General features: G+C 40.2%; 4 protein-coding genes across 8 annotated transcripts in view; 3 read left to right on the plus strand and 1 right to left on the minus strand.

The window, feature by feature from the left end:
• Positions 1 to 4,830: 4,830 nt before the first annotated feature.
• ndnf (neuron-derived neurotrophic factor) lies at positions 4,831 to 16,058 on the minus strand. Its single transcript, XM_063467434.1, has 4 exons — positions 15,456 to 16,058; positions 9,118 to 9,315; positions 8,642 to 8,766; positions 4,831 to 7,534 (listed from the first exon to the last, which is right to left on the minus strand). The coding sequence occupies exons 2-4, from the start codon at positions 9,312 to 9,314 to the stop codon at positions 6,147 to 6,149; spliced, it is 1,710 nt and encodes a 569-aa protein (XP_063323504.1). The 5' UTR covers position 9,315; positions 15,456 to 16,058; the 3' UTR covers positions 4,831 to 6,146.
• Positions 16,059 to 34,193: 18,135 nt separating this feature from the next.
• Positions 34,194 to 52,724, plus strand: cpeb2 (cytoplasmic polyadenylation element binding protein 2). Of its 2 annotated transcripts, XM_063465721.1 has the most exons (11): positions 34,195 to 35,559; positions 37,330 to 37,599; positions 41,807 to 41,897; positions 43,464 to 43,514; positions 44,508 to 44,531; positions 46,375 to 46,548; positions 46,662 to 46,751; positions 46,946 to 47,064; positions 47,382 to 47,496; positions 47,750 to 47,931; positions 49,001 to 52,724. In XM_063465721.1, the coding sequence occupies exons 1-11, from the start codon at positions 34,615 to 34,617 to the stop codon at positions 49,226 to 49,228; spliced, it is 2,289 nt and encodes a 762-aa protein (XP_063321791.1). In that variant the 5' UTR covers positions 34,195 to 34,614; the 3' UTR covers positions 49,229 to 52,724. The 2 variants fall into 2 exon arrangements, with proteins under 2 accessions (XP_063321792.1, XP_063321791.1); XM_063465722.1 differs by lacking the exon at positions 44,508 to 44,531 and having other exon boundaries at positions 34,194 to 35,559.
• A 2,483-nt stretch (positions 52,725 to 55,207) lies between these two features.
• LOC134620071 (complement C1q tumor necrosis factor-related protein 7) lies at positions 55,208 to 60,747 on the plus strand. Its single transcript, XM_063465993.1, has 3 exons — positions 55,208 to 55,404; positions 57,083 to 57,316; positions 60,007 to 60,747. The coding sequence occupies exons 1-3, from the start codon at positions 55,383 to 55,385 to the stop codon at positions 60,633 to 60,635; spliced, it is 885 nt and encodes a 294-aa protein (XP_063322063.1). The 5' UTR covers positions 55,208 to 55,382; the 3' UTR covers positions 60,636 to 60,747.
• Positions 60,748 to 62,491: 1,744 nt separating this feature from the next.
• Positions 62,492 to 68,956, plus strand: part of cc2d2a (coiled-coil and C2 domain containing 2A) — a 22,171-nt gene continuing 15,706 nt past the window's right edge. For all 4 annotated transcript variants that reach the window (XM_065469688.1, XM_063465990.1, XM_065469689.1 and 1 more), the window contains exons 1-14: positions 62,492 to 62,543; positions 62,785 to 62,838; positions 63,008 to 63,088; positions 63,181 to 63,331; positions 64,564 to 64,646; positions 64,728 to 64,829; positions 64,906 to 64,986; positions 65,077 to 65,259; positions 65,377 to 65,533; positions 65,620 to 65,756; positions 66,223 to 66,354; positions 68,046 to 68,255; positions 68,333 to 68,439; positions 68,540 to 68,680. In XM_065469688.1, the coding sequence (XP_065325760.1) occupies positions 62,833 to 62,838; positions 63,008 to 63,088; positions 63,181 to 63,331; positions 64,564 to 64,646; positions 64,728 to 64,829; positions 64,906 to 64,986; positions 65,077 to 65,259; positions 65,377 to 65,533; positions 65,620 to 65,756; positions 66,223 to 66,354; positions 68,046 to 68,255; positions 68,333 to 68,439; positions 68,540 to 68,680 (1,571 nt within the window). In that variant the 5' untranslated portion in view covers positions 62,492 to 62,543; positions 62,785 to 62,832. The remainder of the gene's footprint in view (positions 62,544 to 62,784; positions 62,839 to 63,007; positions 63,089 to 63,180; positions 63,332 to 64,563; positions 64,647 to 64,727; positions 64,830 to 64,905; positions 64,987 to 65,076; positions 65,260 to 65,376; positions 65,534 to 65,619; positions 65,757 to 66,222; positions 66,355 to 68,045; positions 68,256 to 68,332; positions 68,440 to 68,539; positions 68,681 to 68,956) is intronic.

Below are 68,956 nucleotides of genomic sequence, written 5' to 3' on the forward strand. Positions count from 1 at the left end.
CCAATAGATGGCAGAAGCCCTTCATTCACTTTGCTATTGAGTTTACACAAAACAGTGTTTCCCTACTTTTCTCTACAACAGAAGCTGGAGTCAAAGCCCCCCCAGCGTGCCCGTCTGGTTGCTGTCTGTCTCTGTTTGGATTCTGTTCGAGCCTCGACTCTCTTTTCACAATCTCTGTCCAAAAGTGTCACTCAGCTCTAAGTTGAGCAGCAAGTGCATTCATGCACACTTACACAAAACGGCCCGCACGAATGCCAACTCCTGAAACCTCCCTGAAGAGAGGGTGATGGAAATTCTGCAACAAATTAACAGCTATAGGACTACAAAGCACATCGGTGACATTACATTGGCTTGCTCAGTTTAACAATACAAACTTTTATTTTCTCAGGCCTCTGCTGAAATGTTACACTACTTTAACATCAGTTGAAATTCTTTTAAAATAATCTTTTTGCGTTTCTTGTTGAGAATGAGGTTAAATTATTCATTAGAGTGGCAATAAATAATCGCTGACTCAGTTGTTAAATTAATCTTCAAAAAATGCACTACAATGAAAGCAGCAGCGTCTAGCTGTGTGTCTGAGGAAAAATAGCATTATTATACTAACTGTGCATTCCCTACTGATCAGGTTTTGACCTCCGAGTGCACTTTGTTGTCAAATGCAGTGGTCTGATTGGTCAGATCTGTTTATTTTCATGCAAAAAATCTGAAAAATAAATGCTGCAAATTCATCCAACAAAATTACACAGTCGGTGTGAATGGCTGTGTTAAGATTAGGTGAGTTCAAAAGATAACATGCAAAATTTTCACATGAATTTTATGCGTCTTGTGTGTAAAGTCCTTAACAATGGTCACTGGTGAGCGTTAAAACTCTAGGAGGCAGTTTTATTTATCATGCTGCTAGCAACTGCTAGCTAGTTAGACTGGCAGTTAAATAATCATTTTGGGTAAAAGTATTTTTACAATTTTTAGTTTTGATTAAGAAACAATTTTACCTTAAAATCATTTTGATGGTACACTGCCCTGTAAAAGTGAGAAGGGCTTCTTAGATCTAAGTTGGGTGAACACATAAAGCCCTTTTCCACTAGTACCTGGTTGATTTGACGTGACTCGACTCGGTTTATGTTGTTTTCCATTACAATCAAGTTCCACCTAATGTGCATGGAAATTGGCCGATATTTCTGTGACATCATTTGTATGCAACATGAACACCACAACAATGGAGGAAGTCAAGTCGATGGTGTACCTGCTGCTCTGCAAATGGCTTTTGACAGACTCAAAGACCACAGTGTTGCCATTTCTCTCAATGTCAGGTTTCAAAAATGGCGTTTTTGATTTCTGCGAAAGAGACGTTCATTAGACTCACTGAGTGATACCACTGCCACAAACTATGGGTCTTTAGCTAGCTATAAGAAAAACCTAGCTCTGTATTCTCTGTAACTACGATAAAACAGACGAAAGAAGACCTAGACTCCAGTCACAGAGGCAAAAAGACTGGCAATGTACAAAACCCTCCGTGTGATTGCTTTGGTTGCTAGCATATTGCCAAGCTCGCTCACAGTATTTAGAGAAGATATTGGCATGCCTGCACACACTCGCTAACCACCAACCATGAGTTAAACTTGAAAAAAACATGAATGTTTGCTTTCAAAGTAAAAGTTGGACCTCAAGCTGAAAACAAGTAATTTTAAAAAGCCCAACTTTCAAACTGTGCAACCTCAGATCAAGTTGGGATATTTTAGGTGTGGTACCATACACCTCTTTGCAACAAGCAGGAGGACTGCAGGAGGCTGCAGTTACCCACTTATCATCTGAGGAACACTAATTTTTGCATTTTCCCCGTGAAAAGTAGTTCCCTTTGTGACTGGTGCTTTAATAGCAGATGAGCAGAAGAGGAAGCTGAAAGATAGAAAAGAGTGACCTAGCAAAAGGGCCAATCAAAAGTAGATTTCAGTCATTTAGCTGTTAACAAAAGCTCTGCTGATTTCCAGAGGCTCGGCCACTAACTAGATGTCTTAATGAAAAGTAAGGGACAACGGTTGGCGTGAAGGAACCAATAATTGCAGTTTCTTTAACTGTCACTTTAGGCTGGCTCCAAAAACAAGTTCTTCTCCATAGACTCCATAGACTCTTCTATATGGATAGCTTCCCCCTTCAAAGCAGCAGTATGGTGGATGACTTTTGTTATTTCTCATCTATCTGGATACTGAATTTATCCAAATGGATTAGGCACAGGCCACTGTAGCTGATTTTTGTCTTCTAGGCCTCACCTCCACTAATTAGTTATTCAGCTGGACCTCTCCACTGAATTCACGCTGTTGGTGCTACAGCTTATGAATGCAGATTGTTGGCTGATGCCTTTGAATACCACCCTCTCGTCCAAATATGGTGGCTAAAACAATATGGTGATGGATGGATGATGGATGATGGCTCTGGCGACGTCCATCTTTTTTATGTCATCACTGTTTTCAAAGGATAATATTTATGAAATATTTCAAATTAAAATAGGTCAGCTTTAACTTGAACACAGTAGGAGGGTTCATTTTTCCTCCATACAGGATTTCTTTTTTGTGCCACATAAAGCGCCTAAGCCACCAGAAAATTACCAGCAATATAATATTCCAGTGCTATGATGGACTGGTGACCTGTCCAGGGTGTACCCCGCCTTTTATCCCATGACAGCTGGGATAGGCTTCAGCCCCCCGTGATCCTGAATTGGGTAAGTGGAAGAAAATGGATGGAAAATGGACGGCTGGATTATTTTTTAAATTAAGCTCTTTGTTTAAAATCTTTGATAAGAGACATCAAAAGCCTTTGAGCTCGAACATCTGGCTCTATGGGCGCAACTAACATTTTATGACATTTCCAGCCACAGTTTAATTGAGGTGTTATGTACAGATTATTTGTTTTATTCCATACACTGATCACTTCACATAAGCCCCAGAATCAGAGCCAGCTCTTCCGTGCACTGCTGTCATTACTACACCACTTATCCAGGCCCTACATGTCTGTCTCCACTCCTCGTCCTACTCATGTACACACATATATACAAAACTCATACATCAAAGCGCTGCACTCGATTCCACGCAAAAGATAAACACGGGAAGCCCTGCAGATGGTTAGCTCTAGGATAGAGGTTTCTCTGTATGTTCATGTTTGCATGAGTGTTTGTGAGGAGATCTCCTGAAAGATGTTAGAAAAATAGAAGTGTCTGTATATTTCTTTCCATCTTAAACCTCTTGGGTGGACCAAAGAGGAGGACTTTTTTTTTTTTTTTAGCTCACAGCAGATATTATTCACACATGTAGGATAACATTTGAGCAGAGCTGGCCAGCTTTATTAGTGGCAGTTTACAGGGATATCTATGACAGTCCCATAGCTCTCTGGAAGCTCCTTTACATTATTTCAGGGTAATGGCAGGTTAATGGAAGCCAGGTGGAGCCTCACTCCACCAGGAGCACTTGATTGACAGTGAACTGTGTCGATGAATTGGAGTGCAGCTACCCACAATCAGGGTCGGGATGGAAACATGGCAATTCTCAAACAACAGCTGCTTTTCTTGGCCACAACAGAGGCGCCATTTCCACTCACCTAAGACTACTCAGTACATGTAGATATGGTCATGCATGTGCGTCTGGCTTTTCTCTTTGCTTGTTTGTGGTTAAATGTGTCTATTGGCTAAATACTATTGCAAGTGCACCAAGTCCCTCGAATTTGAAGCCTGGATTTTGAGTGTAAGCACTTAAAAAAATAAGTGGAAATGAACAGCGACATTGCTTCATAGAGGGTGGCCTGTTCAGTCTCACTGTGTTTATAGTGTAGTTAAAACCATTTGAAAAGTGCAAAGTCCAGAGTAGGATTCTGATTATTGTATTTATGTTTATTTTGCTTTAGAGCAAGACATTTTTCCCCCACTTGAATATAATCAAGATTACGTTCACAGAGTTACTTGGTTTGACTATTAGCAATTAGTGGCTAATGATTGCTAATTTTTGATAGCTATTAACGATTGTAATTAGTTTGTTAGTTTGTCACCACTTTTGGGTTTATATTCTTTGATATTCTTAATCTTGACAAAATCAGTGCCGCAGTAGCAGAGCTACAGTCAATCTGAATCATTCATTTCAGTTCCATAAACTTGTTGTAGCAAGAAACTGTCCGATTAAACTGACACAAAAAGGCTATCTTGTTTGTTTCTTTCTGGCATATTTGGTTTAAATCATGTTTATTTTCAGATTGATTTGACTATAAATGCAAAACAGAGCGACAGAAAGTCAGGTGGCAAAACCCAACTCAAAATTAGCAGAGGCCGTTTTTTATTTATGATTCGCTGAAAAATTCTTGTGTTCATGTTGATGTCTTAGAAAAAATGTTTAGTAGCAGACCAAGAGTTAGACTGCAGGCTATTTGTGTTTGAAATGCAAAAACGGGTGTCACTGGACATTAGAAGGTTAAATTTGTCATGATTTACATAAACCTTGCATTGACATTATTTGAAGTAGATCTTTGGGAGATTACTTGATGCTAAATGGAAAACCTTTTGCTGTGAGGCCAAGTATTTCTATGGAAGGGTGGGATTTGGCCATTAGGACAGCTTTCGGTTACACCATAGATATTCTGTTCAAATTTAAAAAAGAACATAAGATAAAACACCAGATATGTCATATCTATTATATGTCATATGTATGGTAATGTGAGCAGAACTGCTGCAGTACAAATTTGGATTTTTAAATCACCCATCCGATGCTCAATCGATTATCACTTTTTTTTTGTTTTTTACATCATTTTATACATAAATTTATCACTTCCCTTTCATGGTTGGTTCATCTTCCATGACCGATGGCAAAGCAAGCTGCATGCTCTCTCCATTTTTTTAATTTACAGTGGCACTAGTGTACAGAACGACAACACTGTGTGACGATTTTTAATTTATACTCTTTTTATAAAATTACAGATTACACGGGGACCACGTGATACAGATGGTTCATACTCTCACCGGTAAAAAAAAATTCAGATCAGGCTTCTTGCAGATCATCAAGACAATAAATTGTTCTCCAGAAAAAATCAAGAAATACACTTGAAACTAAATCTATTAGGATATACGCTCATTTCCTCATTTAGCCACTTGTGATGATATCAAGAGGTGTTTTTTTATTCTTTTTAAGCTTATTTACAGCATATATCTTATCTGTTGTTGTTCTTTTGCTGTCGCAAATCTTTTAGAGGGTCGTGTTTTGATGTTAAAATCCCTCTTAGTATTAGGTTGTGCTTATGCAGCCCTGATTTAGATGTCTGAGTCTATAATCACAATATGCTGTTCAGCTCTTTCTCTGAGAGCCATGATTGGGATGTTAACTGCTTGGCAAAAGAACATGACACCCAGGGTGACACGGGGATTACATGTTCTATATTTAGTCTTTATGTACATGAATATTGGCAGGACAGCTCTGTACATGTGACACACACACACACACACATACACACGCACACACATACACAGCGATACAGTGATAATAACACAGATCTCCAGCACAGAACACATTTACAAGATGGGCTCTAGAGCAAACACTGGCTGAGATACACACGGGAATGTCTGAGCTACGACAACTTCCTCATAAAACTGGAATTTTCTTGTAACAGTTACTATTGTCATCAATAAAACAGACAATTAAAAAGAGAGATGAAAAGTATAAAATAATTTAAATTCCTCCTAAAATGCGTCATGAATATGCGGTGACAGATCTATACAAAGCGGGCAGCTACTGTATCTCCTTGACACACTGAAACCGAAGGATGCAACAAATATGACAGACAAAAGCGAAAGTCATGCAGCAACAAAGGAACAGAGAAGATGAAAAAAGGGGCTCTTCTTTGAAGTTCTGCCCTCCCAGTGGCAGCATGATGTCAAGATGACAAGCCTGGTAACAAAGCACCTCACGCTATGGGCCACCCAGACGTGCCACAATGAAATGTAAACATAAATATACAGGTTGAAATCTCTCTCTACAAACAGTTCAGTCCCTGCCACGGGCCCATCAGCTGTGTGAGTAGTCAGTCTGTATACACTCCTTAGTAGAATATCACTTAGAGTTAAATAAACTTATTTAATATATATATATTTATAATAGATTTATTCTTTGCAGAGTCTTTTAGCAGTATTTCCTTGTTTTCACCAGTTTGTTCTGGTATTTTACTGAGTGGCCACTGTGTCCCACCACGTAAACGTCCAGCAGGTAGGTCTTTCCTGGCTCCAGACCTGTGATGGTTTCTGTGGTCACAGCTTTCTGCAGGTTCGGGCTGTGGAAGTACTTGCATAGGACCTTTTCTGACTTCCTGCGGGTCTCTGGTCCAGCACATTGATTTTGTTCCCGGCGCCGCTGCTCCTCGCCGTAATTGTCAGCCACTTCCTTGCGGTAAATGCAGTATTTGTTGCGGTCCTGCGTGCCCAGCCAGGCCACAGTGACGGAGGAGCAGGTGCGCAGCTTGTCAAAGGCCTTGATGCGTGTATCCTCCGGAAGTGAAGGGAAAGGCTGTTTGCTGCTGGGTCGGGTGCTGGCAAGCACCTTCAAAGTGGAGGCTCCTTTTCTGCTGCCACGGAAACGGATCAGGTATTTGGCTTTTGGCTTTCCCCGTAGCTGGAACTGCCGTATCCCCTCCACGTTCTGGGAGAGCAGCAGCTTGCCATCTCGCCTCACCTGCACCTGCACAGCATCCAGACATGTGTGTACAAAAAGAGTGACCCTCTGGTGGGAAGACACGGGAGCGAAGCGCAGGAACTTGCTGCCCTTCCTTTTGATGAAAACCTCTGATACTTTGCCGTCCTTCAGCTCAACTGTCTTCTGACGAGCCTCCTCTTTAGTGCGGGCAAAGGTTCCCACATATGCTGTGCTGGTGTTGGTAGCAGCATTTACTGCAAACACATCAAAGTAGTACTGTGTGTCTGGTTTCAGGTCTGACACAGTGAATATGTTTTTATTGCCAATGCACACCTTCTGGATGTCTGATACCCTGGGCTTGGCTGCGTATGCCCGTGAGATCTTGTTACTTGTGAGGCCCCGGTCTTTGCCGAAACCATTGTCAAAGCCAAAGTGCACAAAGTCAAACGGGCTAAAGTCTCTGCCGGGCTTCGGAGCCAGCATGAATGCATCATCAGTGCTGATTTTAGCCTCGGCAGCACACATGCTTTTGAAATTGTGCTCCTTGTTGATCACTACGCAGTACTGCACAGGCTGGCCCATCAGCAAGCCGGTAGGTGTCGGTTTCCAGGCCAGTGTGACGGTGGTACGGCCAAGTGCAGTGACATCCACGCGGGGGTCGTAGGGCAGCTCTGGGTAGGGCTGGTCAGACTCTGGAGTCGTGGTTGCGTACACCTTGAAGTTGCTGTCTTTCTCAGTGGACAGCAGTTCAAGTTGGTAGAGACCAGAAGGCGTGCTTGTGGCCACATAGGACTCCACATCATTGCCCTTGTAGGTGAAGAGCTCCGTCCCTTCATCTACTGTCACCTGCTGTTTCTGTTGGTCCAGAGGTTCAGGCTCTCCTGGAAGATAAAAACCAAACACACACAACATGAGCTGTTTGCTTTAGTCACCAAATTAGACAACCCTTGCAATATTTTCTTTTCTTCTTTGGCTTTGATGAAAGAAAATTTCCACCCAAACTAAAAACTGTTTAACGCTGCAAGATCATGACTAAGCCTCATGGATCATTATCCCACACCCATGGAAGCCATGTTTTCACTCCAAACATCCCCAAAGATCTCAGGCCAGCATTCACTCAACCTTTCTAGGGAAGCTTTGCTACAAAGAGGCGCCTTGTAGCTTCTATGTGAGAGGAACAGTCTAAGCTCTTACTCCAGCTTGAGCAAGAAACCATAATATTATGTTTGTCAACCAGAGAGTGTGCTCAGCGGTGTACTAAAAATTAAGCTCAAAGATCAACTCCCAATAGAAATTTCTAGCAGGAAAAGGCTGCAAAGACAGGAAAGATTTCACTAGCTGCTCTGTTTCTGCACCAGTTTTTGTGAAGTCACTGCCACTGCATGTGTCGAGTCCAAATTTGTCATTATTCTTCCAGCTCAGGATGAATTCTCTTCTCTGGCATGGTCAGTGTCCACAACAGTGTAACTACCCAATAAATCACTTTGTAATATTTGATCTGACAGGAACAGAGACACACATGCAGGTGCTCATGTCTGGATATTCAAATATATGCTCACATCACACATCAGTGCTCTAAACCACTGCTTTAGTCATCTGGCAAGATCTCCTCTGCTGAAAGGACACCTTCCAGATGGGAAAAGGTTTTAATGTGAAGCAGAAAAACAGAAAAAATGAAGGGAAGAAGAAAGACAAACAGACTGAGTGTAGCAGGATTTATCTTAAGAAGACCGAGGCGACCTAAGTAAAGGGATGTAATGTCTTTGATTCTTTAGGGTGACTAGAAAATCACTGAAATTATAGACATCAAACTGGGCCGAGTGAGACCTCATAAGTGGTCAGACTAGACACTACATCTGTGACTTAATTAAAACCCACGAAAACACAAAGCCTAACATCACTGCGTAGGTTAATTGTGTGTGGGGATAGTCATATTTCCAGATAACGTGTAATTAACCTCTTCCACTGCTGCCTTATGTCAGTTATACCTGATCCTCCTCCGCTGGCGTCTTCTGGCAGCTCCTGCAGAGTGAGTTTCCACTCCAGAGGAGCATCACAAGGTGTCACGGTCACAGACAGGGGTGTGTTGTCTTCTTCCACCACAAAGTAGTACCTGTGAAAATAATAGGCCAGATATAAGCACCAGTGTTCATCATAGTTTGACATTAGCCTAAATAATATGTGGAGTAAATGCATGAGCAGACTATAATAGGTGAAGCACGTGGTGGCATATAGTGTTTTGCCTTGAGTGGAGAAAGACTTTCTCATCTATTATTTAGTTTTTGCATCAACATAATAGATCCTATTACAGGGTAACATCTGATGTTTCCTATCTATTTACAGTAAGTAGACATCACCAGGTTTAATGTTTCCTTCAATGATTGAAGCAGTCACCAGCACAAGGTTTAACTGGCTCATTTTTTTAACCACCACCCTGATAATGTTTGTCTTACAGAGCTCTTACCTTTTGGGTGTGTCTCTGAAAAGATAGCCACTGATCTCAGCTCCGTCCGGTATGACAGAGGAGTCGTGGAATAGCGACTTGTCTCTGATCTGCATCTGAAAAAGACCTTCATCTCTCGTAGGCAGTTTCTGGGCCACAGATCCCAGCCCCAGCAGTACTAGCAGCACCACCACACTCCAACCTTTACACTGCCTCATCCTGAAAGACACAGAAAATTGACTTCAGTTTCATTAAGTGTTTTGTGATTTTTCGCAGATGCTCCTGATCGTCTGAGCAAAGAACTCACTCTTCTTCTTCTTCTATGTTTTTTAAATGAGGATGTGAAAACCACATGACACAAAGATGTCTTTAAGTAGCACTTTATTAGGCTTTTCTTGAGCATAATAAGTTAATCCTTGCTTTGCCTGACTCCTTACAAAAAGGAAACCTTTTCAACTCAAGGTGAGTCTGCGGATGGCAATGACCTTATACCACAAGACAAATTCAATGTTAGCAAAAAGCTGATATGCTACAGGTGAATTTGCCCATTAGTTTAAATTTCCTTCTTCTTCACATAACATTTACTTTCATCATCCATGTTTCTGTCTATATACCTATATATAGACACACCTACACATATATAACCTCAACACGGACAAGCTTGGCAGTTGCACTGACTCACAGGTGTCCCGAAACAGACAGCTGGAGCCAATCATTGTCTGTTAGCCCTGTCTCTGCCATTTGATATCAATAGACTGGATCTCTTCACTGTATATGTGCTGGTGGCGCCTTTTGGAGCATTTTTAATGTCTATTATTATGGCTTGCTATGTGATTCAGATGATTAAAAGTTCATGCTTCAGCTTTGGTGAGTAAAAAAGGCAAGTAAAATTGCTTGCTCCGTAACCAAGCTTGCTAATGTTAGCATTCCGCCCTTTTCTCCATATAAGGAAACTTCTGGCACAAAAAAACATCAATATAGTGGCAAGATCAAAATGCTACAGCTGACACTTCAAAATGCAGAGTCCATAAACAATGTGTGATGTCATAGTGGCTATGTCCATCAATTAGTAAGTTAATATTAGCATACAGACTTGGATTGGCACAAGAAATTCAATATGTGTCACAGTAAAGACAAAAAAACCTGCACAAACTATTTTTCAAGGGTTCTTTTTATTCTTTTCTTTCTTTTTCTTTAGTCTTACTTAAGCTAAACTAATCGACTGTTCTTCCTAAGATTTCTAATTATTAGTTTACAGGAAAAAAAACAAATTATTTCATATGTATTTGATCTGAAAGTACCCTGGGCCATCACTAACACTGGCAGCATTAAAGTACCATGTTTTTTTGATGAAACCATGCAAAAAACCCTGCACAAGCTACAGAGGAGAACATACAAACTCGAAACCACCTGCTGTGAGGCAACAGTGCTAACTACTGAGCCACTGTGTTCCTTATTGAGCTGAGCTGGCTGCTTTCATTGTTTCCAGTCTCATTATGCTAAGCTATGCTACTTGACTACAGAAAAGGCTGAAACTTGATGTTTAGCTTACGCGCATAAAATTAATATCAATCTCTCTTCTTCTCAGCAAGAAACTGTATACCACACTGAGTACCTTGTGCGTTAATGCACACTGTCAGTAAATATTAAAGGCTCACATTAGCTAAAGTATGTCTAAGATTTCTGATTATCTAATGGAATTTCTGAATAACCTTCTATCTCTCCTTTTATTTTGACATTGGTTCAAAACTGCTGATGTTAATGAGTGTGAGCTGTGACATGCATAGAGTGTTTTAGTGAGCTTCTGCTTTTGTCCACAATGTAATATATTTTATGCTAAAATGTGCTTCTTGTCCATGTTTTCCTTCTAGTTTCAGCCTTAATTAACATTTAACTTAAAATCCTGATCACCATCTGGGAATGAATCAGAGACGAAGAGCCCCTAAATGAGTACCCAAGGCCACAGAGAGGAAGGGGGATTAGATTTAAACAGGAATGTGTGAAGGAAAAGATATTGCTTGGCACTCCAGGGACCCAAGCCGTTTCATAAAACGCTAAATATAAAAATCCCCAAATCCATGTAGTTTAAGTTTTATTGACGCTAATATAAAAATGTTTGGAGATGCAATCCACAGTTGGAGCTGTAGCCGATGAGGCTGAGAGGCTCTCACGTATCCCCTGTCTATTGATTTTTGCCCATTGATTGCAGCTGATGGGAATGCCAAATCCCCGGTGATTTAATCAGTGTAATGATGGCAGATTAGCCAGATATTTTACTGCCATTTACTGCAAGTGAGATGGTGTCCTTTTAATGACCCCTCTCCCTTTCTCTGCTCACCCTCCTTTGTCTGTCTCCTTCCCTTGATCACAGTTTTTTTTTCATCAAATAATCTCTTTCACACTTGTACACACACATCCCCTCCTCTCGGTTTGTCTTTATGCTTTCTCCTCCCTCAGCAGAGGCAGATAAGTAAAACCAGAGGACTCGGGCTTGGACAAATATCCACACTACACACAGGGCTTCATTTCTACATTATAGTCCTTTAAAAACACAAGCAGGGAAAAAAGCCCATGACAGCTCCTGTCAGTGTCTCTGCTGTTGTCTGAGCTCAGCCTCCCGTCACACCGCCAGACTTCAGAGAGCAAAAGGAAAGCCGCCTAAGTGGTACTTTGAGGTTTGACTCACACAGAGACTTGAGATCCTTATCGCCTCGGCTTGTCTCATTCCACTTCAGAAACATGTCAGTAGGAACAAAGACATGTCTAATAATACTTAAGACAGCGCTGAGGTAGTACGCACAGAGTCTCTCAGTAACATGCACAGCATTTCTCAGAGCTGCCTTTCTTTCAAACATCCCAAAACACTCCACAGACACAACGAGGGCCTCGTCCCCTCACCCGGCTCTGTCCGCCGCAGTCACACACTGAGGTTTTTAATCACCACTGCCTTAAACATTTGATGTGTGCCTTCCCCATGCTCTTCACATGTGACACCACATACTGTATATTGCAGGGAGATGACATCTAAATATCAGAGCAGTTGTGTTGGGTCACTGTGGTTGCACGGACCAGCGCAGAGTCAACATGGTCACACAGCCGACGCTGGATGTGCTTTTACATGCAGGCCTGCACCATTCTCATGCCACAGAGTTCCCTTACGAAAATAACACATTAAAAAAAAGCTGCATCTGGAACAAATAAAGTCTAATGTTTAATTAGAATGGGGAAGAATGTATGATCCCAATTTAGGGAATGGATAATTTTAAGGCAAAGTAACCCACAGTCGTGTCAACTTTGTTTTGCTTTTGCCTTTCATCTCTTTATTTATATATTTATAGGTTTTTGTTTCACTTTCATTGGTATTTGCCAAGTATTTTCTGTGGAAAACATTGTGTATTTTCTAATTGGCAAGCTGTGGAATTTAGAGAGCTGTGTAACTGGATTAAAGGACAAATGCAGGAGTTTACAATGGGTGAAAATAGTCCCAATTTTCTTTCCCATGGCTGTCTTTGACACATCTAGAGTATCAGTCTTAAACAAACAAAACAAGAAAAGGACCCCCACCTCCTTTCCCTTCCTGTGTAATCTGTAGAATTGCATCCTATCAATTGAGTTTCTACTTTAACAACTTTGACCCAGCTCTAATTTGGGGTCATTACAAGCAAATCATGTGCACAGCCAAAACAAAAATGTTCACACTTTTTATTTAAATCTCCCAGATGGATGCAATCTTTTCAGCGACATCAATCCATAGCAGAATTAAAATCATTTACGATCCACTGAAGATTAAAGCGAGAAAAATATCAATTACATGCAACCATTTGGCCACAACTTTCATCCACCTGATCGACACTGTGTGCACGTGTGAGAGGAGCGTATTTTCAGCAAGAGCATGGTGGTTATAAGCACGTGATTTTCACGTATGGGGCTTTTTCTGATCACAAGGCAGGCTATATCCATGCAACCCACAGCCTTGTCCTGCGTGCGTGCACGTATATGCTCACGTGTGCGCAAAACACCCCCCACCACCACCTACACTCTCTCACTTCACTTTGTTTCTCTCCTTCCCTCCAGCTCCTTGTCAAGATGGATAAGCCTCCTGCCTGCTGCCACATGGAGCTCATTAACAGAACGGGAGGGAATAAAAGACAGTTTAATTTCAACACAAATAAAGAGACATTTCGGATTCCACCCAACAAGACGCCTGGCATGAGCTCGCAGGACCTGAAGCCTCTGTGTGTTTTCTTAAAGGAAGTCTAGATTTATGGCGGGTCCTCGGTAGCGAGCCCCATCATGGCTGTCACTTCAGGGCCAATGTGGGGATTAGAGTAAGTAAAGTATATGCAGGAGCCAAAGAGGGAACCACACAGGACCTGGACCTGTTCTATAGGCAGGCCAAACCAAATCAGGTCTGGTGCTCTTGGACAGCTAAACAGCTTATTAATGAATTGGTAGAGACTGTGGTAAACGCTCTGATCCAACAGTGGAGATTTTAATCTGGTGTGCGTGTGTGTGTGTGCGTGTGTGTGTGTGTGTGTGTGTGTGTGTGTGTGTGTGTGTGTGTGTGTGTGTGTGTATGCTGATCCAAACCATTGCATTCCTCTGCTCCACTCTGTGTGTAAGTCTAAATCATCACTCAGGACCTGACTCCTCGCCATCCACAACATCGCTAGCAGTTTGAGTTTCTGAGCTATCCACATCATCAGAACCACTAAGGCTGGCACAATAGCATCATGGAAACCAGAGCCCAGTTTCCTTTCCTTCTTACCCTCCCCTTTCCTCTTCGCTCCTTTATATTTCATCTGTGATCCCTGCCTTTAGCTCTGCATCCTGGAAATTCTCTATGAGGGGGTCGTGGGGGCGCTTTCTGTGTAAAAACAACTCAAATAGAATTGAGGGTGGGGGAGTGGCGGTGCCTCTGACTGATGTGCTGGCATTGTGGCTGCAAGGGTGATTAAAGATTACAAGAGAAAATGCCCCCCCATGGGAAAGTCATCCACCCACTGCCCATCATCCGGTGCACGCATGCACGGGACTGGCCGCGTCGTGGGAAATGAGTCAATCATGATCCGTTATGTTGTGCTTGGTTGAGGAGGCAGAGAAGGGGAGCACAGAAAGCCTGTTCAGCAGCTAGTGCGAGCTGTGTCCATCTGAGGGAGCATAATGAGGAGCTTTGCAATGAGCGTGCCCGGGCGGGGGGAGACGAGGAGAAGCGCATGGTGTGTGGATATGATGAATAATTTAACAAGGAAATAAAAACTTTGCGCCCTTAATCTTCCACCACTGACTCTGGATATGTGACAAAAGGCAGCGGAGAGGCGACTGTATATACACCACTGAAGCCTGTCACTTCTCTGGACGCAAAACGGCTATAGCAACACTGGCGGAATTCTTTCAGCCAGAGAGTTTTCATATGCAAATCATGGTTTAGTTACGGTATGCGACGCAGACCTTCCCATTTTAAGACTTTTTTGTTCATGATTCATTCTCCTGAGAAAGTAGAAGGGAGGCAGTGTGGCTTCACCCTGCTGCTAAATACAGTTATTCAAATCCCCACTCCGGGTATGTCTCTCATTAAACACCGACTGAGAGCCTCTCACATGGACCGGATGAGGAAAACAACTCCCAACACGAGCTAAATTATCATTAATCTGCCTGGAATAATTCTAATTGAAACAATGCAGGCGGTGCCAAGTCAAATAAATCCAATTTTTCACTTATATTAAAAAGCATCTCTTCATTACGCGCTTCACTAAAGCCTGTCTGGGCTCTTACAGGTGCGTAAAGGGAACCCAGTAGTGACACGGTGAAACTAACATTTATCAAAACTGTAGTGCTTGTATAAAACTTTTGCATTTTAAAACTAAAAGCGAACAGAATGAAAACACCACAAATGGTGCACAGGTAGCTAGAAATACAGCATATGTAGAAAAATCGCCTCTGCTGGGTGCTGTGTCACCCCTGGGAGCATGGGAACTGTCGCGAGGCACAAAACGAGGATTTTCGTAAAGTTCATCAGCTCATCTGCCCCGTGTGATATAAAGTCCAAACCCAAATAAGCTAGAATTAAAAAGCATGCGAGTTGTGGCTTGAATGAAATGCGTTTGAAACTTTTAACTTCCTGGAGTTGTAAACCGCAAACCGTTTCAAAGGCACCAGCTACTTTACTCAGAGAGTCCGACTCTGGATTCATACGGAGCTTGCATGCATATTACAAAATAAATAAATAAATAAAGCTACAGAAAAGTTTAAGAAAATAAAGAAGTTTTTTCTGATATAATTGCTCGAAGAATCGGACAAACCGCTACCTAGCAGAGAAATCAAGCGAAAAATAAACACTTTACAAGAGACAGTCTTACCTCTCGCAATATGAATCGACGAAGTTATCTGCAGAATTGTGTCTGTTTTTCTTTCAAAGAAAAAACTCTTACAAAAGTGCTTTAAAACTAAAGCGATTTATGCAAAAATAAAAATAAAAATAATAAAAACACGCGCTGTCCTCTGCAGTGTCCAGTATCTCCTCCTTTAGTTTTCACTTCTATTGTTGGTGTCTATCAATCGGATTAGACGACCGCTCTGGTGCGTGCTTGCAGTTTTCTTGTGGATTGAACTGGTCTCTGGTGGGCAGGAGTGTGTGTGAGAGTGTGCGCGAGTGTGTATGAGTGGGTATCCCGAGTGCTGGCAGTGCGTCCCTCCCCTGCCGCGCCGCTGCTATTGAAACCTCCACTGGATTGGAGGCAAAACTAGTGCGAACTTCTTCTTCTTCCCTGCGCTCCAAGACAGAGAACCAGCCCACTCTTTCAGCAGCAAGCCACAAAAAATATCCCAGCAAGGACCAGACTGAGTATTACTCCCAGGTGTGACCGGCCCTCATACTAAAAGCATATAAGGAGAGGAAAACAAATCCACAAGCCAAAAATCTTAGATGAACAGAAGCAGTGTGTTGCTGAAAACAGCAAGATGCCACCTGAGCGTAACTCTAACAACTCGTGGTTTTTAGAGACCGGGGTTCCCCCCACATACTTTTATTTGCAAGCTGTTTACTGTGATGCTCCCTTTAAATTATTAGTTTGGGCAGTAGCGCCCTGTTGAAGTCACGCAGCCCTCGGGGCTACAGTGTGCAGGCAAGTTTCATCATGGGCCCTGATACCTGGGAGGGCGTGAAAAACATGATCAGAGCACACAGCTTTAACGGTGTCACAAAAAACAAAACAAAATAAAGGCATAACAGTTTCTATGTGGAATGTGACACAGAAAACCTGCACTAACACAGGGTTTAACTGTGGAAATTCCCAGGGAGGTATTACTGGAGTTGTTGTCTCTTCCTGGGTTGAAGCCCTGGGAAGCAAATATTTATCCAAGATAAGAGCTCTTGACTGTCTCGGAAATGAATTGTCCGAAATTTATGACTTGATGGGTGTCCATGTCTGATGACAAGACAATAGATCTAAAGGAAGCTGTCGTTTCCTGAGCTTCCGCCACAGGGTTGACCGTCTTTAAAGTGGTGTATCTGCACATCTTCACACATGAGCGGCTGCAGGTTGCGCGCTGCTTCCTGCTGGTTCAACAGTAGCACCTTCATCTACAGGTTTGACCAGACCTCCGATCAATGCTTCCTACTAGTTGTCGAAAACAAAGGTTTATGTTTTCATGGACAACAAGTTTTGTGAAGATTTAACCAGTGCATGTAGCTGCACTAAGAGTCATAATCTTTACAGAGAGCAAGTAAATTATGAATGAAAAAAAGAGACACCGACAAACATAAAGATATCATTTTCATAATGTTTTCTATGATTTGACAAAGTTAGGAAAACAATCCTGGATTTAACGAGCATACATACTGGTACAAATTTGCTGTGTCGCAAACTCCTGGCAGCAAGAAGGACAGTTTTGGTACAACAGCGTCATCTAGCGTTTACCAGAATAAGGTCACATAGGACACAAACGTTTGTAAGGACATGAACACAAGTGACTGCACAGCACAGAAAGGTTTCAGCTAAGTTGTCATGACGATTATTTTACATTGCAGATTTAAAAACACAGATGCTGACAACAGTGTCACACAATAAGCGACTGAAACAAAAAAAAAAGCATTTAAACTATTACATTTAAACAATACACACAAGTGGAAATCATTTCTTTAAAAAACACTATATACAGAGTGAGAGAAGATAAAATCATAAAAGTGCATTTTTCTGTGATGCAGAAACTGACACCACAGATGTAACCTACACAGGTGTGTGATGCCTGGGTTTATGATCAGTGTTGCTGTGACTTCCACATCTTTGAGATGAAAATAGATGCCAAATTGAATCTGTTATTAACCCCACCACAAAGCAGTGAAAACAAATCCACTCTGGGGACATGTATATTCACAATAACCCAGAATCACACACACACACACACACATGCAGTGACCCGGCTACATGCCAGAATCTTGAAAACATATCCACACCAGGGACAGTTTAGTACAGATGGAGGGAGGGGGTGGAAAACGCTCCTGTAATCTTAATCCCTCTGCACTATTCAACTACAGAGACTGAATCAGTCAAATTTTATTAGATTTACTAAACATTTGCACACAAGACACATTTTCGACCTTTCACCCTTTTCAGGAAGTCAGCGGAGCCACTCATGCTCTTTTGTAGCGACGCCCTGTTTCACACGTGCACGTCTCATACAGTAGATGCACATATGCTCACTGGGCGGGTTCACTCAAACATTGGTGGAGTTAACCACCTTCCTCAGAAGAGACAACCTATTTTTGCGAACTAGGATTATTTAGTAAAATTGAAACTGTTAACTTGCAAAATCTCAACTCAGTGCATTTTAACTTGATCTGATTTCTTCTAAGATGAGATTGTACAGCCAAGCAGGCTAACATGGTGAAGTTAAGGAAGTAGAGCATTTGCTATGTTCACCAACTTTTACTTATGGCAATATTACACATCATCATCTTTGTTTCTTTCTTTGATTCATGTATTTTTCTCTTTATTACCTCGCTTCCTGCAGCTATCTACGGTTCTTCAGCTGCAGATACAGACCCTAACAACCCACTTAGTGTTTACTGTTTGCTTTCTTTTTATCTCTGTGTATCACCCCACTCGTCCCAGCCCGGTGAGGCAGACTATTGTTTTCAGTGAGTCTAGTTACATTGGAGATTTCTTCCTTTTAAAACATTATTTTTCCTCCCGACTCTCACCAAGGTTGAATTGTTGTGTTTCTCAATTCTGTGCAGTCCTGTGAAAAAAAATCCAGTGATTCAACAGACTATAAAAGCATCTTTTACAGCAATAAATTCAAGTCGTTTTTTTCTGTATGACTATGTGCTTTATTCTGTAAAGATCCTAGATTATTAGAGAGAAAACTCCAACAATTTGGCGACAGTGGGAAGAAAGAACTCCCTTTAAACAGGAACAGACCTCCAACAGCACCAGATTATTAGGCTCAGTGCAGACGTTTGTACATTCTACATTTTGTTGAGACACAAATCAACAGATGTGGATGTATCCTTCCACCAGAACTTTTTAAAAAGTGTAACAGAAAAATAGGATTGACTGCTCATTCATGCAGTCAGCAGCTGTCTCTGTGCATGTGCTTGAAATCTGCTTAAATGACACATCACAGTTGGTGTACTTATAATGTAGTGTAAAAAAAATTAGTGGGATGGTGATCTTTGCGTATGTCTGAATTTTACATTTCAGACTCTAGCAAACCCCTGCCAATTCATGTGTAGAGAAGCAGTATGACTAGTGGGTCAGCAAAGACTTACTCTCTGGGAGTTCATGAATGCCTGTGCAAAATTTCACAGTAATAAATCCTGTAGTTGTTGAGAATTTTCAAAACCATAGTGGTGAAAGTGTGAGCCAAATAAAAACATTTAAAGCTTATTGTTGGAATCGTCCATAGAAACTGGAATAACATTTATGTTAGACACATTCTTGGTTTAAATGTATTCTTTAATGGTGGTAAGTGAGAATAATGGCCTTTATAATTTGTGTGAACCAGGCTTTTATCTATGTAAGCTTAACCCAGTGAACTTCAGCAAGGATTAGTGGTTTATTATCAGCGTGAAACTTTGTGGGGCTGACATGTTTGCTTTTGGATATCAAGTCACACACTGAAGCAAACTTGTTTTCCATCCTGATTGTTTTCTAGTAGCATCAAAATGTCAGCAACTGGTGTTCTTTTACATTTCCAGCCACTGCCTTAGACTGAGGTTTTCTAATGGAAACTGATGTCTTGGGTTTATGATGTAAGAGAAAATGTGAAGTATTTTGTGGCTTAGGTCAGTCTAAACAACAGATGCGTGTTGAGGGTCTTTATATACTAGACCCATCCTCAGTGTTTGCTTTGGGGATTACTCTGTCACTGATTGCTGCCTCACCTGACTGATCTCCTTACACTTCTCCAATGACTTAGGTAATCCATTAATGCAGGGAGGTTAGAAAGTAAAATCTTACTGGACTGAAATGCATTTATATGATGCTGAGCAGAGTCTTGATGGTGCAAAATGCACCACTCACCTCAAATCCATTTAAAGTTGTCTGGGAGGCTTTCTGTCACAGCTACAAAAAGGTGACAAGGTCTGCCTTTTAGCAGTCTGCTTACTTAAAACAGAGTTCATCATTAACTCAGCGGAGCTGAGAGCCTTCTCCAGACAAACCACTCTGTAAACATCTCCCCCCATCATTTTTTCCCTCTTGTGTCTTGTTAAGGGGTGCAGGGAGGACAAACAATGTGTGAACTCTGACCTAGCTTAAGATGGTACACATCTTCTCATTTTTTTTCTAATAGATACAGTGGTCAAAGTATGCAGTTTTGCACACTGAGTGATACTGAAGGCATCATCAGAGCAAGATAGAGTGGGAGGAGAGGCAGAAGGTTACAGTTCAAGGGAAAGAATGAGGGAGGGAAGGATGCAACGGGAAGTTGGGCCGTGCAAGTTTTACCACATCGTGTACCCACCTGGCCTTTAACAGATACCTTTATCACCTCGTACCAAATGAACCTATGAGTGGAGATAAGACAGCCCGAAACAGGGATTTTATTAAATTTTTATGTTAAAGAGTTCCATTAAATTTGCAAAGACCAATACGGATAAACCTACAAACATTTAAGTTTTATGAGCAGTTCCAAAATTAGTCTATAGGCCATCTTTTAACTCCCTCATTCACTCATCTTCTCTTTTTCAAAAGCTCTTTTGGCTTTTGTGGGAACAAAAAAAAGACTAAAAGCCACAATTGGAAGCAGATGAAAGGCAACAAGAGTAAAGAGCGAATGTCGTGTCAGCATCTAACGTCTTCTCATTATCCAATAAGAGAGAAGCAGTTGTCAGTGTCCAACTTCATCCTGTTATCCAGAGAGAAAGATGGATGGTAGTGGTGCCTGAAATACTCAAGGGACCTGGAGAAATAAACAAAGTGGAAACTTTTAGTCTCACGATCACTCACGCACCGAGGGAGATTCTAACAGGAGTCTATCCTGGGCCTTTTTCAGTGAAACTCTAGAGCATAGCTGCTCCAGGCATGGTATTCCCATTGTAAACACAGTCATGAGGAGGCAGAGACAAGTGGAGGAGGATCTGCTCTCCCCAATCTGTTTTCTGTCTACAAGCGAAAGGAGGACAAACTAGAAACATTACATCATGTGTAACATATTACACAACCAGTGTTCACACTTTCGTCCTCTAAACAGAAACTTCAAGTGATTATCTTTAAGATTTCAGAGACCATTTAAGGTTATTCTATCCTCTGCCATAGTCTTTACACGTATTTACATTAGCCTCCTATATAAAGTAGTTGTTATTGTTAATTGTTGTCGCCATTACAGCCCTGCATTCAAACTGCCTACATATACAGTAGCTTATTTAGGCTGCACTGTAAACTGATACACAAAGTAGCTGCTCAAACAACACTGGCTGCAGCATTGCACCAGAACTTGCGGTTATCCTTAGAGTGCATATGAAAGATATCTGCAGCTTTCATTTCTAAGAAGTGACATCATTGCATATGCCATGAATCTGACTTATATCAAAAAGGGTTTCAAAAAGAAGATTGAATTGAAGTGTACAGGAAAAGGACCCTTGGCTTTCCTGCTCTATGATACCGGTGGGCAACATTTTTTGGGGGGGAGGTCCATACTGACTTTGGTAAAGAAGTGATGGTCCACATTCAAAACATGGTCACAGTTTACATTGACACAATTCAAATAACATTTAAATTAGCCTACATCTCACCAGTTGATATTTACAACTGCACAATTCATGAGATTATTACAGTACCATTCATTATTCTTTACACAGTCAAACTTTAATGCTCAGGATGGATTTCATGCTAAAGAAGCCCCGTGATTTTGTACTGTTAGTGTCTTAGAAATGTGTCCAAGGAGGATTAAACGCAGAGCGCTTCAGAATATAACAGCTGCACCCATAAGCATGCACATTTCATACTATGCAGTGTAACATATGACCCTGACACATGTTTATCCATGTCAGACATTCAGGAATATGTTTACACTTTGGCAGATGTTGCATAGGAATGTCATGGTTTAAAAAAAAAAAGAGTAAAATAGGACAGTCTGAATTTGTTTAATCTTCACAATAACAAGACCATTTGGTAAGTAATAAAGTCAAATATTAAAATTATTCACAGACATCTGGCATATTTAATTCCTTGCATCCTTCTTCAAGAATGATTTGAGTGGGTTTTTCAAATGAAATCATCAAAAGTATCATAAAAATGCTACTAGTTATGAATATTTTCATTTTTGATCATTTGCTTTAGTAGTAAAAAAGGTTTAAGAAAATCTTTTTACATTTTAAATTTGCAGATTTACAATTTAAATATTAGCAACAATACAATGTAAATTGTCCGTGGGTTTCTTGAAAGGTGCTCCAATGTCCAATGTCAGTGAAGCCTCAGTGATAGCGTTATAGCTGCTTGTTTTGTTTAGTTGTTGGTTCGGTTAGCAAGCTACAGCCACAGGCTGTATGTGTCCTGAGCACATATCTACTCATTAGTGCTAAATAATAGACTAATGAAATGATAGAGTTTCACTTACTGAAACTGAAGCATAAGCAGGAAGCAGGAATATTTCCCAGATAATTCCAGAAATTGTCCAAAATGGTTCAAAAGGCACAAACAGCAGAGGTGAGGCCCCCACTACATCGCAGTTCCCTGTGTCAACAGGGATATCAGCCAAAGCCTAATTTTAAACATTGCTGGTATTAAAAAAAATCAATCACTTTAAAGTTATTATAAAGCGAAAACTATCAATAGAGACCATAACTATTTAATGTGCAGGCCAGAAACACATTTATTTAAACTGTAAAATTGGGTATTTTAACATGCGAGTCTTACTTTTTGAACCAGCCTCAAGTGGCCAATAGAGGAACTGCAGCTTTTGGCAGTTCACATTGGCATCATTGTCAGCCTTGGAAACTGCTGCTTGGCACAGAAAAGACCCATATATTTGCATCCAGATTTGCATCCAAACAAATTTCTGAACAGATTTTATTAAGGCAAATTAAGAAGTAGCAGTTTCTTGCTATTCTTTTCTAAACTGTAATGACTGAAAACAATCACCTCCATTTTCATAGAGTACAAAATAACATTTTCTAATATGTATCATATTCATTCAGCTGGTGTTTTTGTTTTTCTTAGATCATTTTATAGTAACATCTCATATCATACCACTAATTTCTAAATCTAAATTATGTCACATTTACATGCATCTGTTCACTAACTAATCAAGCTACCAATCATAAAAGTCATAATATGTAATATAATGTCTAGTAAATTGTATTTGAATAATAATGCGTTTATCACATAATGTGACACAAAAAGGTTATAGACTGAAGTAAAAGTACTTTTACTTTTGCTTAGATGTAGAGTAACCAGAACTAGTGTCATAAAATACTTACCAGTACTAGCTCAATGATCTCTTTAAACCCATGCACATATTAATCAGGTAATGCATTGGATTTACATACAAACGCATCTGCAAAAATGAGAAACTGAGAAATTCCTCGCAAGTTTTGCATTTCAACTTAATCTGGTAAACAAACAGATTATCCTTTTATGGCATTGCTGTGCTAATCCAGTGTTTCTCTTTGTGCCAGAGTTTCAAAGGCACTGGATTTACATATCATCATTTATGGTGCAGCTAAAACTAGAAACCTGCATTGCATTTTCAAGTGGATAAATTAGCAGAAAAACAAAGGTATTATAATTCAGTGCTGAGTCATTAACTTGCACTTTACAAGGCATCATAATGCTAAGCAAATTATGATAACGATGATTCAAAAGTCGATTAAGCACGAGTGTCACACAGATTTAAAGTTTCTATCATGCAGGGAATGAATGTTGCAATCACCACAGAGACCTGACAAAGCCCAGCGAGGTGCTCAGGCTTTATTAGATTTGTTCTGTGGTTGTCAAGGGGGACTTTCTACAAAAATACTGAACGTTCTGACTATTGAGGAAGATTTTCAGTTGGTCCCTTAGGAGAAGTTGCAGGAAAAGAGCATAAAATCCTCTCAGAGAACATTCCTCCAACAATATCACAGTCTGCTGGAGCAAGCCAACTTTATAGCTCTGATATGAATTACTAGAGATGAACGAATTTACCCAGCAGACACATACACACACACATACACACACACACACACACACACACACACATAGACACACACACACACACACACACACACACACACCCACGCTTACAGCCGCGGAGAAAAATTCAGATCACTGGTCTGAAAAACATATAGACGAAATGCATTATAAAAAGATGTCTCATTGACTTTAATGTGGGCACATTAAGAGCTGAAGTGGGATTTGAGGAATTTAGTCCCTGCTCTGTACTGTCACGTCTGTTAAGGCAATTTGTTGAACAAGCTCTGAGATATCTGAAGGGAAACACTGCGCCCTGCTGGCCAGAGACACACACTGTATCTATTTTTGAAGTGCCACAATCATAATAAGCAGTCATTAGTGTTTCCCGTATAGTTTCTCAACAAATTGCTTTGTCACGAAGTAATTCAGAGACTTTATTCCACAAACAACAACAGCAAAATCTACACCAATTAAGGGCCCATTGGATACAAGTTTGAGCAGTACTGACATAATGTCTCAAAAGATATCCAGTACATGTGTGTAATATATACATAGTCTCTGAATGTCCACATAATGTCATCTAAAACATATGACCTTTATATATACAGTCAAATATGAGGATAGATAATATTTTTCTTCTTCTATTTGATGCTTTAGAAATACAATGCCAAACGATGCTCAGTTCTACATAAATTTAAGTGGAACTATGTTGTAAAGCAACGTATAAAGTACATCGGCTTCATCAAACTTCACCTCATTCTATATATCTGCATCCACACTGCTGTAGCTTCCAATTTAGGTATGGAATCCAATTTCAGTATCTATGATCAATTATTAAATATTCTTCTTTTCTCATAGTTTAAACAGTCCTTTGAAAAAACAGTACACCCTTACTACTTTCACAGGAATGAAGAGTGTAAGTAGCAGGCAGGTGCTGCTAATCAGACGCACTTTATTAATTAATCATCAGCAAGTTTGAGTGCCTGCATGAAGGTACAAATGTTTGCAGTTTTCAGGTCTAGTGGATTCAGGTTTATATTAACACAGTGCCACAATTTTCCCAGTACTGGACATCCCAGAAAAGTCAGGCCTCAGCTGGCATAATAAACGTTAATGACAGGAGAATTAGACTGAGACTCAATAGGAGCTGCCAGGAGAAATCCTCTTCAGTCTAAACAGAATATATCAGCATGGCTTAGTGTGCGATATACTTTTATATTCTCTTTTTCACATGATGCTAATAGTGGAATATCAAGTTAATCTGTCACAGATTAAAAGTCAGTCTTCAAACTGATCTAGACTCTCAGTTAGAGAGACTTTTTATACACTTGGCTGTGTACATAGTTGCTGAGGGGGGATATTCCTTATATGGTCATCTCAGTCACACAGCTCCTGCTGTGAACACAGAAGCCCCGCCCACATGCTGTTCCACCTTTTTTTGTTTCCTAGAAGCAGCCAATTTAAGAGTCTTTGTTGTGTGTAAAAAGAAATTGTAAAAGTTCCCCCAAAGCTCAGACAAATCTACGGGTTTCATCTAAAAACAGACTTTTTATGGCAAACTTGCCTTTCTTGTTTCCCTTGTTCCCCTGTGATGGAAACACTAAGAGAGATAAAAACAAACAAAAGAACACCTATATGGTTAATTTAATTAAGGCATTTTTTATGGACAGGATTAATGAATACAGGCATCAAATATTCTGTCAATATACAAGTGCTGGTGTTCACCTTGTCTTTAAACACACTCAGTCTTTATCACAATTAATGACCCCAGCAATAGGTGTGACATTTTTAAATCCTAACCTTTGTTTCATTATGTGCATTTTCATACAGCCACATTATAAGTTTAAAAAAAGAATGATTTTTGTGGCAGGTGGCAGGTGATGAATAATATTAGCTTTGTTTGTGTCTCTGACAGTGACAGGCACACCTAAAAGAAACCCTTACCTGACAAGCATTTAATGACTGTGACACTAATCTAGTTTTGACTGACTTTATCAAGGCATCTTATACAAACCCCTCCATAAACCTACTCGGGAAACCATCTGGCCCAGCTGCTTTTCTGCATTCACCTTCTCCAACCTTCTCTGCGCCTTCAATGGAGAAACTGTCAAGCTGAGAAGCTGACAAGTCAACAAAGCCAAAGAGAGAGGTGGGCCATTCAGGGAAAGGGGGTATTTACTATGTCAGATAAAGCCTGTTTCTTTTGTCTGACCTTTCATGGCTGTCACCTGGACTGTGCATATTCAAGAGAGCGGTTGCTCTGGAGTTCTTCAAAATATTAAATTTGAGGGTATTTGTGAAGAGAATTTTTGTGTTTGCACATGACCGGTCTCAAGAATATAAAACAAATCATTACTGCTTGTATAGATTGTATCGATGAGCTTTGGCTCAAATATAAAAACTTAAACTTCCTTCCTTTCCTTTTTTTGTGTTGATTTTTCTAAGGAGGCTTATGAAACTCAATTCACGTATCACAGCTTTATTCTTAGACTCTGTAGTAACTTCATGTTATAAACTAATACTTATTGATTGCATGATGGTGCAGTCCCTCAATTCATCCTCTGTCTGAATAATAATGATAATAATAAAAATACATTTATTTGTATAGCATGTTTTTAACCACACAGTTACAAAGTGCTACATTTGAATTGAATAAAACAACACATTAAAAATAAACATACATTTTCCAGCACATGTACACACAATCCAACAAACAGTCTTACATTAATTACAACATCCATTTATTAGATGCTAACAATGGGCGAAAATAATGGGAGTGAGAATACGAGACAGCTGGCCAATAAAAAGAAGAGGTTTCTTCCTGTTAAAAGGGAGTTTTTCCTTCCCACTGTCGCCAAAGTGCTTGCTCGTAGGGGTCATATGATTGTTGGGTTTCTCTCTGTATCTATTATTGTATGATCTACTGTACAATATAAAGCGCCTTGAGGCGACTGTTTTGGCGCTATATAAATAAAACTGAATTGAATTGAATTATACCCCAGTGGTTCACAAGCCAAAAAAGACGCTACAATTTTTATTAGTCGTTAAAATTAAAAATCCAGGATGAATTTGAGTTGCGATTGAGCTAAATAAACGCTAAAAATATTTGCATTGTGTTTTGTTGTAGCCAGTTTTGATGTGCCTGTTATGTGATGTGAGGTTAGTGATGATATGGTAAACGGTCATTTGGGCACAGGCAAAACCTATTTAAGGAAGGCAGAGGTGCACAGGTGAATGGGTAATTAGCTTTTCAATCATGATGGTCACATTGCCTTTTTTATTTTTGTGGTGTCTTTCATTATTCATTCAACGTAGATTTGTAGGTCTTCTTAGGGCTTACAAATTTAAATGCAGATTTAAAAAAAAAACACAAAGCATTTGCCATGGTGGACAAGTTTTTTTTACCACAACAAGTTATACCAGTTTTCCTCTGACCCTGCAAACAGAAAGAGATAGATAGATAGAGAGAGAGAGAGAGAGAGAGAGAGAGAGAGAGAGAGAGAGAGAGAGCTACTTATACCACTAAGTGGCAGTAATGTGCAAAGTTTCTCCTTCCTCACAACTACTGGGCAAATTTATTCAATGACTTATCAGTGATCAGAATTATCCAGATTTCTGTGATAATGAATTTAACATCTCATTTCACTGTTTAGCCCAAACAAAACTATTTAAATATATTTATATGTTTAACCATTTTGATATATTTTTTACACTTAATAAAATCAGTGAAAATGTTAAATGTGTTGTTAATGAAAATAGTCTGTTGTTGAAGCACAGCAGTTCCCCTATGATGGAATAACATCACCCCACATGAGAATTCCTCTGTGTGCACTTTAATTAATATTTATATAAATATATTAAGGTGGGTATAGGTTAAGGTATGAGTGGGTTTATTGTGAGTTTGACAAATAAAATGTAGTCATGGAAATTTCTGATAAATCTGAAATTTATCGTAATGATATAACAAAAACAACATTATTGCAGGGTTGGTCTATATACAATACAGGGTAAGCTTCCAGTAGAAAAGGTTCTGTACAGTAGTAAAACAAATCTGAAGAAGTGACGATTATTGTCATTTCAGCTGAGCAGTAAAGAGAACGTGGTGGGCCACAGTCATTGTGTTCATTTTCCAAGGTCGAATTAAAATTTTCCACATTCATCTAGCAGTAGAACCAGTTTAACGATACATAACTAACTACTTCCACATATTCAGTTTTTAATCTGGAATTTTTGTCCCAGAATTTGTAATGTGAGAGTGGATTTTGTTTTTTCCAATTTTTATTATTTTGCTCACTTATTTATTAATAATTAATTTGTTTCGTATTTGTTGTTTTTTATTGTTTTATTTTGCATTTCTAAACAAAATTATTGTTTATTTTACATAAGGTTTGATTTATTTTCTTCTTTTTCCTTGTTTCCTATTACTGTTATTGGTAACAAACCTTTCATTTCCTTCACACTTGTCTCCAAAGTGTGACACACAGATAAATTAATTTCGATTATTTTTCTTAGTAAAAGCTTAGAACAAATATATTTTTAAATGACAATGAATGTTATTTATCTGGACATGAGAACATCAGATGTTAATGGCAAACTACAGGAGCACTAAACTTAACATGCGCACTATTGTCTTTTATTTTCTTTCAGATGAGGTTTCACAAAATAAAAATGATGATCTTGTTATTTCAGTGACAAATACTACACCTGCTTTCTCTCCCCAAGACATCTGTAGCCCTGAGGCACCTGGCACTGATGACCTTTGACCCCCAGCTGTAGCTCTGTTCTGGTGACATCTGAGATGCTGGTTTACAATCTATGGAACACACATGCAGATGTAGACACAGACTGACACACACCTAATTGCATTACCTGCAATAATGCATTACAATGACAAACAGGTGCTTTCAGAAAGCACACACTGTGTGTGTGTGTGTGTGTGTGTGTGTGTGTGTGTGTGTGTGTGTGTGTGTGTGTGTGTGTGTGTGTGTGTGTGTGTGTGTGTGTGTGTGTGGTTAGGCGGGCACCCTCTTTGTTTCTCTTTTAAACATCATTAAAGGCATCCCCATATGTCTGAGACCCCTGTTGAGGCCTGACATTAGCGTCTGTGTCCATCCTATTCATGTATTTGTGTGCAAATAAACGGTGGATGGAAAGCAGAAGGCTGAAGGATGTTATCTAGTCATGCTAATGTTTGCTGTTACAACAAAGCTCTGGCTTCTGTGCAACAAGCCAAGGAAATCTACCCTGACATTAAGATAACTGCATCTCTTTCTCTCTCTCTCTCTCTCTCTCTCTCTCTCTCACACACACACACACACACACACACATAAGCTGAAGCAAAGAGAGCAGACAGATGTGATGTGGACATGATCACTGGAGAGCACTCATGAGAATATTGGGAATAGGATTAGTGACAAGAGCCAGGAGAGTCTTAGACAAAGAAAACGGAATGGGGTTGATCAAATATGATGAAAGCTTTCATAATTTGAGGTTTTGAAGTTTGCTATATTGCTGCAAGGTCACATACAGCCTAATCTGGTGATAACACCCTGTCACACTTCTAATACGTTTAAAGCATGACAGATGCGCATGCTCTTTCTCCGGCCTTGGAGAAACGAGCCACCTAATCAGTGTGGCAAGCCTTCTGCAGTGGGTCATAAATTGCAAATATATGCCGTTCATAATACTGCCCTCATTCATCTCAGAGAATAGTACCAATCATAGATGGAGGGCCGTTTTTGATTGATTCTGAAGAAACAGTGGCTACAAGGAGGTGTGACCACTCTTGAGAAACCCCTGCTTGGATACAAGATAAGCTTATCAAGGCATCTGTTATCACGCTGTATGTCAGTTTGTTTGTGAGTTTGTGATCTAACATGGCTGTAACATCGTTACCAACACTTCTAACTGGGTGTTTGTGTTTGTCTGTGTCCACGCATGTGTGTGTGACTAAGATAACTGTTTGCAGAAGCTTTATCAGTCAGCAAACACAAAGAGCTATTCAGTGCCCAGAGAGTCACAACAAAGGGACAATTTAGCGCAACAAAGAAACCTCCATCCTGGAGGCCATGCCGGGTGCAAATTGGAACGAAAGCCCTCCCATGTGCTGGTATTATAAATTTAGGATAGGATGCAAAATTGGAAGCACAGGTACAACAAGACAGTGTGCTCAGTTTCTCTGGTAAACAAGACAAATGTCAAAATAAAGCATCAGTTTGCCATAATTTTATTTTTTCCCTGTTTACACACAGTGATATCCAGCTGTACATATGCTTATAGTACTTACTCATATTTAGAGATATCAGCTGACACATTGCTTGCAAAGGTCCTGAAGTGTGTAACACAACAACAGGTGAAAAGGTCCAGTTTGGTGACTAGAACTGGCTGAAGTGGTAGTTCGGATTGACGCAGCATCTTTTGCAAAGTGAATGCTTTACTGTTGTGGCAATTTACTGGTCGATCCATGTTCCTGACCTCACCTATGACCATGAGCTGTGAGTTGGGACCTAATGAATGATATTGCAAATAGAAGCAGCCGAAAGAAGTCTCTTCCAAGGTGTATTAAGACTTTCCCCCAGAGAGAGGGTTTATTTTACTTGGGAACACAGTGCTATTCCCTAAGAAGTGATGGATGGATATTTATGACAAACGCCTGTGCTAGTACGCCAATCAATACAAGTGATCTCACCCCTTTAAGCCTTAGATTAGCTCCAGAAACCAAAGATGCATTTTGTAACAGGCTGTAAACATATCATTTTCTGAATTAAAGTTGGGAATTTTAAAATGGTAGTCTGTGGAGAAGTGAAGCAGCTATATGAGGAACTGGAATTTGGTTCCAAGTTAGCTTCATTTTTCAGCCTTTTATTTTTCCATTTTAGAAAATCATTAAAATGTGCAAAAGGTTTTAAAGGATGAAGAAGAGACTGATTCAGTTATATAGGAACATGTTATGGGACTATCACATGGGATTTTCTATAATCTGAGGCAGATTATCCAATGGATATTCTTGGCCCAAACTCAGGGGCTCACACACAGTTGAGGGTTCTCCTCCTTTCATAATGAATAATTCTTTCATTATGAAATCACATGTTATTAAAACAGTTTTTATTTTTTTATCATAAAGTAATTAAGTAATTGGTAGAAAAAGTCCACGGTACACCCACTCTCTGTTAGTCTCTCCCAAACTCAGCTGGGTATCAAAATGAATGAACCGAATAGAGGCTGGGTCAGCAAATAAAAGAGGAAACAAAAAAGAGGACAGGGTGGGGACTCTGATCTGTCATTTTTATGGAAATTACCAACTGACAGTTGTTTAGTTCAACAAAATCAGAAAGAAAAGATTGCAGTTCAAATTAAAGTTGTTACGGAAATGTTCAGCAAAACAACAAGCATGTTAATTCAGAGGCTCACAATTATGGTGGTTTACTCTAATATGAAAAAGCTTGGGAAGCTGATTTACTATTTAATACAACTCTAAGTGCATGATATGGATATGCATGTAATGCAGTTCTTCTCAACAGATAACATTAAACTATCATTTTGACCTCTGAAAGCACACTTGAAGGAAGTGGAAGGTTGACCAGTGTTTTTTGAAATGCTTTTTTTGTTTGTGGATTTTTGTTGGTGGTGTCTATGGTGTGTCCTGCAGCTCAGGGCCACTACGCCTTACACTTTAAAACCTCATCCCTTTCTACAGTCAGTGCACACATTGCCCTGAACCAAGCTACTGAGTATAATGCTAAGTTTTAGAAAGTTGTTCCAATGAAAACTGCCCGTGGCAAGGTCTTTCATTTAGCAAGATTAAACAGGGACTGACTCTAGAAAGGTAAACGGTTGTTTACTTTTTTGCATGAAGTTAAATGCTGTAAGCAAGAGAAACTATATTATGCTAATCTTTTTATATTTTGGTAATTAAACAAACATTAGCTATCTTTAAAAAAAAACCTAATAAGCATGTTTTTTGTCATTCAGATTGATCTGAATTTAATATTAGCATTTATGTATCTACAGATCAGACATGAACACGTCTTGAATCTCCAGGTACCCACTGAAAAACAAAGGGTTGTTGGTGCTTCTGTCTAAGGAAACAGTTGCAGCCCTGAAAGTATACTTGCGTGGCATGCAAAAGGCATACATCCTGTATGCTGGGATGGGATTATAAGACCTGAATCACACACACTCGTGACTCTCAGAATACAATGTCATCACTGCTGATGAATGCATCCGTGAGATAGAATGAGCTGATCAGTGGCATCGGCCCAACCCTTCAAAACATACAGACTGAGAGAGAGTGAGAGCCCTGAGTCAAACAGGCTAATCAAGCACACAAAAGGAAATGCAGATTACCTGTTGCTATGACGACTGCAGCTGCAGTGTGACTGCCATCCTCTCTGACAGACCTAAATAGATCAAGCTTTATAAACATGGTGAAATTTGAGATTGCTTAGTGGGCCAGGTGCTTTCTCAAAACCTGCTTCAAATGAGCCTAGCTACTTTATTTCAGCCACATGATGCACCCTCATGATCCGATGACATATGCTTGCTTGTATTGATATCATTATACTTATACTTGTTGGCTCGATGTTTCAACATACTCAGACAGTTCGATCTGAAAGTGAATGCAAATATGGAGAACTGCGTACAGTATTTGGACTGATGTGTCAGATTCTGTGTGTGGTGGGCCAGGTGAGAGTCACAGAAAAGACCCCCACCCCCTTCCCTCCTCTCTCTTACACCAACCCTGCCTCCACCCCATCTACCAGGGTAACCCCCACCGTGTCATTCCCCCCCCCCCCAATGATCATGATCATCAGGCACAAGCAGCTGGCAGCCTGCCCCATTTAACTCCCTGCTGCACTACTGGGCTTGGCTAATCACTGGTCCTCAGCTCCAACTGTGGCCACCACACCTGCCCCCTCACTGGTGGGATTGTCCCATCTGGGACCTTATCATTGGGAATTTCCGGGGGGGGGCGGGCGTCTTCTCTCTGCTGCTTTATGCCCAAAAGACATAGGTGCAGTGAGTAGGGGGAGGAAAAATAAGAGATCAGTGATAGGGGTCAAGTGCTTTCAGTGATCACTGATCACTTTCAGTCTTACTTTAAGTTCAGATTGACTGTAAAAAAGACAGAGATTCACTCTCCAGTATACACACATACCAGTGACTGTTATAGTTAAATATATGTAACGCTTTATCCAAAAATATTTATCAAGTTCTTGATAAAATTATGGAATTGGCAGCACCGTTTTCAAGCAATAAGCTATGTGTCATTTGTGTAGAGATGAGCTATCATCATTAGCAGGGACCAGATGGTAAGTCCATCATGCACATTGCTTTGCTACTCTGGTATTTGTCTACCTCGTTAAAAATCGCCTTCAAACAGAGATGCCGCGATGATTTATTCAGTTTCACTCTTTAAAAAAAAGTGAAATTCTTCATCCATATTTGTGCTAACACAGAAAATGCAGTGGAGTAACACACTGAAACTGGGCTTTCTGTCAAAATAAGAAGAATTTTTTATTTTTATTTTTTTCATTTGTATCTCTCCAATTCCCAACGGATGCTTGTTTTGTATTTTAAAATGAATTAAAGGCATCTACCACTCAGCTGCTGAGGGAAGAGACCATCTAAAACATTCTGTTGTTTCTGCCTTGTGTCCTAAAACTCAGTCAGTTGGTGACATACCCGGGATGCGCTCTCTCACTCGCTCCAAAAAAGAAAAAGATTACCTAGTAGCCACATAGAGCTGCTGCTGGTGGCAGATCATATGTTGGGGTTACTTGTCAGCTTTGAGTTCAGTGCAGGCGAAGAAGATTCATCTCCCCTGACACGCGCTGACATAGAAAACTATATTTAGCTTGCCGGCGTACATGCGTAAAGTGACGCTGGCGCAGACGCACGCACGATGGTTGTGGACTGAATACTGATAGGCACGGGCGGATGAAAACTGTACAATATGTACCCTGGAAATGGTTGAGCTTTTTTCCAAGCACTATTGGGGAGACATGCAGAATAGAGAAGCCAAAGTGGCGTTAACATCCAGTTCAATAAGAGTGTGTAATGTATCCTGGCTGGGCGTTTGAATTAGGCTTCTGAATGTCACTTTAGCTGAAATAAAATATTTCAAATGAACACCATGTATTGTGAAATATAAATATGAAAGGGTTACTGGCTCTTTAATATTTGACGATGAATATGCTAACAGACTAGTAGTTTGCATGTGTTGCTATAGGGTCACTTCGCTACATGGCCATATAAATTAGTCACGCGGCAGTATTAGTCATAAAATTATTGGTCATAATTAGGCCCACAGTCAGCCTACAGTGGCCTTTTTTGCTGAGGGTTTTAGGCCTACTGCACTTTATGAATAATGAAAAAGTGACATAACAATGCGGTCCTCTTTGCAGCTCGGGCTCGAGGCGGGCGCACAGGCGTGATGCGGTCGTGACGTCGATTGAGTCGGGGATCTTTAATCCTCTGCCGCAGCAGCACAGCCGGTAACCAGAGGAGGGGGCAGAACGGTCGGACAGGAATGGACCGTACAGGCTAGGCTAGTGTACAAGGCCTAAAAAGCTCGGTCTTTAGTCAGATGATAATATCACCGAGTGAAACAGAGATTAGGCATCGAGCGAGCCGACTATTTGCACAGGCCAGACCCCCTCCTCTCAGCGCTGTAGTCTGCAGCCTTTTCACACACACTCTTTGAATAGACCTCATTTAAGAACGCTGGTTAAATATATTCTCGTCGGCATTTCTTGCCTTATTTAAACGTCGAATTTAGTATTTTACATCGGCGGACGGATACTACGCCTCGTCCTACCGATTTTCCTCCCTCGTTTCGCCTTTCAGCAGCGTCGCCTCGTCCCTGCTGTTTCTGTCAGCTGCTGCGCATCAGTAAAACATGCAGGATGAGCCTGTGGGGGTGACAACCACACAGTTACCCCCGTCAACCACGGAAACGGACCGCAGCAGCAGCCCGGCCAGCAAACCCGGAAAGCAGCCGAACCAAACCGACAGGCACAACGACGGCAAGCTGAGCTCGTTCACGCCGGATTATAACCACGTAGAGCAGAAGATAGCTTTCCCTGATCATTTCTGCCCGACGCAGTCTATCTGTGACCTTCAGCACAGCAGAAAAATACATCAGCAGTTAGGTCAGCACACTGAGTTCAGCCCCACAGAGCCGACCCCACCCCAGGGACGTTTCAGTCACCTGCCGCAGAGGCAGCCCTTCTCCAAGACCAAACTCAGCGCCGCTGACCCCCGCGGCTCTCCAGTGGAAGAGGCTGAAGCTGATGCCGCGTCGCCATCGCCCACTTCCGTAAACCTAAACAAGATCCAAATGGACTCCCCTATCGCCCACCATATAAATAACGGCAATGGCAGCAGCAGCAGCACCGGCAACATGTTGTCCGGAGGTCTCGGCGCCGCGTTCCCGAACCTCCCCACCCAGGAGTTGCAGAGCGCCAGTGCGGGTTCGTCTTCACCTTCCCTCCCTGGGTTTGGCACCCCTTGGTCCGTTCAGACCAGCTCCTCTCCCCCGCCCGCACCCAACTCCATCAACCCCATCCACGCGAACGCCATTAACCATATCCCCAACGCGGACTCTGACAACAGCTTCTACCCAGGTATCCCCTCCTCCATCAACCCGGCCTTCTTCCAGAGTTTTTCTCCGGTGTCAGCTAATCCGTGTGCCGGGATTAACGTGCAGGGCTTCAGCGGTCCTTTCTCACCCCAGATAAACGTCCCTCAGCAGCCGCAAAGTCGCAGGTCCCCCGTTAGTCCCCAGATGCATCCCCAGCAGGGCGCCTTCCTGCAGCAGAGGAACAACTACAACCAACATCAGGTGAGCTGCTGGGGAACAGGAATCACAAGAATGTGGCATGGCCGGGTCTCCTATTCCCATTAATGTCACTATAACGAGCAAATGTAAATATTAAGACTCTCCAAATCTGTAGCCAATCCATGTAGTGTAGCAATCCATTAGGTCTATAGTTTTGTGAAAGCTGACTGGCATGTCCTTAGGTTGGGGATATCTTGTCACAATGTAGATATAAAGCCTTCATAGATTAATGTGTGTATGTGAATTCATGTATAATCTTCACATTGAAGAATAAACTATTTTTATCTTGATGCATAATGACAAATGCATTATGCAAGGGCTCAAGTCTACTCTTTAGGCAAAGAGAGGGAGGGGTGAACAGGGTTACATGGGAGCATCACTGAATCTAGCTGTTGTTCTCTCCTGGAAGCTGGCTGTGGGATGTGGTCACATGGCACAGGACCATCCCTGCCTTGTGGTGCACTCAGTGGGAATACAAAGGTTTGCAGGGTTTGGTGTCGTAAATGGGTGCTTATATTTAGGTGAAATGAAAAACGTCCAGTATCTTGGTGGTGTGATGGTTGTCGGTTGCAATGCCCTGAGGAAATGCAGCAACAGCAGAAGCTCACATGAGCAGTCCAGTCTTGCAGCAGTTGGGGGTTTGTAGCCTTCAGCTTCAGGTTTCTCCGTAATGCAATTTGCACAGTGGGTGTGTGCATGGAAGTATGTATGTGACTGGGTGTGCCTGTAGTGCATGTGTGGTGTTCCTGTTTCACTAACCTTTAGCCCTTTGCTCCGAGTCCTATGTAAATATATTTTCATGAAACCAACACAGACAACCGCATAATGATGATCCCCACCATTACGTGCAAGTTCAATTTTAAAGTGAAAAACATAAGAAAATGCTGCATCTTTTCTATTTTGTTAGTTACTAAATGCATATTTTGTTTTTTTTTTTTTTTGTATGTGAGGTTTGGTGCATTCATTTCTAATAGGACTCTAAAACAGCCTCTTTTCATGTAAATGTCCTTCTAGAAGCAAGTCTTGGTACTCGGCAGCCATCTTGAAATGTCTCTGGGCGCTTATTGGATCTTTTTTTTTTTGTTTGCTTGTTTGTTTTTTGGAAGCTTCATCTAAACTAACTTTAATTTCAGTGGCAATCAGGACATGAATTTCCCTGCAGTAGCTTTAAAAAGAGCATTCTTTCAACTTTGCTCATAGATTTTTCTATAAGCAAAGTTGAAAGAATGATTTTTCCATTTCCCTTTCTTAGAGTGCTGAGTCTCTCTCTTATGATTCTGCTTAAAAGCACTTCTGTTATCCTTTTTTTTTTTTTTTTTTTTTTTTTTGGATTATTAACTCTGTTCCTCAAATACAGCACTATTAGAACATGGACGTTGCCAGTGAGTACAAAGGTTTTCAGTTTACGTTAAGCATTGAGTGCAGAAGAAACAAAGTTGTTTCTCCTCTGTGTATGATTCACATGTGAGATTAAGCACAATGCAATCCAATGCATGATGCTTAAGAGGGAACCCAAGGTCCAGGTGGAAAGAGACTGTGTGTAAGTTACAGAGGTGGTGTTGCAGCGCACGGGATACTTAGTATTAGTCTTAAAGCCCTAAATCTTCTTATCCAGCCACCCGTTACAGGAGCAGATCAAGCTGTGGCTGTGAAAGGAAAGAAAGGCAAGATAGGATGAAATGGATGTTGTAAATACAAAAAATATTTGTGTATTACAGACATGATAAAGCTGTCAGTTCTCTTTAACTCCATATTATCTTAATGTCTCCGCAGCCCATGGTGAAACCATCTCCCTGGGGTAGTCACCAAGGCAATGGCTGGGGCTCCGGGGGGATGTCCTGGGGCCGGGACCACCGCAGAGGGAGCGGCATGGGTGTACCTGGCTCAGTCAGTCACGTCTCACCCCTGAAGAAGCCCTTCTCAAGCAATGTCATCGCTCCTCCCAAGTTCCCACGCTCTGGCGGATCACTGGGGCCTAAGTCCTGGATAGAGGAGAACATGTTTCGCACAGACAGCAACAGCAACACCTTGTTGCCCCTGCAGGTATGTGTTTAGGGTTGGGACTGCATTGGCTGCTGTTGGTGGGTTTTGTAGGATAATTGGTTTGGTGTGTGGGGGGGGTAACAGAAGGGTTTTTGTTTGACAGTGTGAGAATCGGTGGGTTTAAAGGTGGGAAAGAGCTGGTGACAGAGGTTAACTCAATCACGCGAATTAGATGTTAGACAAATTAAATGATGAAGGTCTCTGAAGGGATAGTTTCACTTAACTTTACTTGATGAGGTATAAACTAAAAGGGGATAATAATTCTTTCTATCAACAGAGAAACATAAGCAAGAGTTTTTAGATCTGAGGATCTGGGCTGGGCTGCTTTATTTTCAGGAAGTTAACGCCTTTTGCCACTAAAACTGCTCCTTTGCCAAACTTTAAAAGGTCATATTGCATAAAATATTCAGGTTTTTGCTATTATTCTGAAAGACAAGTGTCTATACTATGGTCTTTATGTGGCTAATGAAAAGTAAAAATTTCACTGATACTTGCAATGAAACTAATTAAAGTTAAGTTTTCTAAGTAACAAACTCACTCCTTCTTTTCTTTAAATACCTTCTTGAATAGACTTGTTGTGTGATACAAAAGGCCTCTCAATGAGCAAATGATATTTTAAAGTAGATCTGTTTCTCCCTATGACCAAAAATGTGGGATTTTCTTTTGGGTAGGCATCTGTAGCCTGGCTTGCCAGAGCTGACAGTAAACAAGAACAAGGTCATGTGGAGCAAATGACATCAAAAGAGTAAATGCACATTCCAAATGTTCTCTATACATGTCTAAACAACATATTACCACATCCATTCCCATATCTTCATCAGAAAATTGACACTACAATATGCTGCCTGTGTGTCTAATTTCTGAATATTGTCATGTTTCTAACATTAATGATATATTTTTTTGTGCACTTAAATGAACTGAGGGACTCTACGATCATTAGTGCATCTACTTTCCCCTTTTAATGCTTCAGGGTCCAGATGGTCATCGTTTAGTCATATTTTAATCATATCGTTCTAATTTTCCTGCCAAAAACAAAATTCCCATTTGTTCACAAAATTGGATTAATCTTTGTCTCTTTCGTGTCGCTGATACAGTGTTTTTCCAGGCTCAGAATGGGCCTCTGTGGGATGACTAAGTACAGTGACTTACCTAATTTGACAAAATTTTCCTCTTTCTGACTATTTCTTAAACAAGTAGGTCTGTTGTGTGTGTTAGTAAATGAAATCCCAATTCACAAAACTGGCTTAAGAAGATTATTTTATTACAGTTACCTCCTGTGTAGGAAAAATGTTTTTTACCACAACTAAAAACATGAACTGATTTATAACCCCTGAAGACATTTATGTAGTGCCTTGTGCTCGGTTTATTTCTGTATATTATCGTAAATTAATGCATTGAACCCTCCTCCATAATGCAGAGTCATGCATTTAACTTTTAGAAGTTACACTCCGAATGTATCACTTTTGTACAACGCATAGCATATAGCACATGCTTCAGAACCAAGGCTTGCAGCACAAATCAAGTGATGCCCCACATATCACTTTATATTCTTCTTAAAATTGGACCCAGACACTTGTGATCGTCATAGTAACACACCTCCCGTGCACACACGGAATTAAACCTTGCCTGGAGTTTCGAGTTAGCAATCAAACTTACAAAGAATGCAGAAAAAAGCAAAGTAACCTGATGTGGAAGACTGTGAAGCCTAGATCTTTGCCAAGTGTAAAGAGACGTCTGCGTGTGCCGTGAGACTGGTTGCTATTTTCAAAGAACATAATTTGCATTGTGATTTGATGTTTCGATTCTCGTGCCTGCAAAGAAATGGAGTCATAGCCAGGAAACACAGCCTTCAGAAAGTCTCCCCCTGGGATACAGTCACTTTGAACAGTGTTTTACTTGTTTTGGATTGATATTACTGGGTTCTTAGGAACATTTATGAGGCAGTATTGTTCCCTGAAACTCCATGTTTAATATCATTCTTTGTCATAGTTTATCATTTCCAGTGCGACTTGCATTGAAAGAGCTCAGTGTTGCTGTTGAATTCTTCTATAAAATCATTCAGTTATAGGCTTCATGTAAGAGACATTTTAATGTTAAAAACTGCACAGCTTGGACACTCAAAGTGCATCAATTGATTAAAAGATTGAATGTGCCCTTAAGGACCTCAACACACAATATAAAATCAAATCCACAAAACCTTTCAGATTATGAGTGACTTTGCCTGCTACTCCAGTCTCCTCTCAGGGTGTCTGCATAAATCAATTCTAAGATTAATGCGGCTATGGCCATGACTCATTCAGACCGATCTAATGATATCACCTTATTAATGGTGTCATCAAATGGTACGACTGTTGCTATGAGCTCAAATTATTAGTAGTATCAGTGCCAAGAAGTGCAGCGCTTCCTATTCCAGGAAACAGACGCGACTGCATGGATTGTTAATTTCCATAAACAGTGTCACTACTGGAATTTTTCAGATTCCAAGTCTTTTCCTTCCTTCCTCTCTGTTTAATGTTTGGCAGTCAGTGACAGACTGTATCTCTGCTGTGTCATGTTTTTAACATAACACAGAGGTAAACTGGGGACAAAAGGAACAGCACCTCTGCCTTCAGTTAGTGTTATGCCTTTAGTGGGGCTAGTCACTTGTTGTTTCTTTAAGAAAGGCCACAAGTTCCCTGTAAATAACTTAAATGTTAAATGATGTGATCACCCTAAAATACTATGACGCTAAAGAAAAAAGATCATCCAGCAACGTCAGGTTTCCCATTGCTCATTGTCACCCATTACATCAGTCTTCTTGTTAACACAGAACCCTCCAGAATCCTTGGCCTGTCATGAAAATTACTCAAACTAAATGATCAACAGTAAACAGCTGTTTAGCACTTCAAAGAAAAAACCCTTGCCCCATTCACTGTATTGATGCGATGACAGAAATATCACCAAGATTTCTCCAAGCCTGGAATATTTACATGGAAAAATCTGTGAAGGAAAGGGATATTAAAAAAATTAAGCCAATTTAAATTAACTAGTGGCCCGCTGGCAAGCAACAGGTCCTGGTTCAATTCCAGCTGGAGACACAAATCCCCTTTGGGGTTGCGTCCGCTAAGGCATCCAGCCTGAAATTGGCCACCCATCCCTTTTGGCAAGGAAGAAGGCAAAAGTCGCTGTCCTTCGTCTCTAAAGTTGGCAGTTTTATAACACATAAAGACCAGTGTGAACCTGTTAATCATTCTCATAATGCTGCAGTGAAACAAAGGGTTTGGTCAAAAAGTTCCAAAACTATTAAAAAGCAAAAAACACTCACGGTTTAAAGTTGGCCCCTTCAGGATTGTCTCACTGTGAAGCTCTGCGGCGCTCAAGCACTCCTCCTTCATTTGGACCTCTACCCAGACTTGAAACAGAGCGCTAAAGTGAACTTCTATCTCAAACTAATCTACGTTTTTACATCTACCTGTTTTCACATGACAGTGCACTCTAGTACAATGCAGGGAAACTGTTTCTGGTTACACCAGCACAGTTGTCACTTATCATCAGCTGTCCTTGTGAAATTTGGCTTCCTTTGATTTTGTCCCCTTACCTGAAATGAAGTTCAAGTTGAAGCTTGACCAACACAAATGCAAGAAGTTGCATGCAATTGCATTTTAATTTTTAATTTTTTGATAGTATTTTGTATTTTGAGCAGTTACCGTGTGATCATTTTCTGAATTACTGTTGCTTACACAGAAGCGACGTGCTGCTATTAACTATCATAGAGTTAGGACATTAGCCTGTCATTGTGCTGTGTGTTATAAGGTAGACTTGGCACTCTGGCTAGAATAATAAGATGATCAACTTCACTGTTCTGCTGACAAACTCCCAACCTCCATCTCAGCTCTATTGTGAAATGCCGCTCCTGGTTTTAGTTTCCATTTTCTCTTTCTGTCTGCATCTTGGAAGCAGTCCAGAGAGCTTGGGGAATCCGTTGTGTAGGCTGCCTGTAAACTTACCTTCAGACTCCTAAAGTGAATAAATACGGAAAAAATGTTAATCCAAGCGTGAGGTGCATGTTAAGCCAAATACCCTGTGCTTCAAAGGTTTTATTATTCATAAGCCAAATCCCGAAGGTGTGTGAGAAACGTGAGGATTTATTCGTGCACCGTGACGTTTGTTTGTTTGTTTTGTCAAACTCTGGATGATTAAAAGAAAAATGTCACCTGTATTTTTTCAGGATCGCACCAGGATGTACGACAGTCTGAACATGCACTCCCTGGAGAGCTCTCTGATTGACATCATGCGAGCTGAGCAGGATCCGATGAAAGGTAAGCTGGCCTTTCCCTTTTAGTCTCAGTTCGTGGGGTCAGAGGGAGGCGATCGTGTTCGCGGAGGCAACCCGACATCGTGCAGAGAAGTGACAGGCCCATTGCTCCCAGAGCTGTGCTGTTTTTCCACACACCAGCTTATTTTCTCCCTGCTGAGAGCTTAATACTTGTGCCACCAGCTGCACATTTACATGACCTTCCAGCTCTGATCCTGTTCCTACTTAACCTGAGCAGCACACTGATCTGAGTCAGAGCTGGAGGTCAGGAAAAAGAGAAACCATGGCGTTTTTCTTTACTAATATCAGAAAACATCTGTAACTGTCAAGCATGTGTATTTTATACCTTAAAAATATATTAACGGATCTGTGTAACTGCTGAATTATTCCTCACTTCTTGGCAGGACCAAGCAGAGAATTTACCGTAGAGTGACACTGTCCTGGCCTCCTGTGCTCAGCTGCTGGACATCAGAGGAGCAGTGTCAAATAACAGCTCCTACTGACGGCTGCTCGTAGCTCTTTTACAGCCTGACAAGCCAAAGACACTCTCACTTTAAAATATTACAAAGAAAAAAAACTCATCACTGGTTAAAAGACAAACGGTTGAGGTTTGCAAACACGTATAAAATTTCCTGTGTGGATTTTCTCATTTGCAGTTGGCTAAGATTATTACTCAACCTGCGCCCTCCTATCTTGGGCGAGTTTCTTGTTTTTCCTCCCGGAGCAGATGGAGAGGACACGGGCCAGTGTGCACAGCAAAGGGTGGGGGGCTGGGGGGGTCTACTCTAATTTTAGATGTGATCACACTTTCACACGCTGCATATGACAGCTAAGAGAGGAGATGAGAGGGAAAAGGGGGTTGCAGGGGTCCGCTCTGCCATTTATAGCACTGACATGGTTAACACAACACAGCATTCTGGCTAACGGCTCCAAATGTAGCTTCTCATAAGGCAACACATTTTTAATATATTTTTTATCTTATTAGTGACTTAATTTATCTGACGTTTCACAATGAATGCTGCGATCTAGAATTTGGTATTTGTGATTTTGGTGTCATTCATTAGTACGATTGAGAAACCACTGTAAAACTAAATATGATGGAAAATTGGGTTACTATAACAAGTGTTTTTTTCCTCAATCATTTCCAAAGCAGAGTGTAAAAAAAGGGGAGAAATTGTCTTGTTCAGCTCAGAACTTGCTAGATCTTTGCATTAAAAATGTATTTATTTATTTTTTAAATGGACATTGTTATCGCCTTAAATAAAAAAAAGTAATTCCACTGTAGTTTGGTCGGAAAGCTGAAACAGTACATGGTCATTTATGGGGGAAAAAACATTTGCTCCTGTTTGTGCTCAACTTAGACATGTGAAAAGACAGTTTTTTTCTGTGTATGTGTGTGCGTGCATTTTTGTGTGGTTATTCCCATGTACATGCATTGGCTTTGCCCTGTCTTCTCCATCTGCTCTATGTCTCATTCCTATTTGTGTGTGTGTGTGTGTGTGTGTGTGTGTGTGTGTGTGTGTGTGTGTGTGTGTGTTTTCTGCGTGTGTGTGTCTGTTTCTCACATCAGGCCGTGTGGGATGCCCTAACCCCGGGGCTGATGGCCTACTCATGCTCAATGGTAATTATCTCCTAGCACCATCCTCCTGTGTCTGCAGCTCTCATGATGCTCCCACCATTACTCTTTAGCCTCATTAGACACACTCACTGTGGTGCAATAAAGCCACGCAGTGTCACCTCTGCTGCATCTGCTGCAGAATATCTGACGGTACCCGTTAAATGGGTTCAGTTTTTTTAACCAGCTGTTCAACTGTTTTGTTGGCATTAAAGTGGCTATGTGGTATAACTGAAAATTTACTGTGCTCGTTTTGTGTAGTACTTGAATGACAAAGGTTGTTCCAGGTTGCCTCCAATTAAATTTTCTTGTGTTAATTAGAATAATTGTTGCCCTGAATAGTCCCTCTTTTTTGTTTTTTTAGCTTCACATTTGGAGACACATCCAGTTGTCAAAAAAATAAAACCGTGTTTTGCAACAGTATTAGCGAGACATAAATCGGGGTCAGACAACATTTGGGAGTATTTATGAGTGTTTTTAATAAGTTCTGGTTGTTGCCATTTCCTCCTGAGACTCAATAATCAGAAGATAATTTTTGTCCCCTTTTCAACGCCATCTATGCTGCTGTGTGTAATTAGATTTCTTGTCCCTGCCAGAGCATATTTAGGGCTTTGGCCTTTAAACAGTTTTCCTTTTTCTTTTCTTTTTTTTGATCGCATTTAAAACCTTTTTGTGCAAAATAACAACATTTGTGTAAATGTCATTTTTAGGCTTCTGGACTTTCTGTGTATTACTTTCATCAAGTATATGACAGATGCAGCCCCTCAGGCTTCCTTGCCACAGCATTTAGGAAGTTTGGCAAAAATAATAATTTTTGTTTTGGGTTTCAGGAGGATTTAAGTTCTTTTTTTTTAAAAGTATCTCAGTTTAGCTCATTAGTCGGTGACTTGAATAAAAGCTGGTTGGGTTGGATCAGCAGATTAAAGTCTACAGTTACAAATGCCCTCTGAGAAATGTTTCATAGCTGAAACTTGCACTCTTGTACTTTTCTACATGCAGCCAGGAGCTATGGGAGGCGTCGAGGTAAATTCAGCTTTCTCTAGCGTGTCTCTTTACTTGTGGCTTTTTCCTTGTGGCATGTGTTATTGCTTAAATAGATGCCAAACTGAGGCCTTAAGTCTGGACTGAGACTTCACTGTTTTCTGCTTTTAAATTTGGACTTGGATACACAGAATTTTGCTCATCAAATTTCTGACTGACTATTAAAAAAATATACAAAGAAAAATGTGTTGTTTCAGTATCCAGACATACATGAAGTTGAGGGTTTCATGTTTGGTGGTGTTTATAGCCTCTGCTCTATGGAAACCCAAAGTATAAATAAAATAGGTTAGCATGTAGCACTTTGTATAGATTTTTGACTGTGTGCTTAAAATAAGGTCTGTGTTTTACACAAACTTTAGATATTTTCACATTTTGTTCCCCACTTTTGAATTTTGAAACTGTATCTCAAGTTTTGGTAACAAACAAAGGAGGTTAATGATAGTGAGGCTGAAGTCATGCTGCTAGGGTGCAGCTTATTTATACCTCAAAATATGTGTTTTTACTTCTGCCAAATGTATCCACGCTTAAAAAAACTGTGAAAATAGATTGAATTTGTGAAGATTATCTTGAAATCACTCGGCACCTATAACGAGGAGCCGCGCAAACCTTTAAAGAGATCCTTTATTTCCCACAGAGCTTATTTTCTGCAGAAATCCAAAACCCTGTAGAAACATCCCATTAGCTTCTAAAAATAATAAATTATTAAAATATATTAATCTTCTAAAATATTATTATATCATTCATGTTCATAATAACAGTGATTTTATTCCAAAACCCCGACACCACCTGTTTTTTTTGAGAAGTTCTGTTATGGACCTCCGAGCTCAGTATTTTAACCATCTACATCTTGGTGTTTCTGAACCAGATGTGCTCGACTGTGAAATGGCAAGCTAACAGGGTAACGACTTGTCAATGATAAATCGTTATCCTGAATAATCAATATGTAATTTACAATAAGGTCTTGATATTTTCTTCAGTATGATCTAAAACTAGCAGCTGAGCCCATAAATCCTCCAGGAAAGTGTTCTACTGAGACCACAAATAAAGGGAAGTGAGGGGTTTTTTTTGTTTGTTTGTTTGTTTGTTTGTTTTTTTGATTTTGCAACCACGAGTCACCCCCTGGTGGCTCATAAAAAGAATCCACATTTAAGCCACTTCTGTGATGGCTTCACTTTTTAGGCTCGTAAGCTGCGTCCGTCCTTATGCTCTGACAGAAGCAGCTGCTAGTTGAATCAGATTAATTTGATTGCTTTCCTTTGCTGGCTAAAGACTTTGGTCCAATAATTCACATTTTATCTAATATAAGGCAAAGAATGTGATAAAGAAATCCCCTAATTTCATTTATATTTGCTATATAATGAATAACTTAATTCATTATTTATTCTTCTAAAATAACTTGTGTTGTCTGGTATATATTTGAACACTTTGGGACTCCATAGTGCTTAGCCATTATGTTAACTGCTTCGCTCCACTCGGCCTGCCTTTCCACACACGCTTTATCTGCCACGCTGCTCAGAGTGGAGCACACATGATTGCGTGTCCCAGTCTCGGATCTGTAAAAAAACAAATTGTACGTAATCCTCACTTTAAGCTGGTGCTTGGCCTCACATCCACTCAGCAATAAAGTGCAATAAAAGCAGAAACATTATTTTATAGAAAGCCTCTCATCTCAGTACGTCCCTGTCATAGCAAAGATGTAACATTGCCTCAAGGAGAGGAAATGTGACTGGGATTGGAAACATGTTTGTGAGGGTTTCTGCTTGTGAATGTTTAATAGCATGCTTGACATTTGCTGTAGCCTTGCCTGCCTTTTTTTGTCCACCAGGCCGCTCCTCTCTCTTCCCTATTGATGACAATCTCCTTGATGATGGCCATGGCAACCAGGGTGTCCCAGGAGTCCTTGGCTCTCCCAACTGTTACCCTCACCAAAACGGGGAACGCATCGAGCGCTTCTCTCGTAAGGTGTTTGTGGGAGGTTTGCCTCCTGACATAGACGAAGGTGAGTAAAGAAATTATTTCATGATTGTGTTGTACTGCCAGTCCTTTTAAAAAAAAAAAAAAAATTCTACGATTTATCTCCCTACTCACGTGTCACATGTCAAATTCCCTTAGATGAAATAACCTCAAGCTTCCGCCGCTTTGGTCACCTTGTGGTGGACTGGCCACACAAAGCAGAGAGTAAATCCTACTTTCCGCCTAAAGGTATTAGCAAAAGCATCAAGCTCACTTATTTATGGCTGGTTACCAGTATTTACATTGAGCCTGCACGGTATTATGATATGATGCAAAGAAGTGAATGTCATTTGAATAGTGACAAACCAAGGTGAGCACCTTTGTTATACCCTCTCTTGTTCTTGTATGCATGTACACTGAAGCTTTTTATATACGTTCCCTAGGATATGCATTCCTGCTGTTCCAGGAAGAGAGCTCGGTGCAGGCTCTGATTGAAGCCTGTATGGAGGAGGATGGGAAGCTTTACCTGTGTGTCTCCAGCCCCACCATCAAGGACAAACCTGTGAGCTTTTCAAAAATTGCTTTTAAATCTTTAAACACTTAAATAATCATTTAAAAGATGGGTCTAGCTTTTGTGTCTGAATAGTGATGCCAACATGAAAGTAACTTAAAATGACTTCATTGTGTCTAAGAGCCAGAGTGAGGGACTGATTTGATTGCAGACACATGTGGTTAAAGCAGCAGAAAATATAGCAATATCCATCTTTTAAATATACTCTGTGGCACAGCAGTACCAGCTCGCTGTGAAAAGAAGCTACATGGCCACATTTTTCTTGTAGGGGGGAAAGGTGAACTAATCTTGTTTGACTTTGACACCAGGTGCAAATTCGTCCTTGGAACCTGAGCGACAGCGATTTTGTGATGGATGGATCTCAGCCTCTCGATCCTCGCAAGACCATCTTTGTGGGCGGCGTCCCTCGTCCTCTGAGAGCAAGTAAATATAGCCAACTTGTTTCTCTACAACTAGTATTGCATCTCAATAGAGATTAATTCAAGCTATGCGTGTAATGATAACTTGGACTAAAAATAAGCTTCTGATAGCTTCTCTTCTGTTCTCAAATCCAAGTCTTGTATCTGTTTTTCACATATTTAAATTCGTCTTTTTGTCTTCTGTTCATCCAAGTCTTGTATCTGTTTTTTCACATATTTAAATTCGTCTTTTTGTCCTCTGTTCATTTCTTTACTAGTCGAGTTGGCCATGATTATGGATCGCCTCTATGGTGGAGTGTGCTACGCAGGAATTGATACAGATCCAGAGCTCAAATACCCAAAGGGGGCAGGACGAGTGGCTTTCTCAAACCAACAGAGTTACATCGCTGCCATCAGCGCGAGATTCGTCCAGCTGCAGCATGCTGACATTGATAAGAGGGTATGACCACCCTCCTTTCAGTATTATTTCCCCCCGTCTTCGACTTTTTAGTGTATATCAGGGTTTCAGAATTTTTTGTAATTAAATTTAACACTTTTTGAAACCTCAAGAAAAGCATCACACTACCAAAGGAATGTGGTCGTTTGGTTTATAGAAACCTCTGTGCTCAGTGTAGTGGTCAGTGAAGCACTTTGTTTCACTGTTCAGTGTTGCTGGTATTTTGCATCTGTCAATGGCAAACAGTTTTTTCTGCTACTGACTCTTGTTTCTTCTCATTTATTGTATTGGATGATTGAAACTAAAGAACTAAGACATGTTGGCAATTTAAAAATGTGTTCGTTTAACAAACAGAGGCCTCTGTAGCATGTAGAAACACCAACCCATTCTTCAATCAGCAATCATCCACTCGAATAAATGAAACAAATGTAGCACCGTTTATGAGAAAGAAACAGGTTTTCCCACTTGTTACAATGTAGACATAATCAACCAAACTTTTTGAACTAAGTTTGGGAGTTCTTGCTCCCTACAGTCTCCAAGTGCTTCGTCACAGGGGATCGTCTGATTCTAGGACTTCTCTAGCTTTAATGTTGCACATTTGTGGGTTGTGACATTGTATGCAAGAAAATAAGATAACATACAAATCCATAAAGGAACAAAAGATGGTAAAAATCTACAGTATGATACATATTTCACTAAATATTTTATTTATAAGCAGTATCTCAAAATGTTACTAACGATCACAAATAAAATGCTTAGAGATATTTTATTGCCGTAAATTAAACTTTTCAGACTTTAAGAATCAATAGGATTCATGGTATATGACACAGTTGTCATGGTGATGTGTAATTCATGCCATTCGCATGAATGGCATGAAGTGTGTGTGCGCAAGTGTGTGTGTGTATTTGCATCTTTTTGTGTGTTATCAGCATCCCTACAGAGAAGAAGGAGCTTATTGTTATGATAAGCAAACGCTTGTTAGGGCTGGTTAAATTAGGTTTCCTCACTGCCTGTGCTTCGTTAAGCTTGTGCCCTTCGTTACAGCTGACATTTATGACTCCTTAATGTGCAGGTGGAGGTGAAGCCCTACGTCCTGGATGATCAGCTCTGTGACGAGTGCCAGGGTGCTCGCTGTGGAGGGAAATTTGCTCCTTTTTTCTGTGCTAACGTCACCTGTCTTCAATACTACTGCGAGTTCTGCTGGGCTAACATCCACTCCCGTGCCGGACGGGAGTTTCACAAGCCTCTGGTTAAAGAAGGCGCCGATCGCCCTCGCCAGATTCACTTCCGCTGGAATTAGAGATTGCGACCCCCAATTTCATGGTAACACAGTTAGGGGAAAGGGAAATTAAACACTGGCTAACAGGAAAAAGAGCATCGCTCAGCCTCTCCTGCTTCCTAAGCTATCAGTATAATCAAGTACATAACACTATACAGTATATACTATATATCTATATATCTTTTGTAGCAGCCAAACACCACAAGCCTCAGTTTTTCACCAAAACCCCCCGCACATCTCAGGCTCTGACAACTCTACAACTCTTTTGTGGTACTTTCATCTTTTCTAAGAGGAGATTTAAAAAACAAAAAAAGAGATTGATTTTTGTAGCTTTTTTTATTATCATTATTTTTGTATGTGAGATTTAACGTAGATATGGGAATGTTTTTGCATGGGGGCAGCTTGTCTGTCTGTCTGTCTGCTGCTAGCCACCCCACGGTGCGTTCAGTGCACACTTGTTTCTGGGAAAACCTCGATTCTATAATGTTGACGCCTGCCCCGGGTCATTAACCAAAGGTAGAAAAAATATAGGAAGCTTAAAATTGACACATTTTCTGCCACAAAGCAAACCGTTGTTTTTTTAACTTTGCCATGGGCTCTTTCTTCTTGTTAGAGAGTTTATTGAAATTAAAAAAAAAAAAAAAGAAGACAGTAGGGTTATTTTTGCGCTCATACTGACCCGTAGAGTGATACCTCAAAATACAAAATCTGCTTTTCTGCAACTGTATTCAACATTTATACTGACCGAGCTATTTCAGAAGCTTTGCTGCTATATATACATATATATGAATAGATGTGTAGGTATTATATTTAATGCCATTTATAAACCTGAATCATGTAAAACGAAATGCAGTATGCACTCGAACACTTCTGGCCCCCATTGCCATAGAAAGATTTAAGAGTGCATATAATGACAATAGGCTTAGCTACACAAATAGCATGCTGGATATATGTGAGGAAAAAACAAACCACTGAAATAATAAATGCAGACAAGACGTAACAATTCTATAACGAGTAGCATGATCATCAAGTACAAATGCCTAAGAGGGGAAAAAAATCAGACTAAGATAAATGAGTTAAAAAAAACATATTTAAACTTGCATGCTTTGATGTTTCTCTGTTGTTTGATCTGTTTACATACTAACAATACAAAAAGTGATATTGGTTCTACTGTAGACTTAGTGGATGCCATCACGTTGTCACGTGGTGGCTTGTATAGCAAAAAAAACAACAAAAAAATGCCATTGAGAAGCAGAGTGGTGTTCAGTGGTTTGTGTTTGTGTGTCGTCCATGTGCTGTGTGACTGTTGTTAGTGTAGACTGAGGCTCTAGTTTAGCTATCAACAGATTTCGTAGAGAAGAATGACTCCACCATCACTCTTCCTATCCATATATTTGTGTGGTTCCAAAGGCTAATCTGGTGTAGCATCACCGACAGACCAGATGCAAATGAAAGACTTTGTCAGTTTGGCGTGCTCCGTGTGACTCCGTCGCATTATTGAGCATTGTTCGAACACACTAAACTGCTTATTTTGTAATGTAACAGTCAGGCTTTCATGCTGCGTGGCTGCAGCTCCATAAATCCAAGGAAACACTGGCGCAGTTACCGGAAGATGAAGCATCTCCACATCTCCTCACCACACTTGTCCACGATGAAGACAGTGACGCGTGGTCTTCACTAAAGATGATCTTTTTCTTTTTATTGTTTGTTTAATTTCCTCCTCGACCCTTGAAAAACTCTTTAGGGACAATCTTTTTTGTGAGGACGGTCGCCCAGCCGTCTGTTTGGTACTGTACAAGTGTGTCGCTCTCGTGTTGTCGTGGTTTTAGTGTCTCATGCCCCTGTGTGTGTGCTCCTCAGTATCAGTGTTCAGGCGTCAACTGTGTACTGTTACAAAACCTTAATGGAACTGAGACTAGTTGAGTTGTGTAACTGAAATTGCTTGTGTGAACAATTTACTCATCACTGGCCCTTCAATATGTTTGTTTGTTTTTTTGTTTTTTAATATAATATACATTATGCACTACTTTTCTGTATCCCTGCTCGTTTTCTGTCTCCTTCACCCCTTCTGTTTAGAAGCGAATTCTGAAAGTTTTCACCTATTTATAGGTAGAATTTATCATATTTTTTTCCCATAATGACTTATTTAAGGTGTAGCGTGGAGCAGTGGTCTTAAGTTAGCTATGTTTTGTGTGAGTAGAGCAAAAAGCAAATGTTTTCTAATATATTCTAAAATGGTCCGGGTGTTACGAGGAGCGGGAGTCGGAAAGGCGTCGCGGCCTGCAACCTGATGGGAGGTGAAAGCTAAAGACCGGGCTCCCGCTCTGGCCCCTCTTCCTCCTCGTGGCTTTGGTTCTCATGGCGTCTGATAATGTTTGAATATCGTCACCTGTAACACTTGACTCGTGCTGTTTTTGTGAGCTTCTATTTTCTATGTTAAACACTGTTACTTGGTTCTGTATGTGTCCTTGCTTTTGTAAAAATCATATTTATTTCACTATTTTTGTAGACGAAAAAATGAGTTGATTTTGATTGTATTTTTCTATTTAAATAGGACTGATATTTCGATTTATTTACCCCTAATTATGTCCAAAAGTTTTGGTTGACAAAGAATCACATCATTAGTAACATCAAAGTTTTTGATATACAGCTGATTCTTATTTTGATACACATGACACGTTTGATTTAATGGAAGGAAACATGAAGGTTTTATTATATTCTGGGAAGACACTTGAGATTCTCCCCTGTTGCATCGAGGCCCCAGCTGCCTGTCCTCGTAGATGCTCTGAAACTTGAATATAACACATTTTGAAAGGCTGACTAACCTCGAATCTGTGTTGTGATGTGCAATACTGTTTCTAATGTTTGTATAAAAGTAAGAACTACAGTGTAAACCTTTTTAATGCAGATTTATTTTTTTCATTGCATATTTTGCAAATTTCTGATCCACAGTGTCATTTTTTACTGTCAGAAAAAGATACCCCGTTTTTTCATTGCAAGTATTTTTAAATCCAGATATCTTTGTACTGATGTAAATGATTGTAGTTATTTTGGATAGTGTTTTGCTAACAAAAGGAGAGACTTTTTCATGCATATTTCTATTTCTTTTCATCTTGTTTTTTCCCACATTTTATTTTATTTGATAGTAGCAGGTTCTTGGAATAATTTTTCATATTTAAATGTCATTGGTATTATTTTGTATTTTTATGTGAAAAACACTATATATAATTTAAAGATGCTAATTGCTAAAATATTATTTTGAGTTTAATTATTTTTAAAGCTAAATATTTGTAATTTTATTGTTAAAGTGACTAATTTCTAAATCAGAGTTTGTGTGTATAGCTTCACAAAAGTCGTTTATGAGATGTTTGGATTGTAATTATTACTGAATGGTTCTTTGATATGCAAAATGAATATCATGTTTATTTTTATTTTTGTTTTTGTATTTAAATGGGGTGTTGATTACAATCTCTTTTTCTTTCTTTCACTTCCTAAATAAAGACCCATTCTGTTTGGACATGAGTTTGCTGGATATCTGGCTCTTGCAGACACTTTTTATACTTTAACTGGTTCAAACACATAAAGACATGCAGTATCCAGTGTGTTGTTGCAAGTGAAAAGACAATAGTTAGAGATTAAAGGTTAAAAAAGCAATCATATCCAATAACTATTAGCCATTTTAGCTTGTTGTGCTAGCAGATTAGCATTTGCTAATTAGCAAAAACACTGACTATACTGAAGTTGGAATTTATCACCAAAGTGTCGCCTCTTTGTTAACTTCAGGTTGACAGGGGAGTTGGCTGAGAGGGTGGAATGCTAAGTCATTATTGAATGTTTAGCTTTGCTAGCATGGTATATCTATTGACAATGAGGCCAGCTAATTCATATTAATAGTTTCACTCACTAAATCTGGAGCAAAGACATCTTAGAAAGGGTCTAAGTACAGTTACAGACAAAGCAAATGAACAGTTATATCTTCTGTTCATCAAAGGAGATGAAGAAGGTACAGCACATAGTATGGGATATCACACCCCTGCGTGTTCTGGCTGAAGACCTTTATATTCATGCCTTTAAGGCAGATGACCTGCAATGACATATGTGTGGCCCTGCCTACACATATACCCCCTGTCATCAGTCATTCCTCAGTTTGATTGCTGCTCATCACCATGCCAACCTCCTTCAGGGAACCGAAGTTATAGGCATAACTGTTGGTCTCCTTTCACTTGGTGCAACACATATAGCATGGGACATATATACATGGAATCGGACCAGCACCACATGGTAGAACCAGCAGAAAGGACAGAATGAGCCACTGAATGGGCTGTAACATCCCAACAATAAAACCAAACAAGTGTGTGGTGATGATAAGTTAGCTGCAGTACAAATAGCACACTCACAGGGAACCCTTTAAAAAGCGCCCATGAGGTTGCCATTCCACTGGTGGAATGTGTTCCTACACCCTGAGGCGAAGAGAGACATTTGGTGCTGTACACTAGGGAGATAGCTTCCATTAACAAGTGGGAGAGCTTATGTTTAGACAGAGCTCTACTTCTAGCTGGATAGCAAAACAGAAAGCGACTGGTCACATAAGCACACATCCTGAGCGCAGTCAATATAGGTATGTAGTACAAAAACACCAGACCCACAGAATTTCACCTCAGAAACTCAAATTGCATAAAGCTACAAGCTGCAGACATAACCTTTGGTAAATATGTGCCATTTGGGTGCAATACAACTCTGAGGCCATCAGAAGAGAACTGTAAGGGATGTACAAATAAGTCATGAAGGTGTTTTGGTACCGTATAGATAAAAATTTAATTGAAGGTCACCCACTTTCTTTACACAAGCCAAAGCAAGAAGCAATGCAGTCTTGTATGAAAGAAACTTCATATCCACAGATCCAGTGGGTTCAAAATGGGCCAACAAAGGGCCTCCAGCACCAACATGAGGCAGTAAGTGTTGACCCTTAAGAAAAGAAGATCCCATAGCTGGAATCATCCCACAGGGTGCACCCTCCATTCCTTCACCAGGGAACAAGGGTGGCTCTTAGTGACAGAAAATGAGTGAGACAGCTTTAACAAGGGAAGGGAGCATGTGCACATGTCATTACAGGTCATCTGCCTCAAAGGTGTAAATACAGGTGCCAGGACACATGGGGACGTGATATCCCATATTATACGTGTTGTACCTAGTGAATCGACTGAAAGGGAACATAGTTAGATAAGTGCTTCTAAATATTTCACAAAACACCATCACAGAACTATTGAAACCCTGCAATCCTACCAGAGCTCTGAGGTCTACAAACCAGCTGCTCTCGGACATTCTTAGATCCAGGCTTAAAGCAGAAGCAACAGAGGCTTTTCAATAGCAGATCCTAATCTTTGAAACAATTTACCTTTATACATAAGAGCTGCCCAGACTCTCAACCATTTCAAAACACTTTTTAAAACCTACATAATAATAGTAATGAGGACAAAAGATTTTCTTAGAAACATTTGAAAGATTTCTTATTGAGTCAGTTCTTGATTTTCTGGCTTGATAGTCTTATTTTTGTATTTCATTTTTGATCTTATATTGTTATTTGTATGATGTATGTATTTAGCAGGATTACCATCTGTAAAGCAAATTGCCCTCAACACGGCAACGTGACAAAGAAATAATCCCAGAGGTCCGTCAACACACTCACATGTCGTGCTTGGCGCCATCTAGGGGTAAATGTCAGAAATACAATTAAAACTGAGGTCAACTAGACACAAACGAGTTCTGTCATTTATTAATCTAGAAGATTCAAGTTTCTGACTTTTACACTGGGAGTCTCACTCTAAAAGAGTCTTCATCAATGACATAATGGAGTTTATTCTGTATGCACATACTGGGCTTGCCTGGCTAATGGCTTTTTGCCTCAGGAAATTTATGAGGCAGAAAGAAGGGAGTGGATAAAGAGGAAAGAGGGAGGGATGGAGGGAGAATTGCACTGAAAGGAGTCCTGGCTGCTGCTTGTGCTGCTTGTGCTGCTGTACTGCACGACGCTGTCAGCAAAGAAGCAGCTGATCTCTGCACATAGATGTCTGACAGTAACATGTTCAACGGGGACTTGAATCTTGTGAAAGATGAGAATCTGAGCAGATAGGAGGACGGAGACACTCAAGAGTGAGAAGTTTGACCTGGTTTGGGGATGAACAGCTGCCAAGTGTTGGGTAAGAACATGGATTAAATGTCTCTGTCTACTGGTTTATTATCACAAGACGTTGTTCATTCAGAATGTTTATAAAAGTGATGAAAACTTTCTGCTCAAAACTGAGTACTTCTACCCACACATGTGTTTTCTAAGCTTGTATAGTCAGATTTCATTGCAATGCAGAAAGAAGTTACATGTCTAAAATGTCTTGTGTTTGTTTCACATGCATCTATTTCTGACATCAGAAACACTTTAGTAGTCGTCGGTCAAAGTGGATGAAAACCTTTATTTTCAGTAAAGGATTTTTTTTTTTTTTTTTTGGTGCAAAGTCTGCCTCGCTCTACATGTTTACAAGAAGATCAAATGAATGAAAAGAACTTTTTTAGATCTTCATAGTAAATAAACATCTCTTAGGGAGCGCTATGCAGCAGGAGTTTTTAAATAACGCATATTACTAATGTGGCTTAGAAGGACTGCGTTTATCTGTGTTTGGATGTGTTTGCATGCACAACACAGCTGTGTGTGTAAACAGTTGACCACTTCTTTAAAGACAGCGTTTTTACTAATGCTGACATCATTGCTGCAGACTGGAGATGGCGGGCGGGGTTTCTCTCTCCCAGGACCTCACATTGGCTCTGTGGCCAGTTCATTACCCTCAAAATCAAAAACATACTACTCTTACAAGAAGGAGGAGAGCAGCCTGCGTGTATGTGTGGTGTCTCCTTCCTGTTTAGCTCATCGTGTAGTATGCACCTAATTTGTCTAATGTGCTTGCATGGTGCGCTGACAGACAAACCAAATGTGTAAAGGCAAAGAAAAACATGCCGTAATATTTTTTTTTAAAAGGCAGACAAGGGGATTATCCTTCTTTGTAGACCTGACACATATGTTCCAACGCCCCCGCTGACCAGAGACAAGCAGCAGATGCAAAACTCACATTCTCACGCCCACATGGGCAAATCTGTGTGTGTGTGTGTGAATTAATCAAATCCAAAAGATTTTCACACAGCGGAAGACATTTTCGGTATGTTTCCATATGATTTATTTGCTGTGGAATGTTTGATGTTGAACATCAGGATGGAGAGAACAGACTGTCGCTCTGGATCACCATTAAGTGTTTTTGCTTTCAATGCCTGCTTTAGGTTCTGTTACAAAAATAGAGGTGTGATCATGTCTCCTTCCTTTCTCTCTTACATGAATGTATAATGCCATTGCTTCATGATCGCGTTCCCCTGACAGAAATTGTTCTGGGTGTTATGTCATAGCTCGGGAATGTTTTGGCACAAAAAGAGACAAGACTTGGAGCAGACACAAAGATTTCGCTTGAGGTCTATCACATGCAAATCTGTGGCTGGATGAGAACATCGGCGTGTGAAAAGGAATCAGAAGCAATTGCTTCTCATTACAAAAATCACATCTGGCCTCATGCTGCATTTGATCACAAGTTTGATTCACTGATATGCAGTTTCTCTGTCTGACACCCTGACAAGAATGTTTTGAGTGTTTAATGGCACTGAGAAATATAATAGGACCGCTAAGTGTCTGGACTCACTGATTCATTCTTATTGTTCGTTATCTGCCTCCTTTGCCCAAACATCTGCAAACACAAAACTAACTTGAGAGTTGCTCGGAACTTTGTGAGTTGACGTGGAGACATAAACATATATATTAATGTTCTCTTTTTGCTGTATATACAGGTTTGAAGATGTGGACCTTGATGGGATTCGTCTGTCTGTGGCACTGTGTCTCGGGAGAGTTGTTTGACACCAAGCTCAAAGCCCCACGACTGATCTGCAGTGTTCCTGGGTCACCCGGACTGCCTGGCAAACCAGGTCCCAGTGGGTCCCCGGGAGCAGATGGGAATGTGGGGATCCCAGGAAGAGATGGCAGAGATGGCAGGAAGGGTGAAAAAGGAGAAAAGGGTGACACAGGTATAATATGAAACAGATACAGCATTAGTTTATGTCTGCTGATAAAGAAATACTGCCAGTGTGTGCGTGAAGTGAAAAGCTGGCGCATAGAGAAGAGAAAATGATGTGTGTGAAAGTTATTAAATGATCTGTCCTACAGGACTGGAGGCTTAACAATAAAGGGGAAGTCAATGTAAACACACATCAGGTCTCCAACTCCCTCATGAGAATCTGATCATTACGGACAGCACTGTGTGTGAAATGCCAACATAAGCAACATTTATTGTAATAAAAAACAAGCGAGTGGTGCACCTTTGCCGTAAAGTGTATCAAGTACAGTTAATACCACAGGACTGAGGACCATTTTAGGGAGCCAGCTTATGATTGAGGGCTGCACAAGAAAAATGCACACATCCAATACATTTAATTAGTGCTTGTAATGTGTCTGTCCTTAGGGTGGTGGTTTATGTCGCTCAGACTCATTTTCGAATTAGCTTTATAGTTTTTAAACTATCTTGAGATGGCAAATCCTGGGTGTAAACAGTTTGATCATTTTAAAGCAGATGCTGCATGTGTTGCAAAGTTGAGAATGACTACCCATCCTTAAAAGCCAAATGTAAATCTGTGCTAGATGAAGAGGATAGAAGTAGCTTTGAGTGGATGAGAAAGGCAGATTTGTAAAAGGATTTTCTTTAGTGAAGAGTTCTGGTGTTTGTTCTCCATTTAGTGTGCTTTTTCAGACAGCTTTCTTTTAGTTCCATTTACTCCATTACAGTGGATTTTAAATCAAATAGTCACTACATGATCGAAGACACAGAACTATTGAAACCCTGCAATCCTGCAATCTTTAGCTTTAATTCAAGAGGTTCAGTGATTATTTTGCATTGACTATTCATTTTTAAACACATTTCTCATTGTCAGAGGCTCAAAAGTAATTGCACAAACTAACATAATTTTAAAAATTCAAATGTAAGGACTGTTTTTAATACTTATAAAGTCATACCTAAAGTCTAGAACTCACTTCCTCACACACATCAGATGTGTTGTAGGCTGTTACTGCATGAGAATCTGAATCAGAATCTGAGCAGAGAGTATAACTCTGTACACTTCAGAATTCATCCTGCTACTTCTATCAGCAGTAACATCATCAGTGACCTGGGCTTCCTGTTGTTCAGTGTGACAAGTCCTTTGTCCCTTGTTGTAAACCCTCACCTGATGGTAGAAACTGACAATGACACCTCATCAAATTGGCGATGCTGTCTTTCTTAACCTGAGAAATAGTCTTGTCATCATGGACTTTACATGTCTTCTGTGGTCCTTCAAGCCTTCTAGTGACTTGAACAGTGCATTCGTTATTTTTTAACAATGCACCACATTGATTTGCCACCTCTCAACTTTTTCCTTGACTTTACTCTGTGATAGGTTTTAGATGGGTTTTTCCTTCGCTTGCTCTAACATTTCTTTTTGGGCCTCTATTTAAAATTACAGCAAAAAAAAAAAAAAAAAGCTGTAAGGTACAAATGCAACACTTTGAATCATCTTCAGCTATCATCTCTCCTTCATTTATCATGAACAAGTCTTCACTTCAACCACATATTGATTGTTTGACTGTGATGAAATTCAGAGGCATAACTGCTGCACTAACCATATTACCCTGGGCATTCTTTGTTATTATTCCTGCCAAGAAGGTTATGTGATTGGATCAGTTATTTTTTTCTTTCCCTCTGTTTGGATTACAAAAGCATTATGGATGGATTTGCACAAAACTTTTACCAGTGATGTGGTTTGGCTTCACCACTCGTAACTGATTAATACGTAGATCTGCATCCAGGAATTTGGAGCAAAGGACTTACTGGTACTAGATCTAAATTTATTCACAAACACACAACAGTTTGAAGTACGAAAAACTGTGTAACATGGTCTTGGTGTTCTCAACAAAATATCACAAACTAATCCTGATGAATCCTGGTTCATGGATGGTGTTAAGTAAATTCCTTGGTAGCAGTATACAGCCTCGGTAGTCATATGCAATCTCCAGCTGCTTCTGTTAGAAAGCATCCTTGTGGGTTTAGGTGTGTGAATGTGTAGATATATTGCAGTAAACTTTAGGTTTTACATCACAGTAATGCTACCAAATTTGCTTACACTCTATAAGCTGGGTATATCTGAACTTTCCCAGGGTTGTCTACAGGCAGATTAGCTTAAATTTCTATTTTTTACTTCTTCAGATTGTTCAGAAAGTACAGTTTTACCGTAGGAAAATCTTCCATAATGTTATTACAAAATATTTGGAAGGGCTGTACCTGTTAGCCTCATCCAACAGAAATATTATCCTGATATCAGCCTGTGAAGTCTGAAATGCCATAAATCTGTCAGGGATAAATAAACGTCATTCACCTGTGTTTTCCATTATGCCTGGAAACAGGAATTCACTTTCAACTGAACATGGAGCCACTTATTAAGAAAAGCCCTGCAGAAAAAAACAAAGTGTGTGAATCAGTGTTGCCTATCTCCAGGGTATTTACTGCGACAGTGGTGCTGACTGAATGCACTGAAGGATTAATCAAGCCAGTTTGAATGTCAAGTGGCTTTGTTCCAAGGTTGACTTAATCCCTGACAATGACTGGGGAGCTGTGTTTCTGGTTCAACAGTAGTAAAACTGAATCCTTCAATTAGAAACTGATGTTGCAAGCATTGTGTTTTGCTTTCAGGAGTGAAGGGCAGGGTAGGCCCGACAGGTAAACTTGGAGAACGAGGTGACCGCGGCCCTCCAGGCAAACGAGGCCCTACGGGAGAGAACGGAGATGGTGGCTTGCCTGGTCCTCCAGGACCCGACGGAGAGAAAGGGGATAAGGGCAAACGAGGACCGCGGGGCACTGCGGGAACCTGCAAATGTGGCAGCCTCCTGCCTAAATCTGCTTTCTCTGCGGGAATCACCAGCAGCTACCCTGCAGAGAAAACCCCCATTAAGTTCAACAAGATCCTCTTCAATGAAGGCGGACACTACAACCCACAGACGGGCAAGTTCATCTGTGCATACCCAGGCATTTATTATTTCTCCTATGACATTACACTGGCCAACAAACACCTGGCTATCGGTCTGGTGCAGAATGGTCAGTATCGCATCAAAACCTTTGATGCCAATACAGGAAACCATGACGTTGCATCTGGGTCCACCGTCATGTACCTGAATCCAGAAGACGAGGTGTGGATGGAAATCTTCTACCATGACCAGAACGGTTTATTTGCAGATGCTGGCTGGGCAGACAGCCTCTTCTCTGGCTTCCTTATCTATGCGGACAGCAACTACTTTGACACACTAGCAGAGGACTACGCATAGAGCCTGAAAAACTCAAGAGACAAAACCACAAGCTCCTATTCACTGTCACACACACATATATAAAGACTATATTTTTATACCAATATTTGTATTGCTAGTTATATTATTAGAATGGAGACTTATCTATTGTTTTAAAAGTATATTATTTGATAAAGTCTTTATATGTTTATGATTTAATTGGAATCAAATAAACATTGTTGAAATGTAATGATGGTTTACATGTTTCCATTTGCAAAAAGAAGTAAAACTGAAACATGTGTGAGACAAAGTTATTGGACAATAGAAAGCTGAAAAGTGAAAACAGGCCAGCCATGTGTTTGTTATTGGTGATATTTCCAAAAACAACAGCTGCAGAGGAGAACTTCCTGATGGTATAACATTTGACTCTTGGCACTTGGTGACTACAGTGATCAGACAAGCCAAAGAGGTATGAGGTGTATGTTGTGTTGAATTTTTTGCCAAACATAGTGCTGTGTATTTTGACCAAACATCTCCACTTTGGGCTCATCTATCCAACTGAAATTGTACCAGAAGTCTTGCCATTTGTTCAGATGCAACATGCAAACGTAACCATGCTGCCAACCTTTTTTAGAGAGTAGAGTTTTCTCCTGGCTTTCCCACTTCCACATAAAATCCATACTTGTTCTGTCATGGTCCTGAGTCTTCAACCCAGATTTTGTGTTTGTTATGGTCTATGTTTATGTCTTTTGAGATCAGTGTTCCCTAATCTCTCAAACCAGCCGGATGGAGTGGGTTGGGGTTTTTTTTTTCCGTTTCTCTGAGGTCTGACCTTATGGTGAATTTGCTGGGATGTCCAATCCCGAGTAGATCTGAGAAGTGTTGTGCTAACACACACCTGAATGCTCCAGACCAGCAAACTGCTAAAACATCTGCTTTAATAGAGGTGCTCAAACTTGCTGATGATCAATTAATCAATAAATCAACAACTGTACTTAGTTTTTCATAGTAGAAAGGCATAGACTCCTGTTCAGATGGCTGTAAGCTTTATTTCTTTATTAGTAAGGGTAAGAAAATAAGCATCACAGGTCCACTTTAGCAGAAATTAAATTTACTGATATACAATTTCCCTAGTATTGTAATGACAATCATTATTGATCAGAAACCAAAAAATGTTTAAAAACACAACAACACAATAAATAATAGTAAGAAAATCCCAACACAAAAATAAAGCAATTAAAAAAATAGACAATAACAAACTTAGTACAGTTTTGTTTTTCACACTACATAAAATAGTGTTATATTGTGATATTATTTGTTCATACATTTGACATTTTTATGGCAAAATGTTTTTTAAAAAACACTTTATTTCATTTTCTTTTTCCTCTTTTTTAATTAGTTTGGCTGTACCCGGCATCCTAAATGTGCACAGTACAAAACAAAAAACGCATCTGTACCTTCTCGGACTCCGTACTACGCGGGTTCACGCGTCACTAAGCTGTTTGATTGACAGTCAACTAGACGAATGAAATCCAAAACTGCTCATAAGTTTAGGTTGCATCGGTCGTCTTCCAAGGTAGGTCGAGAAGTAGTTTATACCGTTACTAGGCAGCGATAACGGAATTCGTTTGCTTAATGTTAAATATCTAATGATTGCGGGAAACGTGCTTATGGATATCTAACTGCAGTAAAGTAGCGCTTTTTAGTTCAAACAGTTTACTCTTGTTGAGAAAAAGCATCGCAAATCTGGCTTCCCCAAGGTAACTCTTCTCTCTTTGCTCTGAACCATAAATAATACGCCTGTGAGATGCTAAGCTAAGCTAATTTGTTTCTGTTTTTAAACTATTTCATTTCTGTTTCTGTTGCAGTGATATACGAGAAAAACTGCATAAGAAACGACGGGCTTTCCAAGAAACTCTAGTTAAGAAGAAAAATGAGGACGACGTCCAGGTAAAGTCATAGGCTTGGAAAACTTGGTTATATTTTTATTTATTTATTTTTACTGTGAAGTGACAGCTACCTTGTCAAGTTCCGCCAGCATTAAATGAGCGAGCGTCATTCTTTCCTGACAAGACACAACATGACCCGGAGGAGCCAGGCTCATTTTGAACACACTCAACATCAGAAATGCACACAGGAGCACAGATAAGGGAGCTTGTAACGCTTTAGTAAATCTAACTGTACTCGATAGGCTCTGGTTCCTTCTATCAAACTGAGTGAAGAGGACCCACAAACTACAATGGAGGTTGGTTCCCTTAACTAGGTTTTAGCTGCTAATTCCTACTGGCTGCTAAACACCAACTTCTTCTTACCTTCTTCAGCCTTTCTTCCGGCTTTAGTGCGCTAAATACCAGCTTGGATGCAAGTTTTCAGTTTTCTGCTATCCATATAAAGTGTATCTTTGTGTATGCCAGGCGCCCGAAGACGGTGAAGAAGATGAAAGAGAGGCTTTGAAACGCCATTTAAGAGCTGAGAGACAGAAGAGAAAGAAAAGGGTAAATCTTTTATTATCCACCTCATTTCTGTGATTCCACATTTGGCACAGTTAAAAATTCTAACAGTTTTGATTGCTTCTGGCTTTTATTAGCTGCTTGAACAGTCTTCCCTCCAGGAGTCCCGTGATGCTGATGATGTCAAGGATGTCACTTCCATCCAGCAGTATAGTGCAGATGAGGGACCGTCTGAGAAAGCAGACAATTCAGTTTTTTTATCGAAATCTCGCACTGGTTCTCAGAAAGGTCTGTGTTTATGTCTTAATCAAATGTACCTCTACTCCTTCATCACACAAGTAATGAGTGATCTGGTAACAACACAAAACAGTACTCAACTGTTTGTTTTTTTCCCCAGGCTATAAGACCATAATAATGATCATCTTTATATGTAGTAGAAATTTCATACAAATGTAGAAAACTTGTATGTTTTTATTTAATACAAAAATAAAACATACAAGTCATAAAATTAAAAAAAAAGTGTCATATAGAGAACAGAAGAATTTAGGGGAAGTTACAACATTTCTTAAAGGGATTAGAAGGGGAAAATCACTGTAAAACATACTTTGAGTCATTGTAAAAAGCTTAAATTGGTGTGATGTAATCCCCTGATTTAGGTTTGGTTAAAAACCAGGTCACATACCTGTGGAGGTATGGCGATGTCTTGGAGAAAGAGCGGTTGTCTTTTTAGCCAGACTTTTTAACACAATTTTAGGGATAAATGAAGAAGAGGTGTACTGTTACCAGTTTTCAAGAACAAGGGTGATGTACAGAACTGTAGTAGGTACAAAGGGTAAAGTTGATAAGCCTTACCATGGAACTATGGGAAAGAAATGTCGAAGCTAGGTTAAGAAGGAAGGTGATGATCAGTGAGCATCAGTATAGCTTCATACTCAGAAAAAGCACTACAGATTCAATGTTTGCTTTGAAAATGTTGATGGATAAGTATGGAGAAGCTCAAAAGTTGCTGCTTGTGGATCTAGAGAAAGCATATGATAGGATGGTAGTGAATCTTTCTACAGCAGGGGTGTCGAACTCCAGGCCTCGAGGGCCGGTGTCCTGCAGGTTTTAGATCTCACCCTGGGTCAACACACCTGAATCAAATGATTAGTTCATTACCAGGCCTCTGGAGAACGTCAAGACATGTTGAGGAGGTAATTTAGCCATTTAAATCAGCTATGTTGGATCAAGGACACATCTAAAACCTCCAGGACACCGGCCCTCGAGGCCTGGAGTTCGACACCTGTGTTCTACGGTATATGGCTTGGAGACTGTGCCACATGGCCTAGGATTCTTAAAAAGCAAAACTCTTTTACCTGGGTAAAGAACTGAAAATTATGTATGATTTAAATCTGGAAACTCTTAATCAGACACCAGGTAACCAAATCTAAGCAGCATTTAATATCAAAATTTGACAGAAGGTAGTTGATGTTGTTTAAGTGAGCCTTAAACAAAATGTTTCACAGTGCTTTGTGCTCTAGGTCTCACCTCAAGAACTCAGCACACTCACCATTTAGATGACTTTGTGAAACGACGCTTGGAAGAGAAACTAAAAGCAGCCAGGGTAAATGCAGTTTCTTTTTCTCACACACAGCACACGATCTGAGTGAAATTGTTGATCTATAATCTGTGGCTTGTATTTCAGTCTAAAGGTGAAAGCCTTCAGGATAAGGAGGCCTCTCTCGAGTTTCCCAGTCGTCTCCATAGCCTCAGAGACAGAGACACCGTAACAAGGTTTGACAGAGAGGTGAGCCTCTATCTCACCTTAACTGGGCTCATGTATTGCTTTCCAGTGGTGGAAGTTAATTCCTGGTGTTTCACAGGCTGATGCAGACAGAGCTGGAAGACAGGACTCCCCTCCACCCCTCAGCACCAGGGTCAGGTTCAGAGAAGCAGCAAGACAAGTAAGGCATGGATTGAGATTGAAATCCTGTATACAAAAAGCAGTTGTATAATGAAATTTAATGTATTCATTTTATTCTTTGCAAACACAGGTAGAAAAAGGCCTGCCAACAGCTGAAGAAGCATTCAATTTCTTCACGTTAAACTTTGACCCCGATCCACCAGATGTGATTGAGACGAGCAGCAGGAGAAGACAAAAACAGAGGAAAACGACAGATGAAGACGAAGAGCATGAAGATGTTGATGAAGATATTCAAGAAGAAAATGAAACCCAGGTAACAGGCCAACCACTATTTTTTTTTTTTTTTTTTTTTTTTGTCAAAATTATTTCTTACCTTTTTTCATTTGCATAAGATGGACTAACTGCCTCATAATCTTCATCCTTCTCTCAGAGTGAAGAAGCTCCTCTTGTACAAACCCAAGAAGATTTATTTGTCATTGACCAGTCACCCCAGGACTTCTTGGAAATAAAGAAAGCTGAGTATGTCGGGTACCAAAAACTTCTTCAGCGACAAAGCGAACTCCTGTTTACACCCAGCTTTCGAACAGGTATATAATATCATGTCTTAAATATTTTAATTCACATCTGCACCTCCCTCATATGGGAAAAATTATATTATGCTTAATTTTCATAGTTCCAACCTCCATCAAACTGCCTGAAAACATGAAACCTCGATACCTGGAGGATGAGGGTCTCTATGTAGGGGAAAGGCCTCCCGTATCCCTGACCAATGAGAATATTCTGGAGAATCGGATTTTGAAAATGGAGGAGGTAACATCAGCTAAAAAGCCAAAATTTCCTGAGTAATTTTTATGGTATTTTCAATTTAAAAAATTGGTTTTTTTATGTCATTGAGTGAAAGAAGTTTTTGATCCCCACGTAAAACATGACTTAGTAGAAACCCTGGTTAGCAAGCACAACAGTAAGATGTTTCTTATAGTTGGTCACCAGGTTTTCACGCATCTCAGGGAAAATATTGACCCACTGGTCTGACCTAAATGTACTGCTCTTGTATTAAAGTTTGTGTATAGCATGTTACAGTCTGTGTTGTTCATGTTTTTGGAATATAGTTTAAGGAGACACATCACTTTCTCTTGCATTTTGATTAGAGTGAAGACCTTCTGGGTTTTTGGTTGACATTCTATCTCTCTCCATTAAAATAAAACTACCATTAGAGACTTTTCATTACTTTGTTTTATTATATTATTATCTGTGTGTGTTGTTTTCATTTGCTAAGGGGAAGAAGTGGTTTGGAGATGATGGCAGGATCATCGCTCTGCCTAACCCCATCAAGGAATCATCCACAAGACCCCCCCTTTTCCACATGGAGGAGGCCCTAGACCCTGCGCTACAGACTGTGTATAGGAAGGTCTGACACACACACATCAATCATTGTGTTCATTTTCATCATCTAAAGCACTGTTTGCATTCCTACACTGAGGGCGTTGCGATGCCCTCTCTTCTTTTCTAACCTCTTTGCCTTTTAGAAAAAAGCGAAAGGGCAGTTTGGCATTTGGTACAAAGAAACAGAGAGGAGGTATGCATTTGTTTTTGGAGGACAGGTCAGTGATGGAGGCCAACACATCTGTGATATGATATCTTCTCAAAATTTACAGCAACATCAAAACTCCAAACTCCATTTGTAGACATTAAAAGTAATGCAAGCTGTGAAATTACATCTGAAGAAGAGCCAGCATTAAAATTAAACCCTAGCTTTTCAAGGCTTTACCTTTACCCCTTACTTATGATTTTTAAACAAGAAAGAAGAGCGTGGCTGTACCTTAACTGTTATTTTATTATTTATTAATCTACCAAATACTTTGATAATTTTTTGAATAATAAAACAACAGTTTTGAAGATCCCTTTAAATTCTTAAGTTAGCTGCTTTATTTGACAAGCAGTGAAAACAGTTAAATAAGTAATAGTTTCAATAAAAACACTAAAAACCTTTATTGGACTATTTTTCAGGGTTGTCCTTGTTTCCAGCAAGAAACAGTCATCTTCAGACATGTTTGTCTTTTGTACTGCATTCCCTATCTAGCGATAGATAGGGAATCCATTCCCTATCTAGCGATAGGGAATGGATAGGGTAGTGATAGGGTAGTGACAGTTGCCAGGGAATGGTAAACATGATTCATTGCACACATACTTTCTACTAGATAGCCGCCCGGTTAAAGAGGTGCATCTGAAATTTGTGTTGTCACATACACTTCTGTCAAGTGAAGTCTAGTTCATGGCTGCATGTGTTACACAGAGAAGAGGAGACAGTGGTGATAGCTTAACTTGAGTTGAAGCAGCCTCATTACAATAATATCATTTTAACTTATTAATTATTATTACTTGTATTAAATAATATTAAAAATTAATCTTTTTAAAACAACAGTGAGAAGATGAATAATGGGAGGAAAAAATCACCAGTAAAAATGTTCCCAGATGCCCTCACCTAACCGTGCTCACAGTTTCCATGGCTTACCTGCCCAACAAAGTAATGAGGCCTTGTGGAAAATAGATAAAATGTGAAATAAATGGATAAACTTGTGTAAACAAATTCCTGGATAATTTAAAACGGATAATTGATTAGACTACATCCGCATCTTTATTAGAAGCAGTTGATTCCAGCCTTATTAGCATTTTACTGGTATGTGTGGCGTGACTGTCCAGTTAAACAAATATGTAAACCCTGAAAAAATAAGTTACAGATACAAAGGGTTTTGAGTTTAGGCACAGTCTTTATCTCTAGGGAAAACAAGTAGTTATCTTCTCTTGTTCATATTTATTTATTAAATTCTGGAGACGGGCACAGCTGTCATACGTGTTCATCCAGAAAACACAGTGTTCAGGGTAGTTAAGTTGGGTGTTTATAGCACATTATTTTCATGCATGACTTTGCATTACAGCACTCCCCTGATGGTGCTTTCAATCTTGCCAGCTATTTCATGCTTCCTTTAAACTGGCACATACTTGGAAACACACAGGCAAGGCAGAAGTGCCAAGTATAATTCATAGTGGTTTTCATTTTCCAGGATGGTGCATGATGGATTGTGTTATTCTGTCTCCCAGGCGGTGAAGTCCAAGTACGCAAATCTTTACATTGCTGGTGCAGCAGATCCCGAGGGAGACTACCAGCTTGATGTTGATGTCTCTGGGCTGATCTTCTCCCATCACCCACTTTTCAGCCGCGAACATGTCCTGGGCGCCCGCCTAGCTCAGCTGTACGATCAGTACCTAACCAGGCAACGCAATAATCTCACAGGTCACCTCACTGACAAGGTAAAGTGAGCTATGAAAGGGACTCCAGAGTTTATATGCAGCGTTCAGTGTGTTTAGTGTCTTATTTTCTGCTTTAGTTGAATGGACTAAGGAATGCACTGCGGAATATGCTGGAGAGCCATAGTGGGCTTAACCCCACTCAGGCCTTGCAGCAGAGGATTTCTGAGTATAATCTGGAGGTTAGGTGAGTTCATCCCTTAGCCTCCTACGAAGTCGTTTGCAGCCTAAAAACATGTACTGTAACATTGACTCTTTGAGCAGTAGTGTTTTTCCAAATATTACAGGAACACTCGACATCTCCGAGACAGTGAGCAGGAGAAAGACAGGACTCTTCTGAAAAATATAGTTAAAGTGTGGAAGGAGATTAAAGCCCTGAGAGAGTTCCAGAAGTTTACCAATACACCCTACAAGCTCTACCTCAGAAGGTAACAACTAAAAGTGACAGAAATTTCAGTGAGTCGGTAACAAGTAAATAATGTGTATATTCTTTATGGGGATGTTTTATGCAACTCCATAAAAATACTAAATGGGGTCTGTTTTGTTTGTCCTATTTTTTTTTATTTATTATATTTTTTTATTTATTGTTCCTATGGTCAATTGCTAACGTTAATAATGGCCAGAGTTTTCAAAGTCCCAATCCCTGTGAGCCAAAATCTGAGACTTCCAACACCCTAAATTCTCCCTGATTTAAAATCTGGTAT

This window comes from Pelmatolapia mariae, linkage group LG23 (assembly GCF_036321145.2).
Source record: "Pelmatolapia mariae isolate MD_Pm_ZW linkage group LG23, Pm_UMD_F_2, whole genome shotgun sequence".
Lineage (NCBI taxonomy): Eukaryota > Metazoa > Chordata > Actinopteri > Cichliformes > Cichlidae > Pelmatolapia > Pelmatolapia mariae.

Bases quoted from the DNA above. Each gene is read 5' to 3' on its own strand.
- cpeb2 (XM_063465721.1), top strand. From the start codon at position 34,615: ATGCAGGATGAGCCTGTGGGGGTGACAACCACACAGTTACCCCCGTCA. The intron at 46,549-46,661 runs GTGAGTAAAGAA...AAATTCCCTTAG, and splicing joins GCCTCCTGACATAGACGAAG to ATGAAATAACCTCAAGCTTC. The intron at 46,752-46,945 runs GTATTAGCAAAA...TACGTTCCCTAG, and splicing joins ATCCTACTTTCCGCCTAAAG to GATATGCATTCCTGCTGTTC.
- ndnf (XM_063467434.1), bottom strand. From the start codon at position 9,314: ATGAGGCAGTGTAAAGGTTGGAGTGTGGTGGTGCTGCTAGTACTGCTG. The intron at 8,767-9,117 runs GTAAGAGCTCTG...TTATTTTCACAG, and splicing joins TTCAGAGACACACCCAAAAG to GTACTACTTTGTGGTGGAAG. The intron at 7,535-8,641 runs GTATAACTGACA...TTTATCTTCCAG, and splicing joins CGCCAGCGGAGGAGGATCAG to GAGAGCCTGAACCTCTGGAC.
- LOC134620071 (XM_063465993.1), top strand. From the start codon at position 55,383: ATGAACAGCTGCCAAGTGTTGG. The intron at 55,405-57,082 runs GTAAGAACATGG...CTGTATATACAG, and splicing joins GAACAGCTGCCAAGTGTTGG to GTTTGAAGATGTGGACCTTG. The intron at 57,317-60,006 runs GTATAATATGAA...TTTTGCTTTCAG, and splicing joins AGGAGAAAAGGGTGACACAG to GAGTGAAGGGCAGGGTAGGC.